Source organism: Dipodomys spectabilis, unplaced genomic scaffold, assembly GCF_019054845.1.
Source record: "Dipodomys spectabilis isolate Male_0828 unplaced genomic scaffold, ASM1905484v1 ptg000333l, whole genome shotgun sequence".
NCBI lineage: Eukaryota > Metazoa > Chordata > Mammalia > Rodentia > Heteromyidae > Dipodomys > Dipodomys spectabilis.
The window spans coordinates 2366386-2438474 of NW_024871010.1; the positions used below are offsets into that span (position 1 = coordinate 2366386).

General features: G+C 40.1%; 1 pseudogene; it reads left to right on the plus strand.

Moving 5' to 3' along the window:
- Window positions 1–7831: 7831 nt before the first annotated feature.
- On the plus strand, window positions 7832–57595 carry LOC122095054 (annotated as a pseudogene).
- The last annotated feature ends 14494 nt before the right edge of the window (window positions 57596–72089 follow it).

The following is a 72089-nucleotide window of genomic DNA, read 5'->3' on the forward strand; positions in this document are numbered from 1 at the left end:
TCATTAGATTCGTACAAACCTATCTCTGCAGATTTAAGTCACTTGACCCTCAAAATTATCTCTTAGCTTAGTGTTTTCAGAAGCCTGGGCAGCTCTGGAAAAATGTTTAGTGAGTTAATGAAAGTGGTCAAATTTTAATCAATACAATGAGCGGGAAGTCCATCAGAGGTGTGGTAAAAACAATGTACAGAAGGGGATTTTTAATACACTAAATCAAACAGTATTATAGTGTAAATGGTGTGTTAAGTCCTGTGGGTTCTAAAACAGAATTCCTGGCTTCCTCTTCTAAAATATCATCTGACCTTTCCCATGACTCAGTTTCCTCATCTGGAAAATAAAATAGTATATATAATTCTAGTGACTTTTCGTGTGCTACTATAGGTATTAGTTAACACAATCATTTTTGTGAGAAGTAAAATTATTAATACCTGTAAAGCTTAAAATTTCATGCCAAGTGTTTTATTGTGTGTGTGTGTGTGTGTGTGTGTGCGGTAAAATGGGGCTTGTTCACATGCTTGCTTGGTTTTTACTCAAGGATGGTGCTCTGCCACTTGAGCCATATCTTGGCTTCCAAGAGCTTCAATATAGAGTAAATATTTTAAAGGGTAACTATCTTTATTTTTCAAACAGAACATTCCTTCCTTGTCACAAATGTTTTAAGGAAAACAAAAGTAAACTATAATTCTTAAAATTAAAATGAAATTGATACTTGGAGTGAATTAAGTGATTCATAAACTAAAGATAAAAAACTTGATAAGAGCTGGTGTATGGATGAAGTGGTAGAATGCCACCCTGAGTTCAAACCTCAGTCAAACAAAAAAATGAGTTAATTTTACATTGAACACGGTGGCATATTTATAATCCTAGCTATTCTGGAGGTGGAGATAGGGAAGATTGCATTTTTTAATTGTGAAAGTACCATATAGAGAGGTTACAATTACATGAGCAAGGTAATGAGTACATTTCTTATCAAGCATTGTTGCCTCCTTCTTTGTTCCCATCCCTTCCCCCACATGCGCCCTCCGTCCCACACTAAAGTTGTAAAGTTCGTTTTTCGACATAACGTCTTGTACATCTCATTGTTGTAATGGATCCACATGTATACCTATTTAAACAATTTGTTTATTCCCTTCCCCTCCACAAATTATACCAACATCAAATACAGTGAAAACAGTGGTTATACTGTGGGGGAGGGACATACAAAGCAAGAAAGAAATCATCTTATAAATATGTTAGAAAAAATCACAAGAAAGGGGCTGGGAAAGTGGCTCAGTGGTAGATCACTTGCTTGCATGCATGAGGCCCTGGGTTCTATTCCCCAGCACCACATAAGCGAAAAGAAAAAAGCCAGAAACGGTGCTGTGGCTCAAGTGATAGAGCACTAACCCTGAGCTGAAGAGCTGAGGGACAGTGCCCAGGCCCAGAATTCAGGCCCCACAACCGGACCCCCCCCCCAAAAAAAAGAAAGAATCACAAGAAAGAAAAAAAAACATTTGAGTCCTTATCTTAGGGTTCATTTTGCCTAACATCAATTTATCTGACCGTTTTTGCTTGTCTCAGACATATACTGGTTATTCCAAATAAGGGAAACCATGGGACCTATGTTTCTTTGGGTCTGACTTACTTCACTTAATATAATTTGTACCAACCTTTCCATTTCTTAACAAATGTGGCAAGGCCATTCTTTCTGATGGAAGCAGAGAATTTCATTGTGTATATATAGCACATTTTCTTGATCCATTCATCTATGAAGGGGCAGCTGAGTTGGTTCCATATCTTAGCTATGGTAAATAATGCTGCAATAAACGTAGTCGTGATGGTAGCTTTAGTGTGGCCTTCTTTGTGATCATTTGGGTAAATGCCCAAAAGTGGTATTGCTGGGTCATAGGGGAGCTCTATATGGAGTCTTCTGAGGAACCTCCATACTACTTTCCAAAGTAGCTGATATGGAATAATAAAATACCCCGAATAGCAAACACGATCCTTAACAGAAAGAATAGTGCTGGAGGAATATCAATACCAAATTTCAAACTTTACTACCAAGCCATAGTAATGATACCAGCTTGGTACTGGCACAAGAACAGACTTCAGGACTAATGGGATAGAATTGAGAACCCAGAAATGACCTATAGCCATCTAATCTTCGATAAGGGAGCTAAAAAAATAGAATAGAGGAAAGACAGCCTCTTCAGTAAATGGTGCTGGCAAAATTCGTTAATCACTTATAGAAAACTAAAGCTAGATCCTTATATATCACCCTGTACCAGAATCAACTCCAAATGGATCAAAGACCTGGGTGTCAAAGCAGACACCCTGAAAACATTACAAGATAAAAAAGGAGAAAGCCTAGTCCTCCTTGGCACAGGCAGAAATTTTTGTAAAAGAGATCCAGAAACACAACAAATCAAAGAAAGGTTGGACAAATGGGAGTGCATGAAATTGCAGAGTTTCTGCAAGACAAAGGTCATAGCTGGCAAGATCAATAGGAAGTCCACTGATTGGGAGAACATCTTCACTAGCCATACAACGGACAAGTGTCTCATATCTACAATATACCTGGAATTCAATTAAATCCCCCAACAACAAATCCTCAAAGAAACAACTGCTCAATAAATAAGTGGGCTAAAGAATTAAAGAGAAATTTCTCGGAAGAGGAAAGAAGGATGGCCAATGAAGAAATAAATGCTCAACCTCCCTAGCCATAAAAGAAATGCAAATCAAAACAACATAGAGATTCCACCTCATCCCAGTTAGATTGGCTATAATTAAGAACTCTATTAACAACAGATGCTGAATGGGATGTGGACAGAAGGGAACCTTACTGCATTGTTGGTGGAAGTATAAACTTGTTCAACCACTTTGGAAAGTAGTATAGAATATTGCATTTTGAAGCCAGCTTGGGTAAAATGTGAGTTTCCAGATCAACCAACAAGCAGGGATAATGGTACACATTATAATTTGATCTATGAAGGATGAGTATGTAGAGGATTGTGATCCGAGGCTGACCCCTGGCAACAACAGAAATGGATACCTAAACCTAACATGCTCAACGTTATCTTTTGCAAAATGTGGAAGAGAAGCCCTTTAAGGCATGTGTGTGTGTGTGGTCTATCTGAATGTCAAGGGTTGAAGTGTTGAAGTAGCATGGAAAATAAAAACATGGACCTCTTCTTGTAGAACTGAGCAGCATAACGTAACTTCTTCTATGAACTCAGGAATGCAGCTCAGCTGAATCCCAGCTTCGAGATATTGTAATAACAGACTTCATCAATTTGTCCTTGTACTGGAAAAAAGATACTAAAAGAAATATTAGTGCTTAAGCCTCAAACACCTCTCTTTCTCATCCACTTCAGACTTTACATGATGGAGAATGATCAAGTTTTCCTAGGGGGAAAATGCTCACCAATATGGGGCAGGATTTATCAGGCAAGTGCTGACTAATATCTGAGAAAGCAAGATTGGAATAAAGGGGATATTTGGGGGTTTTCTCTTGGGTGGTATTTTTTGTTTGGTTTCATTGGGTTTTTGCTAATCCTGGGGAATGAACTCAGGGCTAGGGTCCTGTACTTGAACATTTCTGCTCAAGGCTAGTACTTTACCACGTAAGCCACAGCCCTATTTCTGGCTTTCTTTGGTGGTTAATTGGAGATAAATTTCTCAGGAAGTTTTCTTCCTGGCCTTTCAACTGCAATCCTCAGATCTCATCCTCAGCTAAGATAACATGTGTGAGCCACCAGCAACCAGCTGGAATACTTGGATTTTCTTGCTCTTTTTTATCCTGTGGGGCAAGCCAGACAAAATGTAACATTTTCTTTTACCAAATAAGAAAGAGAAACTTTTAAATCCAACTGTATGTGATCTGTTAGAATGAAGAGTTTTAAATTTTATAAAAACTTCATATTTTCATTGTGCTAATGCACAGAATCTTCAAAATCCAGAAAATATTGGTTCTGATTATTATTATTATTTTATGGTCTCAAAAAGAAATTGATGCATTCCTAAATGGTCATGTTATTCTTTCCCATACTCTCTTTTAAAAGGTCTTTGATGTGCCTCTAAATGTTACTGGTTTCTGCAATACAAAAGAAATTCCCTATTACCACTTGAAATGTAATGCTCTCCGTTAGAGTTTATGAGAAATTTCTAACTTCCACATAAATTATCACTTCAGTTAACTCTATTAATGTAAATTGTGTCTCTCTTAGGAGCCACAGATTTGATAAACATTAGTCAAAGAAATAATAGAAGCCATTCTTATAGGAAATGATCAGTTAAAACAATACTTTTGTTTATGAGTATGTGTGTTGTGATTTGGAGTTTTTTCATAGAAGTAGTGGGGATGGAGCACAGGATCTTGTGCACACTTCACAAGAACACTACCACTGAGCTGCATTCCTAGCCCCTCGTGTGCGGTTTTGAAATCATGATGTCACAAGCCTGTAATAGAAATCAGTATAGCAATTCTGGGATTTGCCATGCATTTATGGAAACGCTGAGGAAAGATGAATTTTTAAATGTTCCTGGATGTGGTTTTCATATCCTAACATTAGGGAAACATTGATAAAGAACAAAAAATTAGTAGGTTTCTTGAGTGCTGAGAACAACCATTATCATTTGGGGGTTTTTTTTGTTCTTTTGTGCTAGTACTGGGGCTTGAGCTCAAGTCCCTTAGCCCTTTTCACACAAGGCTGGCTCTCTACCATGTGAGTCACAGCTACAATTCTAGTTTTTTTTTTTTTTTTTTGTATATAATTGGAGATAAAAGTCCTGACTGGATTAGCTGCAAATTGTAATCCTCAGGTCACAGGTTCCTGAGTAGCAAGGATTACAAGCATGAGCCACTCATGTTGAGCTGTCATTTTGGTTTTTATCAGCCCATGAAACACATCTTTAATACTAATTTTCATGTTTTGACATTTTAAATTGTGGTGAATTATAAATAACCAAATTTCCAATATATAAGTGTTTAAGTTACATTGCTCATATTCATAGTGTTGTGCAACCATAACCAGTATTTAAATTTTTTATTGCTTCAAACAGAAACTGTAGAGCACATGGGCAGCAAAGATGGCGCTGGGAGAGAGTAGAGTGGGCAGAGTCCAATTGACCTTCCGATCAGTGCCTAACCAGTCCGTGAAGGCCGAGGTGCATGATAGGGTATGACCTTGACAGTGATTGGTTCTTCTTCCTCCCTTGCCATGCCACCCGCCCTTTTTGTCTTTAAAAAGGGCTGCTCTCTGTTAATAAATGAGTTTTCTACCTGCTGGATTTGGCTCCCCCCTGTGTCTGATTGTCTCCAGGGCTGAGGGAGGCTGGGGAACAGGTGAGCTCCGCACTTACCTTTCCTCAGACCCCGTCCGTCTTTCGTGGGACGGACGAAGACCCAACAGAAACTGTATCGTCATTAATCGATAAATTGTCACTCATCTCTTCCTCCCTCTAACTATGGACAATCTCTAATCTGCTATCAGTTTCTGTTGTATATTCTAGATATTTCTTATAAGTACAATCCTACATGAGCTATGCTTTTGTGTCTGGTTTGAAATACTTAGTTTTATAATGTTTTTCAAGGTTGGTGCAGTCCATGTTACAGCATGTACAGAGTGTCATTTATTTCTTGTGGCACATTAATTTCCACACTATGAGATGCCATATTTTGTTTATTCATTCATCTATAAATGAGCATTAGGAAGGTTTCTATCCAGTATTTATAAATAAGGCTATAATGAAAACTTGCATCCATGTAAGTTCTATTGTCCATTGTTTGTTTGTATCTTTACAAATAGAATTGTTGAGTCATATTGTAATTCTATGTTAGACTCTTTGAAGATTCACCAACCTGTTTTCTATGTGGTTGTAACATTCTACATTCTCATTAGCTTAGCTGTGCCAAAAGAGTTCAACTCCTCCTCTTTTCTCCTAGTCCTGGGGCTTGAACTCAGGGTCTGGGCACTCTTCCTGAGCTTCTTTTGCTCTACCACTTTAGCAACAGCATCAGTTCCAGCTCTTTCAGTTTATGTGGTACTGAGGAATTGAACCCAGGGCTTCATGCATGCTAGGCAAGCACTCTACAACTAAGCCACATTCCCAGCCCATTTTCTGTATTTTTTGAAAAGTCACAATCATTGTAGAAGGCATGAAGCAGTATCTTCCTGTGATTTTGATGGCATTTTCCTAGCAACATTGGGGTTGCTTAGTGGTGATTTATCTCTCTGCTTTGAAGAAATGTTTGTTCAAGTTCCACAACTATTTTAAAGTGAATTTCCTTTTGTGTTACTTGATTAAGGAGTTCTTCATATATTCTCTGAGGTTAAAATCTATAACATATAGTTATTTTCTCACATTATTTAGGTTTTCTTTTAGCTTTCTTGGTAATGAAACTTGGTCTGTTTAAGAATAGTATCTAATTTTTTTCTTTGGATAAAAAGGGATACAAAAGTTCTTAAAATAATAATAACAGCCATAATTATAAATGCCATGGTTTTTTCTCTCAGACGATCATTGTTCTTGGTGTATAATAGATTAATTAACCTCTTTTCTCGTGTGTGTAAATGAAAGCTGCTTTTAGTTAGGATCTCTAGAGTTTTTCAGAGGTTAAAAAATGATAAAATTTGAGAAAACTAAGTATTTATTTCACTTATAGAACAACTTTCTCTCCTCAACCTGAGTAATTATTTATACTATACTATTGGAGTTAGCTAATATTAATTAGAGGAAGGACTTTTGTATCAAAGGAAGGGATTGCATAAGTTGTGGGAATACAAGATGTATTGAGGAATACTTACAGGCTTCTGATATATTTTAGAAAAAAAAATAAATTTAAGAGTATCTTCATCAGGCTGGGAAGTTGGCTCAGGGGTAGAGTGCTTGCCTGGCATGCCTGAGGCCCTGTGTTCAATTCCTCAGCATCACATAAGCAAAAAGAAAAAAGCCGGAATTGGCTCTGTGGCTCAAGTGGTAGAATGCTAGCCTTGAGCTGAAGAGCTGAGGTACAGTGCCCAGGCCGAGTTCAGGCCCCACAACCAGACCCCCCCCCAAAAAAAACAAGGAGTATCTTCATCATAGGATCTACAGAAGTTAAATGAGTCGTGAACAAAATTGAAATTTGTCCAAACGCACAGAGTACAGAGATGAGACCAAAGTGGGTAGGTACTATCTGGATCTCCTCCCTGTGAAATATCCTCCACATATTAATGGGATAAATGGAACTTTTCCCAAGCACACACAATTCATACACTCAGGATAGAAGCGATTCCATTCAACTATAGGCTTTGGAGGAATTTAACATTCAAAAATAATTTCAAGAGATTCTTGATTATAGTTGACAAAAAGGATTATATTGACCTTTCAGTCGCAAAGCTTTATCCCTATTAGAAAATCTTCAAAAAATGATTTTGTGACTTTGGAGAAAATAATTAACTATAAAGCTTCATAAATTATATTAGGAAAATAAGTTCATAAAATGAAGTGTTGATGCGGAGTTATGAAAGACTTCATACTATTATTCAAAGTCTCTTGGAATCAAAATCTCTTCTCTGTAAGTTTTGAGAAAGTAGAAATGTATCTAGTATTAGAATCATGGATACCTAAAACATTGAGTCATCCCAAAATTCATTGTATCCCTGAAAAGTACATAGAGTTCTAGTATCTTAATGGCACTCTCATGTGGAACCCAACTATTTGTCTTGGCATTTAAAACTGGGCAAGTGTTTTCCAGGGAATGAACCTTTAAAATATTCTTTTCTAAATAAAACAAAGGAAAAAATCCTTCTTAAATAATTCTTTAAAAGGATTCATCAGCTGTAGAGATCTGACCTTATGGGTATCCGGGATGTGCAGGTACAGCAATGCCCTTGTGGAAGGGCTCTGGGAAAGTGGGGCCACACTGAGCTCCTGGCTAGAATATGCTGCCAACTACAGGCAGAGCCCTGTGCAGTCAGGTGACCTATTGAAGTCCTCATTTATTTATTTGTCATTGAAGGCAACTTTGAGATAGTGGTGCAGGCCCTGAAATCAGTAGGTATGGCTGCTCTGCAGATGCACTGACCCTCATTCAGGGAAGACAGCTTGAGCCCTGGGTAGCTCCTGCAAGTGTTAAGCCTAGCCAGGACAGGTTAGCTGTGCAAGCTGGAAGTGGCCCACAATGTGCGGCTACATGCTGGCATGTGCAGCAGTTGTTAGACCAGGTGGGATTCCCTCATCTGACTTCACTCATCCTCCCCATCAAGGCCTTTGACACACCCTTCACTTCTGTCCCAACTTCTAAGCATGAAGACTGCCTCCTTGGCTCCATCTCCTGAGAGCTCAGTCACATGACTTACCTGATAGAGCTGAGTGTGGCCCTCTCCATGCTGACAGGGAAGATCCAGATTCTCAGAGTCTCAGAGACTGAAAGGAAGAGGGATGGGTCAAGCACTCTGGTCCTTGGCTTCACAGGCTGTAGGGGCACTGAGTGATAGGTAGAAGAACAGCTTATTCACAAAGCCCCAAGCTCAATGCTCTCTGGAGCTGCACATAAGAGAGCACAAAAGAGAAATAAAGAAGTTAGAGGACCAGGATTGATCCAGAATAGTGAGGGACCTCAGGGGAATGCTTCTAGTTAGAAAGAGACAATGTGTAAGGTAGACATCAAAACCAGGCTTGCAATCCCAACACTCAGAAGCCTGAGGAAGAAGGAAAGTGAGTTCAAGTCCAGCCTGGATAACATAGGGAGACTGCCTCAAAAAACAAGGTCTGGGTGTTGAAGGTGTAGCTCAAATATTAGAGTACCAGCCAGTGAGCAAAAGCATCAGATACTGAGTTTGAATGGTGTCTTTGTCTTCAAAATAAGTAAAGAAAGAGAGAAAGAGACAGACAAAGAGAGAGAGAGAGACAGAGAGACAGAGGAAGAAAGAAAGAAAGAAAGAAAGAAAGAAAGAAAGAAAGAAGAGAAAGAAAGAAAGAAAGAAAGAAAGAAAGAAAGAAAGAAAGGAAGGAAGGAAGAAAGAAAGAAAGAAAGAAAGAAAGAAAGAAAGAAAGAAAGAAAGAAAGAAAGAAAGAAAGAAAGAAAGAAAGAAAGAAAGAAAGAAAGAAAGAAAGAAAGAAAGAAAGAAAGAAAGAAAGAAAGAAAGAATAAAGAAAGAAAGATAAGGGCTAAAATGTGCCTTGATGCTACATGTTTGACTAGCACATGAAAAACCCTGGCTGTAATTCCTAGCATAGATAGGAGGAAGAGTGGGGGAAAGCAAGAAGAGCAGGACAGAGAGGGAAAGCGGGAGGGGGAAGGGAGAGGGAGAGGTCTCTGTGAAAAGAACATGCTAACTAATGGGTCTAGAATGTGTTGCTTTATAAGGCATAGCTAACTATAGTGACTCCTGTAGTTGTCTATTGTGGTGCAAAAAAAGTTCCCAACACTGTGTGACTGGCATTATCTCAGGTCAGGTATAGAAATCTGGCTCAGCTGGGTGACATGAGGTTGTTGTCAGCTGATGGTGGGACTGCAGTATCACCCTGGCCTTCCTGAGCAGATATTAACCCAAGATCATTCATGGGAATTGGGGGAATGCCTGGCCTCCTCCACAAGCAGGATTCTCATAAGGCCTTAGCTAATAGTTTCACCCATTTGCAGCTATGATATCAAGAGGGGCATGCACAAACAGACAGTGAGGGACTCAGTCAGAGACAGGGTCCAGCTGCCCCTTTGCTGATGCTTGCTGCCAACACTATCTAAATCAGAATTATTGGATTGTGGATATGGTGCCTCAGTTGGTGATGTCTGGCTTTCCCTTCCTGGCTCTACAGTAATGGATTCTTCTATTGTTAGAATAATGGCTCTTTTTTCTTACTAATGCCTCATTTCCCCTGTAGCAAGCTCTCAGAGTGGATGTTTTCTCCAAGATCATGTACATAACTCCTTTCATATGAAAATGGTTGTTGATAAAATCTGCCATTTAGGTGAGATGAAGACAAAGGTTTCATTGGTTCAGGTTAATTCTGAACCACACAGCAAGCCCAGCAGCTGTAGACTGTGTGAAAGCAAGGAAGCCAGGCTGCATCCCAGTGAACCATATTTATGGACACAGACATTTGCATTTCATGTAGCACCATGTGTCAAAACTATTTTCACAGACCCCATGCAGTCAGGTAAGAACAAGACTTGCCCTGCAAGTCTTTGTTCTCTGTGACAGACAAGCAGATGGATTGCTCACATCCATTGTTGCTCACATGGAACTCCTCTGATTTGTGCTGATTACTCCATGTTCTACAGCCCCTTCAGGACATGATTGAGAATGCTGGACCTGGCCAATTGTGCTCTGAACCATGTGGACATGAACTTCTTGGCAGACTGTATCCATGCTGCCCAGCTGGATGTGTTGCACCTCAGTAGACACAATCTGCTTCATTTATATCCCTCTACTTTCCTCAAGCTGCGGCAACAGGTTTTCCAGATAGTGCGGGTGTGGATCCCAGTGGAGTGTGCTATTACCCATAGCTATGTGGTCATGATGATCCTGGGCCTGTGTTCCTGCCACTATCTCTAGGAGCTCAAGTTCCTTGCTAATCTGCTGTCAGCCTGCACCCTCAACTGCCTCTTCTCTGCACTGTGTAAACTCCCTGAACTTCATTACATGGAGTTCCTGGTGCCTAAGGAATGTTACCTGGAGAGTACCAGGATGGCTGGCATGTCCACATAAGATCAGTAGAAATATGCTTGATTGCAGAAGAGCTGCATGCCGTGCTACTATGGGCCAAGCAGGAAGACATCCCCACCTCCCACCACTCTTCAGGAGTTTTCACCCAATAGTTAATGAGACCAGCAATGAGCTTTGTGCTTTCTTTCTTCAAGCTTTCAAAACTGCTTTAGAAAACTTTCCCAGAACACTAAAACAAGTAGAGTAGGCCCTTGAATTGTGCTAAGGAAATGTCTTGCATTTCAACCAGCCCTGTTGCCCAGAGATCAATCCCTATATCAGATCCTAAGCCTGAGATGTAAGCAACTGTAGTTTCAATGAAAAACCTTTGTTAGAGAAAGCTGTAGATAAACATGACAGACAATGTAGGAAGAAAACATGCCTTCTAAATGTGACATCGGAGGCCCTGGGGTTCAAGTCTTTTTCCTTTTTTGTGCCAGTCCTGGGGCTTGAACTCAGGGCCTTTGCACTGCCCCTGAACTTATTTTACTCAAGGCTAGCACTGTACCACTTGAGCCACAGCACCACTTCTGGTGTTTTCTGCTTATGTGTTGCTGAGGAATCGAACCCATGAATTCATGCATGCTAGGGAAGCATCTATCACTGAGACATATTCCCAGCCTCCTGGGATTCAATTATAGGACTAGGTGAAGCTGTTTCAGCAGAGGTCCAGGCATTGTGGTAGAGTGTTCAATTGGACCTAGGGCAGCATGTATTGGAAGCAGTAACAGGGAAAAATCAGATCACTTGTCACAGAATACAAATAAAAGGTAATGGGTACATTTCTTATCAAGCATTGTTGCCTCCCACTTTGTTTCCTCTTACCATCCTCCCACTTTGTTTCCTCTTACCATCCCTAATAAGAAATGTACTCATTACCTTGCTCATGTACTCATGTAATTGTAACTTCTCTGTAAGGTATTTTCACAAATGTGTGTATGTGTGTGTGTGTGTGTGTGTGTGTGTGTGTGTGTGTGTGTGTGTGTGTGTGTATGAATACAAATAAAAGAGATCTCATAGAAAAACAAACAAGAGAAAAAGACTGAAAATGAAAAGTAAAATGGAAAGGGAACCCGACTTTTGGGCCTAGCAGAAACTCAGCAGATCTGGTAGGAATTGTTCTGCATGGTGTGGCAATATTTCCTGGAGAATGTTTGCAGGGAATAGAAGCAGGGCTGGTTTTTGGTTGTTACCAGTGGCTTTGTGCTTGTTTTGCTCTGCATCCAGCTCAGTGAAAGCCTGAATTGAGGGTGAGTGAAAGATTCACTCCTGCCTAATTCCTCCAGCTCAAGTAAGACACCAGGTATAAGAAAACAGGAGTGGCCACATGCCTGTCAGCAGGCAGGTTCCAATCAGTGCCTGGCCAAGGATATAACACTTGGTCCCCAGGGGACAATAGCCCTTCATCCAGAGTAGAACATTCAACTTGTGGGCCTGGTCAAGGACGTCTCCTTGTGGCCTAAGAGAGCATAAGCCACTTTTCATTTTCTGCTTCCTTGTGAAAACAAGCCCTATATAAGTCCAGCCAAAATATAGTCCCTCGAACAACCTCCAAACCTGAAAGGTCTGTGCACCTTGCTGGCAATAAACAGTCCTCACCTGTTGATCATCGAGTCTGGCCTATTTCTTTTCTGTTTTCCTCCATTTTCCGAACAGTGAGAATGCTGAAATAGGTATGTGGGTTCAGGAGACAATCATTCCCAGGTTGCCAATGGATGTTCATGGCTACTTCTAGATTTTAGGTCTGCTCCTACTCTATTCTTACTTTGAGGTTACCTGAGATATCCTTAAAACAAATTCCCCTCATTAGTGTCTAAGACAACTTAATCACTGTTATTTCAATTCTTACAGGGTCTGAGAATGAGTCCATCAAAGCGGGCTTAGAGATTAAAGAAGTTTGTTAGGTGCTACAGAAGTTGTCCTGCCAGGGACACATTGTAGACTTGGGAGCTAACACTATGACCCTAAACATGGACACAGCCTACGCTAATGAAGGCAAAAAACACAAGCTGGTACAAGCTGCAAAGTTCTATTAATATGATAACATCAACTTTTTTTTTTCAAACAAGGGACTTTTACAATAGCAGTTTCCTGTTATTTCATTCCTCAGTTTCAAGCAAGAGATTATTGCATTCCTCAGTTCCCCATAAGAGGCTAATATCCTGACTCAGTGTCCTTGCTTGGTCTTGGGGTCTTTTATCCTAAGGGATCCTTACATTCCCCCTTCGTTTTGTAACTGAGTCAAATTCTTGACTCTTCTTCCTGACTCAGGAGGCTGTACTGGGCCTGAAGGGCCATCAGCTTGACAGTCCCAATTATTTTTTCTATAAGTGATATCAAAGAGTTAACCACACAGGAACCAGTAATAACAAGTAGAAGAAATAGTATAATTGCTGGTGGCTAGGGATACTAGCCACCAGGACAAAAGGCTTTGAGCCCATACTAGATGTAGTTTAGCGGATGGGTGCTGGTGGAGTCCTTCACACAGTTTATCTAGAACCTTTATGTTTTCTTCTCCAGCCGTGATTCATTTACACAGTATCAGCACTCTTCCCTTAGAAAAACATAGGTTGCCTCTTTGGAAGCTGTGAGAAGGTCTAGTGCCCTATAATTCTGCAAGGCCACCCCCGCTAGAGAGTTCAGTTGTCTTTGTATGCATGCCAGAGACACTGAAGAGGCATGAGTATCCTCATCGACCCTCTCCTCAAATTCCTGAGCTAGTTTTAAACTATGTCTTACAGCACCTCCAGAAAAAGCTGCTCCTCCAACAGAGGTAACCAGACTCACCCCTAACAGTATAGGAATAAAATCTGTCCTGTTGGTTAAGAGGTGGGATAACAATCTCTGAAAATTTTCACTTTTGGTATAAAGATTTAATTGGGGAACTGCTGTTATCAAAATCCAAGAGTCCAAGGTTGGATTAATGTATGACCATAGGCTTCCATTACACCAGAACATAGTAGGAGAAGGGGTGTGACATCAAGATGCCTGAAGCATTTTGTCATATTCCACAAGTTGAGTTGGTTGGTAAAATTAAATTGCTACAATCAGGGACATTACAATAGCAGAAGTAAGAAAACTGTCCCCTTGTCTCTTTGATTCTAAACTGCCAGTGGTAGTTAACAGCATTTAGAGCACAGAAGCATAAATCAAAAATTATGATGAGATAAGTCTTAGCTTGAGAGGCTTTTCAGTGTCCTTATACACCATCGATTTGTCTCTTCTGGTAGCCGGGCCACCTTAAGTGGTGAAGCGTGGATCCAGGACCAGATCCCATTCACCTTGACAGTGGTTGGAGCTGTTAGGATAGCAGTATAAGGTCCTTTCCACTGAGGAGAGATAGTTTGTTTTTGATGTCATATGACCCACACAGTGTCTCATGGTCAGTAATTATGGCCAACTACAGGGGCTGCCTGCAGGAGTGCCTGAAATTGGGAATGGAGTTCCTGTTGAACAGTCTGCAGTGCCTGTAAAGACTGGAGCAGTCATCTATGTCAACATTGCAGTTTTTAAGCGAGGACACAAGAAGGATGGTCTGCCAAACATCATTTCACAGGGCATAAACCCTTTGGAATAGAGAATGCAATGTGAGCGCAAAAGGGCAAAGGGAAGGAGTCATTCAGTCCTGGTAAATTTAAGAGAATCCCCTCTCACAATGAGTCTACCTGGCTGCTCTAATTAGCTAAACCAGCATCTAGATTGAAGTGAGCATATCCTTCCTTCCTACCATACAGATAAACATAAAAAATAGTTCCACATCAGTTCACCCATCCTGACTCTATGTATATGAAAGCTAGCTTAATTTCATACCAACTTACTCATAAGCTTCATTTTTAAGACATACTCCTACCATTTATTACATACTTAAACTTTCTGGGGTTTGTCTTCTTCCCCTTTTCACTGTGACAAACATTTTAAGACAATCCTTATTTTTATATCCTTTTTTTTTTTAATCCAGAGGAGATTTTTTTTTTTCAATTCCTTTCTAAGGCTTTCTTTACTACACTCTTTCTTTCCCTGAGTTTCTTTGTGGCTTTTGGGCCCATTTTGTTTCTTTGACTTGAGGAACCAGATTACCAGAACTGCCTCAAGGCATCCCTTGGGTGGAGAATTTTGTTAGATTTTTATTTCCAATAGCTGGGGTGAGTTTCATTCCTCTTACTACCTCCATTGATAAAGATCTCTCCTTTATAGCCATTGTTGGAAGCGGCCTTTTACCACACCCGAACCAAGCAAGGCTTTGATTGTAGAGTGGATTTCTAGTTTCCTAATCCTTGAAGTGCCTGAGGCAAGCCAGTGATATCATCCTTGCCCTCAATATCTACTGTGGGAATAGAGAAGAGTTACTGGATATCACTGAAATAATATGCCACAGACTCAGTTTCAGCAGATCCAAAGCAGCTTTCCACTGGGAAGCAGTCAGAGGTGATGGAGTCAGGCAGGAGTCCAGTCCACTGTCACTATGGTCAACATGGTCAGGATGACAACATAGATTTCCATCCATATGACTATCAGGCCGTCCTTGAACTTTATCCAGAAGGGTGGGTAGAAGCAGCAGCAGGGTCCCTCACCGGCTCAAAAGGATTATCACACATTTTTCTGGGCTGCAAATTTCTACTAAGACTGGTTAAAGATATGTGGCATAGGTTGATAGGTGTGTGTCCAGCTGGTTTTTAAGGCAACATTTGAGGCAGTGGCCCAGGACAATTGACCAGGGTGACAACTTTTATTAATTAGATAGTTCTTTTAATAAGGCTTGTAACCATTTCCAAAATGTGCAGTCTCCACGCTTATACAATGTTAGCACTATGTCCCATGCCTCTTCCTTTTCAGGTAAGGAAAAAATTATTTCCAACCCCTTTTTGTGGCTATCAGTACTTTAATACAAGAACACATACACAAAGACATTAGAGAGGGATATGATACAATTCAAATAACATCTGGAGCTTGATAATATTGTGCAAATGTGAATGTCTTAGAATCAGTAAATGAGAGTGGTTATATAAGATGTTAATAGTATGTTCATAGTAAAAAAGCAGTGAAGAAGTATGTGGGAACTCTCACTACTCTTTGCAACTCTTCTTTGAGTTTAAAATAATTTCAAAACAAGAAGGCTTTCAAGACAAGATATGGCTTAAGTATATCCATCCCATTTTTTTGGTTTTGTTTTTGAGAAAAGTGTTAAATCTTTGAAGAAGAAGCATTCACCCAAAGGGAGACAAAACATTCAAATCCAACTATGACTCCCTAACCTGTGGCATATATCTCTGAATTTTTTATTTCCCTATAACTTCTCAAAGTTCAAGATAGTTCTCAATTTGACACTTTGAGATTTGACTCATGGAGGTAGTTGGCACCAAAGGTGAGCATGTAAGAAGCAACATTAGCCAGGCACCAGTGGTTCACACCTGTAAACCTAGCTACTGAGGAGGCTGATCTGAGGATCACAATTCAAAACCAGCATGGGCAGGAAACTCCCTGCGATTCTTTTTTATTTTGGGGTGGGGGTCGTGTCGTGGGGCCTGAATTCTGGGCCTGGGTGCTGTCCCTCAGCTCTTCAGCTCAAGGCTAGCACTCTACCACTTGAGCCACAGAACCACTTCTGGATTTTTTTCTGCTTATGTGGTGCTGAAGAATCAAACCCAGGGCCTCAAGCATGCAAGGACAGCTCTCTACCACTGAGCCACCTTCCCAGCCCTCCCTTCGATTCTTATCTCCAAATAATCACCAGAAAACCAAATAGAGTTCTCGCCCTCAGCTGAAGAGCACAGGGACAGCGCCAATCCCAAAGTTCAAGCCTTACTACCACCAAAAAAAGAGAGAAACAACATTAAAGCTGTTTGTTTTTTGGACTTTGTGTATAAGCTACACATTCCTCAATTGTGAAATCAAACAGTTTGGCATAATCTCCACTTATTTATGATGCATTTGGCTTTGCAGCAATAAATAAGCCCCATGATGAAAGTACCTCATTCTGTTCACAGCTTTGTACCCAGTATTCAGGACAACACTTGATATTCACTGAAAAGAAAAGAGGCCATTATAATAAGAGATAATGCCTCGATAAAAGACATAAGGTCTGGGGATATCAACTTTCCACCACCCCCCTACCTCAAGAGCCCTCAAACAAGCCCAGATGAGCTGGTTTCTAAGATGATGTCCAGGTCCAATAGGCACTTTGGGCAGGTGACCTCTCTCCTGGGGACAAAGCAGCCAAAGTTTTGCGAAACTATTGCTGGAAACTTATTTTGGAACTCTTGGGGCAAAAGAACACTGAGAATTGCTTTGATGTGCTGATGTTTTCATCATTTTCTTGGTACTTCAAAGACATAATAGTCGAGAAGCCAGCAGCAACAGCTAGCTCTGCTCAAAGCTTCAGGGTAATCTGTTTGTATGACACTTCTAGCTCCACTAGGATTAAGGTGCACTCCCATCCATAGATGGTGAATTTGCCAACACAATGCTACAAATGACCAGACTTCGTTTCTTTAGACAGCCTAAGAAGTTTGTGTGTAAGTAATAGGTAGCTACCTCTTACTTTCCCCTCCAATGTCCCTGGAAACATCAGCTTTTGATGTCACATTGGCAATATAGGAATTGTCTACATGACCAAGGGTGGAGCCACAAAGAGGGCACTCCAGCCCAGGAATGCTAGCTAGTGAATTGAGAGGCCTCATGAAGGGAAGACCATATTCAAGCAATTTCCAATCTATGACTCTTTCTCTAAGCTCTTTAGGGAGGTCTTCCATTTCACTGTTGTCTTTTTCATTCATTCCATATTAGCTGCAGCTCTGAGTGCCCAGTCAAAATCCTGGCAGATGGGATTGGGCAGAAACCTGAGTTACTGCCCAAAGAGGTATTATGTCTCATTCTCCCTGGAGACAGAATGCATCTTCCAAGAAAGCTTGCTCAGCCTCTTGGAGAGGAGCACACATGAGCTGAATCCAGACAACAGGAGGAAGAAAACTTCAGAGGAGGTTTCAGGAGCCAGGGGGCAGAAAAGTCTTTTTTGTTTGTTTGTTTTATTATTAATAAGTTTTATTGTTAAAATATTGTACAGAGGGGTTACAATTACATGAGCAAGGTAATGAGTACATTTCTTATTAAGCATTGTTGCCTCCTTTTTTTCCCCTTACCATCCCTACCAGCCCAACCCCTCCCCCCCCCCCCGCTGAAAAGTCTTTACGTTACAAGGGACAGTCACTTCCATAGGAAGTGTCTAATGACTAGAAGTACCCGTGGACAGTGTCAGCTGGCAAAGGCAGACTCAACCATCAGTTGATTTCATTCAGGCATAACATCCCAGTAATTGTAATATTCAGTTGTTGAAACTCAGGGGTTTGAGGACAACACAGGACTTACATCCAAGTTCACTGTAGAAAAAGCAACTGAAATGTGCTCTTTCCTAAGGTTGTAAACAAGTAGCCTTATTCAAACACCAAACAATAAAACCAGATTACATTAAGTCAGGAAGCAGGTGCAGGTAGTTCTCTTTTTTTATTTCTTTTCTTTTAAAATTTATGTGTTGTCATGCGTATTTGTGTACATGCACAACAGACCTGGGCCTGTACATGGTCCCTGAACTTTATTACTTAATGCTAGCGTGTTCTGTCACTTGAACCACTGCTCAACTTCTAGTAGTTAATTGAAGGTAAGGTTCTCGTGGGCTTCACTCTTACTAAGCTGACTTTGACCCACAATCCTCAGATCTCAGACTCCTTAGTTGCTAGGAATACAGGCTTGAACTATTGGAATCCAGAGGTTCTTTAACTGCCAGGAATGGGATTGATAGATGACTAGTTCCAAGGTAATGATGAGATTATGCATGTCTGGGTAGAAGGTGAGAAAAGGGAGAAAGGATGCAAAAAGATTGGAGCTAGAACATGGCAAGGAGATGCCTCATGTGGTGAAGGCTTCGGTAGGGTCTAGTGGGATGAAATCACAGGCTTTGAGACTGTCAGTTTTGGCTGCATCCATCTTGAAACCATGGACAGAATGGGTAAGCTTTCTATGGCTAGAAACCCTTTGGGTGATGACACAAACCATAGGAGATGTATGAAGATAAGAAGTCACCCAGGGGTGGCTCACACTTGTAATCCTAGCTACTTGGAAGGATGAGATCTGAGGATTGTGTTTCAAAGCCAACCTGGGCAGGAAAGTTCATTGCCTCTTATATTTAATTAACCAGCAAAAAATTGGAAGCAGAAGTGTGGCTAAAATGGGAGGCTGACAACCTTGAACAAAAACAGCTAAGGAAGAGCATGAGGCTTTCAGTTCAAACTCCAGTACTGGTACACAAAATAGAGCATAGATAGACAGACAGAGAGATTAGATAGATAGATAGATAGATAGATAGATAGATAGATAGATAGATAGATAGATAGATAGATAGATAGATAGATAGATAGATAGATAGATAGATAGATAGATAGGTAGGTAGATAGGTAGATAGGTAGATAGGTAGATAGGTAGATAGGTAGGTAGGTAGGTAGGTAGGTAGGTAGGTAGATAGATAGATAGATAGATAGATAGATAGATAGATAGATAGATAGATAGATAGATAGATAGATAGATAGATAGATAGATAGATAGATAGATAGATAGATAGATAGATAGATAGATAGATAGATAGATAGATAGGTAGATAGGTAGATAGGTAGATAGATAGATAGGTAGGTAGGTAGGTAGATAGATTAGATAGATAGATAGATAGATAGATAGATAGATAGATAGATAGATAGATAGATAGATAGATAGATAGATAGATAGATAGATAGATAGATAGATAGATAGATAGATAGATAGATAGATAGATAGATAGATAGATAGATAGATAGATAGGTAGATAGGTAGGTAGGTAGGTAGATAGATAGATAGGTAGAGAGATAGATAGGTAGATAGATAGATAGATAGATAGATAGATAGATAGATAGATAGATTGATAGATAGATAGATAGATAGATAGATAGATAGATAGATAGATAGATAGATAGATAGATAGATAGATAGATAGATAGATAGATAGATAGATAGATAGATAGATAGATAGATAGATAGATCGATCGATCGATCGATCGATCGATCGATCGATAGATAGATAGATAGATAGATAGATAGATAGATAGATAGATAGATAGATAGATAGATAGATAGATAGATAGATAGATAGATAGATAATGGACTAATGGACTTCAGGTACTGTAAGGAATATCCTATCTCAAGTTGGGAGACATGGACAAGACATTGGGGTGGTTAGTCTTCAGTGTGCAACCATAAAGCTTCCCTATCTGATAGAAACCTGGTGGGAAGACAAAGCCATGCCAGTGTGTCAGGGTGATGTCAGGGCCAGCTCTAAAGCAAGAAGGCTATCAGAATCTGTGTTCTGCCTACGGAGAAGAGAACTCATTGTTCTAGAAAGTGAGGGAATTGATACCTAAATTACCCATCTTGAATAGAAATGGAAGTGGAGTTGTCTTTACGATAACTTAATATTCTGTCTAAGAGCTATTTCTGTACATACTACCTCTTAAATAAAAGCAGGTTTATTGACAAAAATACCAGTTATGTATGATTATACATTTCAATAAAACAATTGTAGTACTTAATACTTTAGGGAATATATGTTCTGAATATAATGTTCTGAAAATGTTGTTATTCCCTATTTTTACCTGATACATAGTGTACTATGTGCTACCACATGATGTTCAGATGCATGTATAACATGGCATATTTTTTAAATCAGAGTAATTCTAGTGTGAGTTAGTGCAAAGTAGTCAATCAGAACATGTAGTCTATAGAACTGGCAAATGGCATGATCAGCTGCAAAAAGTTAGCTGACATGGATATGGGGGAAGAGGGCTACAGAAGAATAAAGAGTATGCTCAAAATGTTGAGTACATAAGGATGGGGCAATAAATCATTGAAGTCATAACATTACAAGAAACAGAAAGGATAGCCACCAATCGGAAAGCCATCTTCAAGGACTACAATTCTCACTATTTAACCCAAGACCAATCTCTTTAATGAGGAAGATGGCCAAGATGGGTGACTTGGGCCGAATTGCCCTTTTCTCTGTGGTGTGTCTATAATATGTTCTCTTTGTCATTTTTCTCGTCTACTAAACCCTTCGATCATCTTTACATATGTTTTCTTCTTACCTAATTCTCCTTATGCTGGATGCAATGACCCAGGTTGGATAGCTGTCTTATAATTTGTGGTAACATGTAATGGATTCCATTAAGTATGTTTTATTCTGATTTAGGCTCAATGAATGGACACAATTCTATCTGTCTGTCTGATCTGTTCAAATACATCATTTATAGTGAACACAATAAAAATTCTGTCTTCAAGCCTTAAATATTTGTCATTACCTATCTGTCACCCTTGTATGTGAAGGTACACCTGAACCTCTTCTTCCTAAGTGTACTTTATACAAACATTTGGGACTACATAATTTCTTGAGCATGGTTCTGGTTGGATGAAGACAGCTATTTGTGTTTAGAAAGTATTTCAATATGTTGCTTAGGTGAGTCCTGAACTTGAACTCTAACTCAAGCTCACTTGAACTTCTGGCTTTAGGTTCCAGAATAGCTAGAACTATAGACATATGAGACAAGCAGAAATGGTCAAATAAGTTGATGCTAGGTGAAATGAACCCCAAGATAACTCTATTATTTTTAACACTTTGTTTTTGTTTTGCTTCCTGTGTCAAGAATACCTTTTCCTTTCAATATGCATGCAGTATTTTAAGAATTGCTTTCCAGTTAGTTGAATACATTCAGTAATAATTTTATCACCTAGGTTATTTTTCCAGACCTTGCCTAGGAAGGACATATGGTGCTGAGGCATGCTTGCCCAGAATATATTCCTCTCTCTGTGACTTTCTTTGAGGAATATTCAGATGGGTCAAAGATGAGGCATATTTCATTACTTAATGTATTTTGTCAAGCTGTCCACAAAACACTTAATTAATTTGCTCTCCCAACAATAGATTCTAATTTCTTGCTTTCTCTGCAAATCTCACAGTATTAAAAAAAAAACAAAAAAGAAAAAATTTCTGCCAGGTGCTGGTGGCCCACGACTGTAATACTTGTTACTCAGGAGGCTGAAATCTGAGAATTGTGGTTCAAATCCAGCCCAGGCAGGAAAGTCTGTGAGACTCTTATCTCCAATTAACCACCAGAAAACTGGAAGTGGAAATTTGGCTCAATGTGGTAGAGCTCTAGTCTTGAGCAAAAAAGCCCAGGGACAGTGCCTAGACCCTAAGTTCAAACTCTATGATCAACAACAACAACAATTCTAATAGACACAGAGAACTTTTCTTATATTTGCTAAAAGCATATTTCTTTGTCCCCTTGCTTATATGTTCTACCTCAGAAAGTGAGACAACTGAGAATTAAGGAATTTAAAATTAAAAGAGAACTCAACCTCATAGGATTTCTATCTTGCCACATTAGCAACACTGCTCCACCAGAGCCTTGCGTTACAAGAGAGATAGTATATACAAAGAAACTTGTGTGAAATAAGGAAGGCAGAAGGAGGCTGTCCTCTGCTGCTCTACCAGCATCCCAGGACTTGACTCCTGGTAAGCAGAGACACATCAGTGTGGAATACAGATGACTTCGAGTATTTTTATTCTCTAGATAGAACTGGAGTATAGGGAAGTGGGCACTGAGCATGGAGCTAGTTAGCTGGCAGGCAGGAAAAGAGAATTTTCTTATTTCAATCAGAAAAGACAAATGAAGTGTAGGTTCACAGCTGGAGTCATAGATCCAAGTGCCAGCATTGCTGCTTACCAAGGAACTCAGGCTCATATCTCTGAGCCTCAGTTTATTTATAGAGTGTTGAGTACAGTGTACTGTATCATCCTTGGCATTTGGGTGAACTGTAAAGGGAAACATGCAGGTAGGCAGAATCCAGGAGGCACATCAACTCAGTGAATGATTTTATTTCACAAATCAAGTGAGGCTTAAATTGAGGGCTTCCACATGTGTGCACCTCCTCTTCTAAGATCCCTAACAAGGGGCTAGGACATCTCTGTGTCTCTGTCGCACTTTCGATCCCCTCTGTTTTTCCTTTCAGTGTCTTTTCCAAGACAAGCTCTAGTGCATTAAGCAGCCTTTAATGTAGGCAAAAGAAACACTGAGAAGAAGTTCTGAAATCCCACAAACCAGCTATTCCCAATGCTTAGACAAGAATCTCTCACTGGCATTACTGATGATCTTGTCTAATGTAAAATCTCACCTATCCCCTAGGGTCATTAAGGCCAGCAATGGACACAGCTAACACCATCACTTTGTTGCCTGTATTTTCCATGTCACATATTAGTGAGATACCCCTTCAATTGTTCAGCTATCTTGGGGAGGGCAGAGATACCTATGCCAGCAACAAAGAAAGGTACTTTCTGCTTTATTAAGCTGGCACAGGGAAGAGCTTCTCTGTGGAACAAGTGGCCAAGGATGCCGCTTGCTTCTAATGCAACCCAACCTGCAGCCAGCATTCAGGATTAGCTCTGTCCACCACATTTAACAGAACTGAAAAATGTGGCAGAATTTCTGTTATTTCTGAAAGACCAGGTTACGCTTTAATCACTGGTTGTAATAGCTAATCTGAGAGGGTGATCTATCCCACTGCCCAGGGGCCTTGAAAAATTAGCTCAACTTCAAGGGTTACCCACAATGATTTCCATGGTGTCAAGTGAGTACAAAATCAGCAGAGTGGGAAACAAATAAAAATAGATGCATTTGGGGCTATTCCAGTTTCCCATCCAGGAAACACGAATTCAATCAATCTTGAAAATACATTCTTAAAATATGGCTGCAGAATTTTAGCTCAAAAACATGAAGGAGAGATGGGAATTCCATTGCTTATTTGTCAAGACTTTTGCTTGGGGCTGGCAAAAGGTGAGCTGTTTTGTAAGACATTGGTTGGGGTGAAGCCCTGTCTCTGAGCAGGTTAGGAGAAGGGCTTTACCGCCCAGGATAGCAGAGATTGGCAAAAAAATTTTCAGGGGACTGTAGTAAGGGCAGGGATGGTCTACATCCCAGTTCAGCTGCAGATATGTCTGAAATCTGGCCTGCGGCTTCCATTTTTAGTGTCTCAAAGCAATACTTGACATTCTTCCTCGATAAATTGCCATTGTCTTCTGAAGCTCTCCTATTCATTCTAATTGCCTATTATTCCCACCAGAATATAAATAAGATAAATAAGCCATCTTTGCTGCTATTGCAATTTGTTGAAATTCTTATCTCCTTCTAAAAATTCCTGTATAGATTTGATGGCTAAATGGTTATCTAGAAATATCTGCCCAGTATCAACTTTGATAATTCAGGAATTTTTCTCTTCCTTTTCCCTTTTGTTTCCCCTGAAGATTGAACCAAAGTCTGTGTATGCTACGGTAGGTGCTATAGTATTTGAGTTATGTCCACAACCCCTTTTGTTTATATTTGGGGGTTATATAGTTTTGCTAATCTACTAGGGCTGTACTTGAACAAGAAATCTTCCTACTTTGCCCTCCAAAGAAGACAGTATTATAGGTATATACCAGAACACATAGCAATTTTTTATTATTGTTTTTTATTGTGAAAATACCACACAGAGAGGTTACAATTACATGGGCAAGGAAATGAGTACATTTCTTATCAAGCATTGTTGCTCCTCCTTTGTTTCCCCTTCCCATACCTTCCCATTTCCTCCTCCCTTTCCCCCTCCCCACTAAAGAGGCAAAGTTTTTTTTTTTGCCCCATGACCGACAAAAATAAATAATAATGAAACACATAGAAAATTTGTCTAGCTAAAATCTCCACAGGATCTATTTGTATGTGAAAGAATTTTCCACAATTATTTGAAACTCATTAAAAAAAAGAGAATGTACCAAAAAAACGAAAAAATCACATAGTACATTAAAACTGCAACAACAGGATGGGAAGGTGGCTCAGTAGTAGAGTACTTGCCTCTATTTATTGCAACCATGAGGCCCTGGGTTCAATTCTTCAGCAACATCTAAACAGAAAAAGCCAGATGTGATGTTATGATTCAAGAAGAAGAACATTAGCCTTGAGCTGAAGAGCTGAGGGACAGGCCCCAGCCCAGAGTTCAGGCCTCATGACCACCCACCCCCTGCCAAAAAAAAAATAAAAACAAGTAAATTTTTTGTATTTTCTTCCCACTATGATATATCCCCTGTTGTCACTGTATTTGATTTTGGTACTCTGGTATTTTATATACATTTATCTGTATAAGGAAAAGGAAGGGGAACAACAGAAAGGTGAGAAAATATGACAGAACAGCAATATACACAGAATAATATGTCGGAAATGATTGTACAACTTGGGGGGAAGGTGTAAGTGGGGAGGGAAAGTATGAGAAAAATGAGGGAAGTGGTAACATGTTTGACAAGAAATGCACATTCTACCTTACTTAAGTAAATGTAACACCTCTGTACATCACCTTGAAAATAAAGAAAAAATGAGTAAACATATGAATGATTAAGTGTTTGCAGCTGCACTAGTTCAAAAGACAGTTACCTTGATGGAATGCCGTATGCATTAAATAATTGATGGTGATGTAATTAGCAAAGCAGATCGGTAGAAGGTGCATTTCTCCAATGTTTCAATTAGAGAAGATGGAAAAGGTTTCAAAGTAGATCACAGGACAACATCATTACTGTACTAAATTGCATGGAAATGCACATTTTAAAATATCTAAGTTGTTAATAGTAGATCTACTATGTGATCTTGTCCATATTTATTGCAATCATTAAGAAAGCTGTAGGTCCACCAATGATGAATGGGTAAAAGAATAACACAATCCCTATATATGTGTGTGTGTGTGTTTGTGTACACATTTTTGGTTATGGGGCTTGAACACTGGGCCTAGGCGCTGTCCCTTAGCTCTTCAGCTCAAGGCTAGCACTGTACTTGAATCACAGTGCCAGTTCTGGTTTATCTTGTGGTTTATTGGAGATAAGAGTCTCATGGACATGGAGTTCCGGGAAGATGGCAGAGGAGAAGCTGGAGTCTAAACAATCTCTCGCATAGAAAGCAGTTTTAGAGTTCCAGTGAACAGTCCTAAGCCAGAGAATCACACCAAGTGTGCCATCACAGAAAAGAGAGTCAGGTCAGAGAGAGAAAATCCAGGCTAGGAGACAGATCTGAGCTCTTACTAGCAGCTGCAGCGGCATTGGCAGCGGTGGCGGCGACGACTGCAGTGGCCATACCTGAACCACAGAGAGTCTGGGATGAAGGAGCCAGATGAAGCGGGCAAATGGATGCTACTCAACACCAGCAAGAACCGACAAGGAGCGGACATCTTCATCCTGCAGTTCGGAGAACCAGAGACGACCCAGGAACCAAGACTCGGCGGGAGTAGAAGCCTGACATCCTCACTCCTTCCCAGGGAGCAGAGGAGGGAAGGTCACCCCTCCCACCCCTCCAGCACTGGAGATCTCCATCTTGGATACCAACAAAGCTTGGCGGAGCTGCTAGCTCCAACTCAAGCCTTGGAATAAAACGAGTCATTTAGCAGGTCAAAAGAACTTAACAGCAGCGTCACCTGCCAGACTCAGCTCCACCCAGGGAAAAGTCACGCAGCTCAGGTGCCAGCCCTAGGAGTGGCTTTCTTCACTGAGTAATCAGAGCCAGAGGCTGCCCCTCCCTTTAGCAGTCTCGACATCAGTAAACAGAAACTCTGAGAGTGGCTCCAGGCTGGGCTCTGAGTTCCTCACAAAGTAGCCCACGGAAAAGCTACTGTTTGTTGAAAGGCCTCAACTCTACCCAGAAACTAGCCTCATTACTGGAACTCCCTCTTTTGTGATACTCAAAGCAGATCTGCCTCCCATTGAACTAGCCTGGGAGGAGGATCGCCAAATCCTGGGTAAAGCATAGCATGTTTCTGCCTGTTGGAACAAACTGACTTAAGAAACCATCCAAGCCACAGGATCACAAGCAGACCAGAGACTCCAACAAGAGGCTGGTTACAGACACAAGGGAGATACAGGATTTTTCCCACCCCTCCCAAAAAAATCAAAGAACTTTTTGTTTTTTCTTCTTCTTCACCTTCTTCTTATTTTTTTTTTTTTGTTACCTTATGAAAAAAAATTTTCTTTTCTAAAACTTTTTTTAATCTTTAATTGTTGCCTTTTTTGAAAAAAAAATTGTTTTCCACTAACTTTTTTTTCCTCTTATAATTTTTATTTTAGGGATACGTGAATGTGTGTTTTTCTGTCTTTTTTGGTTTTCTTTCTCTTTTTTTCTTTTTTGATTACATTTTTGTTTTTTGTTTAGCTCTACTGGACTTCTGATCTTTTTTTCTTCCTTTCTTATCCTTTTCACCTTTTCCTCTCTTTCGTTCTTCTTTATGTGACTTAATTGTTGTCCTGCACATCCTCAGATAAACCCATAGTTGACTATTAGACCCTATCCCCCTTTGTGTACACACTTAATCCACAAATTTATTACTCAATTCAAAACCTCTGAGACTAAAATTCCTTAATAGCAGTACTACCTCTTTATACCTATATAATATTTTAAGCATTTTTATTTTTAAGTTTTTCACATCTCCTTTACATCCCTCCCCTTCTCTCAATATATTCACGTTCTTCTCTAAATAGATTGTCTTCGTTCTGCATAATATTACTAATTTTTGCTTATATATTTTTTCTGGTCTCTTTTCTTTTCCCTTTCCATTTCTCTCTCTCTACTTTCATCCTACACAACCTATTTCCTGCTTTGAGATTAGGACTTAGTTAACTCTCCCTGTGCCTTCCACATCAATCTATTACTTTTTTTAATCACATCTCTGCCTAACCCTAATCATTTCTGGTTGTCCAAATTTTTCTTTACGGTTCGTAGCCCATTAACATATAGTTGTTTGATGTTGAATAGATGTATCTGTTGAACTAGATTGTATCTGTAGACTATTGTCTGTGCAAATTCAGACTTTGGTTGATGCTTGCCGTAAGATAGTGTACTAGCACAACACTGGTGTACTTTTCATCTCAAATGGGCAGAATAAGCCGGAAAAACACAAGAAAAATGGCAAGTCTGGGTATCTCAATTCCCACTCTTGATAATCAGGGGAAAGAACAGATAATGAATAATCCAGAGGAGAGTGCCCAAATAGCTCTATAAACACTGCTGGCAAACATGATAAACGAAAAGATTGAAAACTTAAAAGGAATCAGTATGAGCATGATAGGGAGAGAGAGGAGGCAATCCAAAAGTTTAAACAGGAATATCATAAGCATGAGGAAGCTACTCAAAAATTGATACAGGATTTGTGTGAGCAGCTTGAGAATACTCCAAGAGAAAGGCAGGAATGGCATGAGCAGGCTCAGACTACTCAAAGAGAACTGCAGGAATCCCACGAAAGGGAGGAAGCTAACAAAGAGTAATACAGGAAATGAGAGAGCAGGATGAGAATACACAAAGATCACTAAAGGAATTCATGGAATCCATTAACAAAGAGCTGAAGGAAGTCAGGGAGACCGCAAAGGCAATGCTGAATGGAACCCAACAGAAGGAATGGGAGTCCAAGGAAAACATAACAAATCAACTAAGTGATTTGAGAATAAACACTGAACACCAAATTAAGGAAGTAAAGAAGTTCATACAAGATCTAAAAGAAAGCTTCAACAAAGAATTTGAAGCCATCAAAGCTGACCAATTAGAAGGAAAAGAGATAAAAAACAAAGCAGAAAGTCTTGACAGCAGGTTAGACCATCTCAGGGATTGAAGACAGCCTAGATTTACAGAGAAAGAACATACAACCATTCAAGACAAGTCCAAGAAATATGATAGATCTATCCAACACTTGGAAGACACCATCAGAAGACCTAATCTAAGGATAATGTGTGTAGAGGAGCACCTAGAAACAGAAGTTAATGGTCTAGGAAATTTGTTTAACAGGATCCTAACAGACAACTTCCCAAACATGCAAAAAGATAGGCCTATTCAGATACAAGAAGCCTTTAGAACCCCATATAGACCAGACCAGAATAGGACATCCCACCGCCACATTATAATCCACACAGGATGAACTCAGATCAAGGAAAAGATCCTTAAAGCTGTCAAGGAGAAAAGATTAATCACTTATAAAGGGAAACCAATTTGAATAACCTCAGATTTCTCAGCAGAGACAATCAAAGCAAGAAGATCCTGGAATGATGTATGCCATGCCCTAAAAACAAACAACTATCAACCAAGAATACTGTACCCAGCTAAACTCTCCTTCATAACTGAAGGCCAAATAAAAAACTGCCATCACAAAGAAAAATTGAAACAATATATCTCCACCAAACCAGCCCTACAAAAGATTCTTAAAGATGTCCTACACATAGAAAACCAACAAGACCACCATAAAGGCCAAGAAACTGCACCCAAACTGAGAATCCAAGAACCATAGGAAGAACCCAGTTTTCGCAGCCCCCAAGAAGGTGGATAACATGGCAGGAACTCCCAAATACCTCTCAGTCCTATCTCTTAACATTAACGGACTTAACTCTCCAATTAAGCGACATAGACTGTCTAGTTGGATTAAAAAACAAGATCCTTCGATCTGCTGCCTTCAGGAGTCACATCTTGCCCATAAAAACGAACACATTTTCAATGTTAAAGGCTGGTACAAAATCTACCAAGAAAATAGACCCCATAAACAGGCGGGAGTTGCACTCCTAATATGAGATAAAATAGACTTCAAATTAAAATTCATAAGAAAAGTTAAAGAAGGTCGCTACATACTAATTAAGGGATCTCTCCTTCAGGAGGATATTACAATTCTAAATATCTATTCACCAAACAATTGAGCACCCAAATGTATCTAAGAAACACTATTCTCCCTCAAAACCCACATATATCCAAAGACATTAATTGTTGGGGATTTTAACACGCCACTCTCCCCACGAGATAGACCAACTCGGCAAAAACTCAACCGATAAACCGCCTATCTAAACAGCTGCATAGAACAACTAGATTTAACAAACATCTACCTAACATTTCACCCAGGAGAATCAGAATACACGTTTTTCTCAGCAGCCCATGGAACATTTTCTAAAATAGACCACATTTTAGGCCACAGACAAACTCAGAAACATTGAAGTTATACCATGCATTGTCTCTGACCACAAGGGAATAAAATTAAAACTCAACACCAAAAGCCACCAAAGAAAGTCTGGTAACACATGAGGCTGAACAACACACTGAAGAATCACGAGTGGGTCATGGAAGACATTACAAAGGAAATTCAAATGTTCATGCTATTCAACAAAAATGAACACAAAAATTAACAGCTCCTCTGGGATACAGCAAAGGCAGTACTCAGAGACAAGTTTATAGCTCTGAGCTCCTACATCAACAAATTGGAGAGATCTGAAACCAACAATTTAATGACACATCTAAATCTCCTTGAAAAAGTGCAGCAAGATAAACCGCAATCCAGTAGAGGGAAAGAAATAATTAAAATTAAATCAGAATTAAATGAATTAGAGTCAAAAAGAACTATAGAAAGAATCAACAAAACAAAGAGTTGGTTCTTCAAAAAAATTAACAAAATTGACAGACCCTTAGCAAATCTTATCAGAAAAAGAAGAGAACACACCCAAATTAATAAACTCAGAGATGAGAATGGAAGCATCACCACGGAAACAACCAAGATATAGAACATTATAAGGGAAGACTTCTCAAAACTTTATGCTAATAAGTTTGAGAACTTGACAGAAATGGACCTTTTCCTAGCAAATATTGACATGCCAAAACTAAACCAAGATGAGTTAAACTATCTTAACAGTCTCATATAAAGCATTGAAATAGAAACAGCAATAAGAGACTTCCTGCTAAGAAAAGTCCAGGACCAGATGGTTTTACAGCGGAATTTTACAAGGCCTTCAAAACACACCTCACACCAATACTCCTCCAACTCTTCAATGAATTTGAAAGGGAAAGTTCACTACCGAACACATTCTATGAAGCCATCATAACCCTCATCCCAAAACCAGGCAGGTCTCATCAAAGAAAGAGAACTATAAACCTATTACTTTGATGAACATTGATGCAAAACTGTTCAACAGCCGGGAGCTGGTGGCTAACGCCGGTAATCCTAGCTATTCAGGAGGCTGAGATCTGAGGATCACAGTTCAAAGCCAGCCCGGGCAAGAGAGATTGTGAGAATCCTATCTCCAATAAACCACCAGAAAACCGGCAGTGGCGCTGTAGCTCAAGTGGTAGAGCGCTCGGCTTGAGCTGAAGAGTTGAGGAAAAGCACCCAGGCCCAGATTTCAAGCCCCACAACCGACAAAAAAAAAAAACAACAACTATTCAACAAAATTTTGGACAATCGACCTCAACAATTCATCCAAAAATCATACACCACGATCAAACAGGATTCATTTCAGGGATGCAAAGCTGGTTCAATATATGCAAATCAATTAATATTATTCATCTCATCAACAGGAGCAAGAATAAGAACCACATGGTTATCTCAATAGATGTAGAGAAAGCATTCGAGAAGATCCATCACCCCCATATGATGAAGATTTTGGAAAAATTAGGAATCCATGGAACATTCCTCAATACAATAAAGGCTGAATATGACAAACTTACAGCCAGCATTATATTTAATGGTGAAAAACTAAAGTCATTTCCTCTTAACTCAGGAACAAGACAAGGACGTCCACTCTCTCCACTTCTCTTGAATCCAGTATTAGAATGCCTAGCTACAGCAATAAGACAAGAAGAAGACATAAAGGGGATCTAAATAGGGAAATGAGAAATAAAATTCTCCCTCTTTGCAGATGACATGATCTTGTATTTAAAGATCCCATAGACTCCACTCCCAATTACTCAAACTGATTCAAAACTTTGGCAAGGTAGCAGGGTATAAAATTAACCCCCCAAAATAAATGCCAACAATGAGAAAAGTGTGGCTGAAATTAGGAAAGGAACTCTATTTGTAATAGCTCTACAAAAAACAAAATTCCTAGGAATTAACTTAACCAAAGAAGTGAAGGACCTCTATGATGAAAACTTTAAAATCTTGAAAAAGGAAATCAAAACAGAACTTCGAAAATGGCAAAACCTCCCATGCTCCTGGATTGGAAAGATTAACATCGTGAAAATGGCAATACTTCCCAAGGCTATCTACAAATTCAAAGCGATACCTATCAAAATTTCAACCTCATTCTTCAAGGAAATAAAAGACGCAATCTAAAAATTCACATGGAACAATAAAAGACCCCAAATAGCAAAAACGCTCCTCAACGGAAAGAACACTGCTGGAGGAATATCAATACCAAGTTTCAAACTCTACTATAAAGCCATAGTAATCAAAACAGGTTGGTATTGGCATATGAACAGACCTCAGGACCAATGGAATAGAATTGAAAACCCAGAAATGAACCTACAGACCTATAGCCATCTAATCTTCGATAAGGGAGCTAAAACAATAGAATGGAACAAAGACAGCCTCTTCAGTAAATGGTGCTGGAAAAATTGTTTAACTACATGTAGAAAAAAAGCTAGATCGTTATCTATCACCCTGCACCGGAATCCACTCCAAATTGATGAAAGACCTCGAAGTCAAAGTAGACACTCTGAAAACATTACAGGATCGAATAGGAGAAACCCTAGGTCTTCTTGGCTCAGGCTGAGATTCTCTTAATAGAGACCCGGAAACATAACAAATCAAAGAAATGTTGGACAAATGGGAATGCATGAAGTTGCAGAGCTTCCGCATGGAAAAGGACATAGCTAGCAAGATCAATAGAAAGCCCACGGGTTGGGTGAAGATCTTCACTAGCCATACAACAGACAAGGGACTCATATCTAAAATAAACTTGGAACTCAAAAAATTAAATCCCCCAACAACAAATCCTCAAAGAAACAATTGCCCAATAAATAACTGGGCTAAAGACTTGAAGAGAAACTTCTCTGAAGAAGAAAGAAGGATGGCCAATAGACAAATGAGGAAATGCTCAACATCCCTAGCCATAAAAGAAATGCAAATCAATACAACATTGTGATACCACCTCACTCCAGTTAGAATGGTAAAAATCAAGAACTCTAACAACAACAGATGCTGGAGGGGCTGTGGACAGAAGGGAACCTTACTTCATTGTTGGTGGGAATGTAAACTTGTTCAACCACTTTGGAAAGTAGTATGGAGGTTCCTCAAAAGACTTCACATTGAGCTCCCTGATGACCTAGCAATCCCACTTTTGAGTATTTACCCAAATGTTTACAAACAAGACCATACTAAAGCTACCAGCACAACTATGTTTATTGCAGCATTATTTACCATAGCTAAGATATGGCACCCACCCAGATGCCCCTCAGTAGATGAATGGATCAAGAAAATATGGTATATGTACACAATGGAATTCTATGCCTCCATCAGAGAGAATGACATTGCCCCTTTAGTTATGAAATGGAAAGACTTGGAAAAAATTTTATTAAGTGAAGTAAGCCAGGCCCAAAGAAACATAGGTCCCATGGTTTCCCTTATTTACAATATCTAGTATATGTATGAGTCAACCGGAAAAGTCCAGATAATGTGATGTTAGGAAAATGAACCCTTAGATATATATTTTAATGATTTTTTCTTTCATGTATTTGTTTCTAATGCATTTATAAGATTATTTGTTTGTTGCTTTGTATGTCCTTCCCCCACAGTATAACCCCTGCTTCCACTATATTTGATGTCGGTATAACTTGTGGAGGAGATGGGGAAAAACAAGTCGTTTAAGCAAACAGGTGGACCTGTTGCAACCATGAAAAGTACAAGTTGTCATGTAGAAAACGAGCTTTACATCGTTGGTGCAGAGGGGGGGAGAGGGGGAGGATTGGGTAGGGAGGTGGGGGGAGGGCTGGGAAGAGATGTGAAGGATAATCAAAGGAGGAGGCTGCAATGCTTGATAAGAAATGTAGGCATTATCCTGCAATGTAATTGTTACCCCTCTGTACAGTATGTTCACCAAAAAAATGAAAAAAAATAAAATGAAAAAAAAAAGATTAAAAAAAAAAGAGTCTCATGGTCTTTCCTGCCTGGCCTGGCTTTGATCCTCAGATATCAGCCTCCTTAGTAGCTAGAATTACAGGCATGAGCCACCAATGCCTAGCATACAAAAATATGTTTGTTAATATCTAAAAATTATAGTTCAAATATTTTATCATAAGTATGAACTTAATCATGGTTATTTTTTGATAATGAGGTTCCATTTAGTATTGTCACTACATGTGCAACATGGACTGATCAGGCAGAGGAGTCTGTGATATTCTTATGTCCAATTAAGCACAGACAAGTTGAAGTGGAACAGTGGTTCAAGGAGCAGAGTACTAGCCTTGTGCAATAAAAAGCTCAGGGACAGCACCCAGGCCCTGTCTAAGCCACAGAATTGGCACACACAGCAAACTCTCTCCCAATTTTTGTTTCAGCTGAGTTGAATAATTCGTGTTGTAATAGCCAGAATTCATCTTTGCCGTTTACATTTTGTCAGATGAACTTTTCTATTGACACTCTAATAAACTGAGTCATCTAAGGAGACCCACAAACACTCACTTGTTGCCTGCTAATTCATTTAAGTACCACTATTGTGAGTAATCAAATCTCTACGACTTTATACAACTTTGTATTAAAACTTAAAAACACAAACCTTCAGTGTTTCTCAGGCCTTTTGCCTCTGTGCATCTCCATTGTCTCCTTTTATGTCTGCTAATCCTGAGGCTTGAATTCTGAGTCCCTAAACTGCTTTGATAAAAGCCTAATGCCCTATAATTTGAGCCACAGCCCCACTTCTGCCATTTTTGGGCTGTTAATTGCAGATAAAAGTCTCATAGACTGTCCTGATAGGGCTGGTTTTATCTATGATCCTCAGATTTCACTTTTCTGAGTATCAAGGATTACAGGTGCGAACCACCAGTACCAAGCTTATATGTCACTTTGATATACAAAATTTAATTAATTAAATCCCCGAAGTTTTAGGGGTTTTTAATGACAGCAACAAAATTAATGCACATACTATAATTAGAATATGCAACCAAAACTTTTAAGGAGAATAATGATTTGTTCTATTTCTGCATATAAATGAACGTGTTAAGATCTCTATAATAAAAGCTTTCAGGATACTGATGATATATTCATAAATCCCAGCTACTCAGGAGACTAAGATCTGAGGATCATATGTTTAGCCAGTCTGGGTAGGAAATTCTGTAATACTCTTAACTCAAATGAACCATCAACAAACCAGAGGTGGTGCCATATCTGAAGCAGTAGGGCACAAATCTTGAGCAAAAATGTATGAGGACATTGTCTAGGCCCTGAATTCAAGCCCAGGAAAGGCACAAAATTTAAAGTTAATTAATTAAAACTTGAACCCAGATATTTTGTAGACTTTTTTATTGTGAAAATACTATACAGAGGGGTTACAATTAGATGGGCAAGATAATGAGTACATTTCTTATCAAGCATTGTAGCCTCCCCCTTTGTTTCCCCTTCCCATCCTCTCCACACCCCGCCACCTAATCCTCCTCCCCCATCACAGTTGTAAAGTTCGTTTTCGACATAACGACTTGTACATCTCATTGTTGCAATGAGTCCAATTGTATCCTTATTTAAATGATTTAAGACACAAAAATGCTTGAAATATATGGGCCTACATTGCTGACTGTCTTTCTAATAAAGACTGAAATAATAGTTTAATATTCTACTATTATTCAATTATGCATGTTAACTTAATAATGGATATCTGCTGCCTGCTGGCTGTGTGTGGACAGGATGTTAGCTATGTTTGGCAATATGGACATAGTTTTGCCAGCTTTGGATGTCACATGTTTGTGAAGGGACAGATAACAAATTAAAGTGTGATAAACATGTTTTTCCATCACTCATATCTCTTCAAAAATCAGCCTTTATCCTCCTTAGAATATTTTCTTTAAATTTCTACTAAAGCATTCCTCTACACAGTTCCTGCAAATCCAATCTACATTTAATCTACGTTTCCCCAAAATCACTTGAAGAGGCTCACCCTTACCCTTCTTCTCTAATTAGCTTATCTGGGGCAATGGAAAAGGACAGCCAACAATTTGGGTTTGCATTAGCCAATAATCTCAGCTACTTAGGAAGCAAGGCAAACTCAGAAAAAATATTATCAAGATCCTATCTCAGGATCAAACCCACCTGTAAATCCAACAACTCAGAAAGATAGATAATACGATAATGGTTTGAGGCTTGCCTTGGGGTTGTAAACATGGAACCTTATAGGAAAAATAACTAAAGTTTAAAAGGCATGGCTCAAATTGCTAGAGTGACTAACTACAAGGTGTAAAACCCTTCATTCAAACCTCAGAACTACCAAAAAACAATAAAAGACAAAAAACCGGACAGTTCTGACAATTCTTCAGTGCTGATGATGTAGGTTTGAGCCATACTCTGAGAATCACTGTTCTAATTAAAAGCAATTAACTTCCAAAAATGACAGATTTACCTATTTTTATCGTTGTGGTAAACACAGTCAAGGGCAGCTTTGTCCTTTGATGAATCTGGGAAGATTCCAGAGAGTCTGCCACATTGTGGTGGAAGCATGTGTTAAGAAAAAACTACTCAGCTCATGGACCAAATAAGAAGCAAACAGAGCACGAAGATAAATGAGAGGAACAGGCCAGGAAAGGGTATCACTTTTAAAACCCCAGGTCTTTCAACTAGGTCTTTTAACCTTCAAAGATTCCATCGCTTTAAAAGTCTACCAAATTAGGAACTTAACAATGGGTTGACTTACTGATGAGGACAGAGCACTCAAATGCAATTACTTCACTGAAGCTGCATCTCTGAACATTAATCGCTACAATGGATGACTATCCTTTTTGGAGACATTCCAGGTCCGAACCATAATGAATATGATTTTAATGAGTAGCATTAAAAATTGGAAAAATTATGTAAGTATATCCTAATTTCTATTTAAACAATATAAACTAATACACCTTAGAATCCTGACGACCGCCTCTCTACTCCTATCCTCACCAAGTTTTTAATCTCCTGTTACCTGGGGAAAAAATTTCAAGCCCCAACCTTTTCCATGTATGTCTATCAAACGATGAGATTTGTCCCACCATCAGAGATCTGGTTACTGATATCACTGAATGCCAAAGGAAATCAGTCAGAAGACCACAGAGACTGCCATTGAAAAGAAGAGGGGGGACCATGAATGCACAAAAAATAGAAATTTAAGGCTTAAAAATAGTTTAGAGGTCATGCACTCATTCTCACACCTGTAACCCTAGGTACTAAGTCTGAGATCTAAAGATAAGAGATTGAAAGCCAGTCTTAGGAAGAAAGTTTATGAGACTCTTATTTCCAAGTAAGCACTGAAAAGGTGAATAAGCTACATCACAGTAAAAGGTCCTGAGTTCAAGACCACATAACAGCAAACACAAAATTAAGTGATTTAATTGGAGGACAGAGGGCTGTGCATATGTGGGACTTGCCAGGGGAAGAGAGGATCTTCTCAGTGAGCCTGTCCTTTGCTCAGGGTTGGGAGAGATCTCCCGGGAAGTAGTTCCTAGCATACCTACAAGTTAGTCTCTGGCTTACCTGTGTGTGTGTGTGTGTGTGTGTGTGTGTGTGTGTGTGTGTCCCACTATTAGGTCTTGAAAAATGGATCTCTCATTCTTACTGGGGTTCTTTGTTTTATTTTGTTTTGGCCTGTGGCTGGTGCTATGCCATATAGTTATGCCTCTAGTATCATTATTTTTGCTAGTTAATTGGAGATAACAATCTTGAAAACTTGTCAGCCTAGGCTGACTTTGAATGTTGGTCCTCAGATGTCAGCTTCCTGAGTAGCTAGAATTGTATCCATGAGACAATAGTGCCTCGCATAAAATGTATGTTTAATTATGTGCTCATTGTCTTCTGAGGCTGAGTAATATAAAAATGAATATGGCATCATCTTTTCCTTCACTAACCTAAGAAACTATTCTTGTTTGACAGTGCTTTCGTAAACGTAACTTTTCACTCCCAGTCTGCTATGCAGAAATTTTCCTTTTATTTATACATTTTTATTTATTTATTTTTATTGTCAAGATGATGTACAGACAGTTTAATGTTACATAAGATAATAAGTACATTTCTTGACAAATTGTTACCCCATCCCTCAATTTTCTCCTGCTTTCTCTACCCCCATCACCCAGCCCCAAGTTGTACAGATCATTTCCAACATATTGTTTTGTTTATATTGTTGTTGTATTGGTTCCCCCCTTGACCTTTGTCTCTTCATTGTGTTACCAAACGTTTCTTTTAAAAATGCTATTTAGAGAAAAAGGTCACTAAGCATGGAATTTTCATGTGATTGTTCATTACTCATTCTTGTTGGCAGCGAGGGCTGGTGGTGAGGGTGCCTGGGTACACAGGGTCAGAGAAGCTTCAGAAATTCCTGCCTGGATTTGACCAGAGCTAGCACCACCGGTAGCCACTGTCAAAAGGCAGAAGCCACATTCTCAAGCAGAACTCATGAGGGAAGGAGATCATTAAAAACATTGGCATAGCTGGGTGCCAGTGGCTCATGGCTGCAATCTTAGCTACTCAAGAGGCTGAATCTGAGGATCACGGTTCAAAACCAGCCTAGGCAGAAAAGTCCATGAGACTCTTTTTTGTTGTTGTTGTTCCGTCGTGGGGCTTGAACTCTGGGCCTGGGCGCTATCCCTCAGCTCTTCAGCTCAAGGTGAGCACTCTACCGCTTAAGCCACAGCACCACTTCTGGTTTTCTAGTGGTTTATTGGAGATAAGAGTCTCACGGACTTTCCTGCCTGGGCTGGCTTTGAACCACGTTCCACAGATCTCAGCATCCTGAGTAGCTAGGATTACAGGCATGAGCCACCGGTGCCCGGTCCGTGAGACTCTTTTTTTTTTTTTAATTTTTTTTATTTTATTTTATTTGTAAACATACTATACAGAGGGGTTACAATTACATGGGCAGGATAATGCATACATTTCTTACCAAGCATTGCAGCCTCATCCTTTGTTTACCCTTCACATCCCTTCCCAGCCTCCCCCCCCACACTCAATCCTTCCCCCCCACCGACGTTGTAAAGCTCGTTTTTGACATGACAACTTGTATTTCTCATTGTTGCAACAGGTCCACCTGAATCCTTAAATGACTTGTTTTTCCCAATCTCCTCCACAAGATATACTGACATCAAATATAGTGAAATCGGGGTTATACTGTGGGGGAGGGACATACAAAGCAACAAAAAATAATCTTATAAATGCGTTAGAAAAACATGCATGAAAGAAAAAAAAACATTAAAATACATATCTAAGGGTTCATTTTCCTAACATCACATTATCTGACCTTTTCCGCTTGACTCATACATATACTAAATATTGCAAATAAGGGAAACCATGGGATTACAGGCATGAGCAACCGGTGCCCGATCCGTGAGACTCTTATCTCCAATAAACCACCAGAAAACCAAAAGTGGCGCTATGACTCAAGTGGTAGAGCATTTGCCTTGAGCTGAAGACCTGAGGGACAGTGCCTAGGGTCAGACTTCAAGCCCCATGACCAACAAAAGGGTTTTTGTTAGTTAACTGGAGACAAAAGTGTCAAAGAGTTTTTGGCTATGGCTGGCTTCAAACCACAAACCTCAGATCTTGTCCTCCTGAGTAGCTCAGATTTCAGAAGAGCCACCCTTGCCAATATCTTTTTATTTTATTTTATTTTATTTTTTTACTTTTTTTTTATTATGAGAATTCCATACAGAGCAGTTACAATTACATGGGCAAGATAACGAGTACATTTCTTATCAAGCATTGTTGACTCCTCGTTGTTTCCCCTTCCCATCCCTTCCCATACTACTCCCCTCCCCCCAAACGATCCTCCCCCAAGTTGTTAAGTTCGTTTTTTGACATAACAACTTGTACATCTTATTGGTGCAATGGGTCCACCTGTATCCCTAGTTAAACGATTTGTTTTTTCCCTTCTCCTCCACAAATTATCCCAACATCAAAAACAGTGAAAGTATGGGTTATACTGTGGGGGAGGGACATACAAAGCAACATAGAAATAATCTTATAAATATGATAGAAACAATTGCATGAAAGGAAAAAAAAAAAAACAAAAACAAAACCTCTGAATACGTACCTTTGGGTTCATTCCCCTAACATCAACTTATCTCACCTTTTCTGGTTGACTCAGACATATACTAGTTATTGCAAATAAGGGAAACCATGGGACCTATGATTCTTTGGGCCTGGCTTACTTCACTTAATATAATTTTTTCCAAGTCTTTCCAATTCCTAACAAATGGGGCAATGCCATTCGTTCTGATGGAGACATAGTATTCTATTGCGTATATATACCACATTTTCTTGAACCATTCATCTACCAAGGGGCATCTGGGTTGGTTCTATATCTTAACAATGGTAAATAATGCTGCAGTAAACATAGTTGTGCTGGGAGCTTTAGTGTGTTGTTGATTGTGAACATTTGGGTAAATGCCCAAAAGTGGGATTGCCGGGTCATAGGGGAGCTCTATGTGGAGTATTTTGAGCAACCTCCATACTGCTTTCCAAAGTGGTTGAACAAGTTTACACTCCCACCAACAATGCAGTAAGGTTCCCTTCTGTCCACATCCCCTCCAGCATCTGTTGTAATTGGACTTCTTGATTATAGACATTCTAACTGGTGTGAGTTGGTATATCAATATTGTTTTGATTTGCATTACTTTTATGGCTAGAGAGGTCGAGCATGTGTCTATTGGCCATTCTTCTTTCTTATTCAGAGAAGTTTCTCTTTACTTCTTTAGCCCACTTATTTATTGGGCAGTTGTTTCTTTGAAGATTTGTTGTTGGGAGATTTAATTTTTTGAGTTCCAGGTATATTTTAGATATAAGACCCTTGTCTGTTTTAAGGATAGTGAACATTTTCTCCCAATCCGTGGGCTTTCTATTAATCTTGTGAGTTATGTCCTTTGCCATACAGAAGCTATGCACTTTCATGCAATCCCATTTGTCCAACTTTTCTTTGATTTCTTGTGTTTCTGGGTCTCTATTAAGAAAATTTTGGCCTGTGCCAAGGAGACCTAGGGTTTCTCCTACTCCATCCTGTAAAGTTTTCACAGTGTCTGCTTTGACTCTGAGATCTTTGATCCATTTGGAGTTGATTCTGGTGCAAGGTGATATATAAGGATCTAGCTTTAGTTTCCTACAGGTAATTAATCAATTTTGCCAACACCATTTACTGAAGAGGCTGTCTTTCTTCCATTCTATTTTTTTAGCTCCTTTATCAAAGATTAAATGGCTATAGGTCTGTAGGTTCATTTCTGGGTTTTCAATTCTATTCTATTGGTCCTGAGGTCTGTTCTTGTGCCAATACCAAGCTGTTTTGATTACTGTGGCTTTATAGTAGAGTTTGAAAATTGGTATTGCTATTCCTCCAGCAGTGTTCTTCCTGTTAAGGATCATTTTTGCTATTTGGGGTCTTTTATTGTTCCATATGAATTTTTAGATTGCCTCTTCTATTTCCTTGAAGAATGAGGGTGGAATTTTGATAGGTATTGCGTTGAATTTGTAGATAGCCTTGGGAAGTATTGCCATTTTCACGATGTTGATCTTTCCAATCCAGGAGTTATTTGTCACTTTCTAAGTTCTGTTTTGATTTCCATTTTCAGGTTTTTAAAGTTTTCATCATAGAGGTCCTTCACTTCTTTGGTTAAGTTAATCCCTAGGTATTTTTTTTTTGTGGGGCTATTCTGAATGGAGTTTTTTTTCTTGATTTTAGCCACACTTTTCTCATTGTTGGCATATAGAAAAGCAATTGATTTTGGGGGGTTAATTTTATACCCTGCTACTTTGCCAAAGTTTTGAATCACAATGAGTAATTTGGGAGTGGAGTCCATGGGATTCTTAAAATACAAGATCACCTCATCTGCAAAGAGGCAGAGTTTTACTTCATTTTTCCCTATTTGGATCCACTTTATGTTTGCGTCTTGTCTTATTGCTGTAACTAAGCATTCTAATACTAGATTGAAGAGTAGAGGAGAGAGTGAGTATCCTTGTCTCTTTCCTGAGTTTAGAGTAAATGGCTTCAGTTTTTCACAATTGAGTATAATACTGGCTGTAGGTTTGTCTTATACAGCCTTTATTGTATTGAGGAATGTTCCATGGATTCCTAATTTTTCCAGAACCTTCATCATAAAGGGATGGTGGATCTTGTCAAATGTTTTTTCTGCATCTATTGAGATAAACATGTGGTTCTTATCCTTACCTTTGTTGATGTGATGAATTATGTTTATTGATTTGTGTATATTGAACCAGCACTGCATCCCTGAAATGAATCCTGTTTGATTGTGCTGTATGATGTTTTTGGATGAATTGTTGAAGCTGATTTGCCAAAATTTTGTTGAGAAGTTTGGCATCAATGTTCATCAAAGATATGGGTCTATAGTTCTTTGTTTGATTAGTTCATGCCGGGATTTGGAATGAGGGTTATTTATCTTCATAGAATGAATTCGGTAGTGAACCTTCTCTTTAATTTCATTGAAGTGTTGAATGAGTATTCGTGTGAGTTCTGCTTTGAAGGCCTTGTAGAATTCCACTGTAAAACAGCAGAAGGGAGTTCTCTGATTGCTGTTACTATTTCAATTCTTGATATGGGCCTGTTAAGATGGTTTAACTCATCTTGGTTTAGTCTCTGCATGTCGATATATGCTAGGAAAAGGTCCATTTTTGGCAAGTTCTCAAACTTATAAGCATAAAGTTTTGAGAAATATTCCCTTACAATATTCTGAATCTTGGTTGTTTCGGTGGTGATGTTACCATTCTCATCTCTGAGATTATTTATTTAGGTGTGTTCTCTTCTTTTTCTGATAAGATTTGCTAAGGGTCTGTCAATTTTGTTAATGTTTTTGAAGAACCAACTCTTTCTTTTGTTGATTCTTTCTATGATTTTTTTGGATTCTAATTCATTTATTTCTGATTTAACTTTCTTTATTTCTTTCCGTCTACTGGATTGGGTTTATCTTGCTGCTCTTTTTCAAGGAGGCTCAGCTGTCTCATTAAATTGTTGGTTTCAGCTCTCTCCAATTTGTTGATGTAGGAACTCAGAGCTATAAACTTGCCTCTGAGTACTGTCTTTGCTGTGTCCCATAGGTGCTGTTAATTTTTGTGTTCATTTTTGTTGAATATCATGAACAATTGAATTTTGTTTCTAATCCCTTCCATGACCCACTGGTGGTTCAACAGTGTGTTGTTCAGCCTCCATATGTTACAGGACTTTCTTTGGTGGATTTTGGTGTTGAGTTCTAATTTTATTCCCTTGTGGTCTCAGAGAATGCAAGGTATAATTTCAATGTTTCTGAATTTGGACAAATTTGCTTTGTGATCTAAAATGTTGTCTATTTTGGAAAATGTTCCATGTGCTGCTGAGAAAAACGTGTATTCTGATGCTGCTAGGTGAAATATTCGGTAGATGTCTGTTAAATCTAGTTGATCTATGCAGTTGTTTCGGTCTGCGGTTTCTATGTTGAGTTTTTGCTGAGTTGATCTATCTAGTGGCGATAGTGGAGTGTTACAGTCCCCAACAATTAATGTCTTTAGATCTATATGAGATTTGAGAGAAAGGAGTGTTTCTCTGATAAATTTGGGTGTTCCTTTGTTTGGCGAATAACTATTTACAATTGTACTATCCTCCTGAAGGAGAGATCCCTTCATTAGTGTGTAGCGACCTTCTTTATCTCTTCTAACTAATTTTAATTTGCAGTCTATTTTATCTGATATTAGTATCGCAACTCCTGCCTGTTTATGGGGATCGTTTGCTTTGTAGATTTTGTTCCAGCCTTTCAAAGTCAAAATGTGTTTGTTTTTATGGTCCTTGCCCAGTTTCTATACAAGACTGCCCAACACCTTGCTACCTTGTTATCATCTCCACTGGGTGAGAAGCACATGTGAAGGCTACTCTGATCTAATTCACTTAGTAAAGAAAGGCATATGCAACGTGAGTAATTTTCTACATTCTGGAGTTGGCAAGTTAAGGTATAAATGATTCTTGATTTCTAGATCCGTTGCTGTTGGTGAGAAGACAAACATACTCATGAAATATTTTTATTTATTATTAGTATGAACAATGAATTAATTCAGATCAGGCATGAAGAAGCACCAAGCTCTTCTCCATGAGTGGTACAGGGCTGACGATGGATGTGATGGAAAAAGATGGGGTCAGCTGAAACAAAGAGGCTACCCCTCTTGATCTTTGCACTGTTTAGCCAGTATGTCTGAAAGAAGACCCCTGTCTCTGCCAGGTGCTTGTGGCTCATGCTTATAATCCACGTTATTCATGAAGCAAACATCTGAGGAATGAGGTTCAAAGCCAGCCTGTGTAGGGAAGTTCATGAGACTCATCACTAATTAGGAGCCCAAATATCTGGAAGTGAAACTGTGGCCTAAGTTCTGCTCTTGACTAAAAATCAAACAAACAAGAAAAAATAAACAAACAGAAAAACTGACTGAGCCAGTCCCTGAGATCAAGCCCAAGACCAGCACAAAAGATGGAGGAGGAAGAGAAGCCCTCTTCCATACTAGAATCCGCACTCCGCACCCCCATAGAGAGTTCTCAGAGGGCTGGAGCTGACTCCTCTATGTAAGTGTCAAAGAGCAGAAATGGAGAAAATGAGCATTTCTGGTGAAAGGAGCACTGGTGCAACAGCAAGCTGGGGCAAAAGGGAAAGGCTCCAGCTTGGCATTGCCAATTGCACAGCAGTTATCCCAGGCGTTTTTATGGCTGAGGCCTCTGGACATCTCCAAGGCAGAATATCTCTATTTTAGATTATAAAAAATACTGTGATACTTCATGAGCTGAAACCTTTAAAATGGAGATATTTGATAACTATTTTCCTATACACAAAGATGATATCTACTGCTCATTTAAAAACAAATCCAAGGAAAGAAATATAATTGTAATGGGAGAGTGCTTACCTTACATGCATGATGTCCTGGGTTCCATCTAAAGCACTGGAGAAAAAAATGAGAAAACATGGAAAAACCGCCCAGAGTTATCAGAGCATAAAAAGAGCATGTCTGTGCAATGGAGGCAAAGTCTCTCTCCCAGAGAAGTTGTCTTTTACTTTGGCCTTGAGCCGTCCTGTGTGCAGGCTCCTTGACATCATATCATGGCCCATCGCCCCTGGAACAATAAACACTGTGATGAGGTGACTATACCCCAGAGGTAGGTACCAAAATTATAACCTACTCAGAAGGACTAAAGAATGCATAAAGATCTTGGGTTGGCTTTTTGGAGCCTCGGACTAGGCCTGGGGAGTGATATGACCTGCAGACTGTCCAATGGTCTTGAGAGACATATAGCTCATTCCTAAAGACACCTCATTAATACTTACATAACCCACATCAACTAGTGCCTTCCCTCCCATGGGCCTGTCCTGTCTAGCAAGGGTTCTGATGGTCTTTTCCTTCAATAAAGTTATGCTGTCTTACCTCTTCCTTTTTGTCTGTAGACTCTTTCCTCAAACAAAGGAGACAAAGGACCTGATCCAGGTGTTACATTTTATTTTTCTTGTCAGTCGAAAGGCTTGAACTCAGGACCTAGACACTGTCCCTCGTGGCTAGTGCTTTTCCACTTTGAGCCACAGGACCACTTCTGGTTTTCTGGTGGTTAATTGGAGATAAGTCTCAAACTTTTCTACCTGGGCTGGATTGAAACTCTGAAGTTCAGACCTCAGCGTCCTAAATAGCTAGGATTACAGGTGTGTGAGCCACCAGTGCTGGACAAATGGTTGTGTGTGTGTGTGTGTGTGTGTGTGTATGTGTGTGTGTGTTGGTCCTAAGGCTTAAATTAATGCCTAAACGTTGACTTGGATTTTTTTTTTTTCTGAAGATTAGTGCTCTACCACTTCAGTCATAGCTCTACTTCGGGATTTTTGGTGGTTAATTAGGGATAAGAATCTCACTGAATTTTCTTGCCTGGACTGGCCTTGAACTTAGATCCTCAGATCTTAGTCTGCTGAGTATCAAGAAATACCAGCTAGAGCCACCACCACCACAGCTGAGTATTGTATTTTCTTCCATTCTCTGCTAACTCATGATAAAGAGGCTCTTTCCTAAATTCCCATAGATTTTAGAGTGCTGTGTGGAACACCAGCTATGCACAAGTAATGAAAGCTGAAAATCTCAATGGGAAAATGGTGCCCTTCTATGGATATTCTGCATCATTCACTATAGTACTGAGCAGTCCCATATGCAGACACTATACATCCCATCACCATGGCACTGAGCAGTCTTGTGAACAGAGCCATAGACATTGGATCAATATGGCCCTGAGCAGTCCTGTGTGTAGACCCAAAAGATATCAAATAACCATGACCTTGATAGTTAAGCATGTGACCCCTACATTAGGATAAAAACCCAACAGTGAAGACTTTCATAGGGGAGGCTGGACGTGAGGGATGTGTTTATTAGAGGAAAGTGGCTGCTAACAGATCTGAAGTGGGTGGGTGACATGGTGGAGTAGGGTCTTGGAAAGCTTCTACTGGGAGGTATGTGTCCATGGTGTCTTCAAGGAGCAGATGTGTCTGTGTTAGGGAAGAAATGACTAAAAGAAGGATTCAGCTTGTTTCCCCTGTGGTCTATGGAATTCATTTACTAGGAACAATCAGGATATAATCTGTGTATGAGAAACAAAGGTTTCACCTATCATCTACTCAATGCATGGGGATGAGACTCTGGTCCAGGGAAACCTTGTGCTGAGTGGCTGACATCACTAAGTCACACATCTGTGAGTACCCATCATGTTTGCTGACTCAACACCTAGGTATACCATGTGTGATTGAAACAAACGCATTCCCGGTGTGTCCCTTGGGCACTGATGATACTCTAGCACAGGTTTGGTGGCAACACAAAAAGGGCTCAAGATAAAAGCATTCAGAATCCACCAGCTTTGGTGCCCAGGAATTATAAAAAAAGGTCTGTTTTGAAGCAGGCCATCATGTTGATACTGAAAACCTAATAACTGAATCACATATTTTGTCTCTATGATCTCAAAGAATGAGTTCATGGATACAGAGGGAAGAATAAAACAGCAATGATATATTGAAGAAGAGAATATCAAATGTCTTGCTAGACAGGAGGGGTCCTAAGGGAGGTACTTACTGGGATGCTTTGTACAGGGTTTTATTGTCTGTAGGACAGAGCTATGTGACTCTCAAGGTCATAGGTCAGTCTGTGGCCATATCCATCCCAGACCCAATCAGAGGTGTCACACAGCCTGTATGAGATATCTGCATCCTTTAGCCCTTTTAATGGATGTCTGGTCCAGCAGACACCTGTGAGGCTCAGTCAGGTCACTGTTCACATGGAAGTCTACTAGTGGTTCAATTGATAGAGCTTCTCTTTGAGCTTTGTGTTGTGTGTTGTGTGTGTGTGTGTGTGTGTGTGTGTGTGTGTGTGTGTGTGTGTGTGTGTGGTTAATTGGAAATAGGAGTTCCAAGAACTTTCCTTCCCTTCTGGGCTAACACTGAACCATGATCTGCAGATCTCAGCCTCATGATTAGCTAGGATTACAGATGTGATCCATAAACAAAGGGCTGAAAAAGTAGTCTTTTAATAAATTCATTTAAAGGAAGTATGAAAACAGCACCATTACTTAAAATTCAATCACCCCTGAGTATCCTCATGGAATGGGCTCGAGGACCCCCACCAATAACAACATCTTCACACACTCAAGTTCTTTATATAAAATAGTATTTGTATAGAACCTACAAATAATCTGCCACACACATTCAAGTGTCTCTACATGACATCATACTTATTAACAGGTACATGCTATGTAGCCAGTGGTTTTACTATAGAGTACAGTACAAGTATATGAGAAGAAAATAGTGTATAATTATTTCCCTTGACAAGCCACATTTGGCGGAATGTACAGTGTTGGCATGTGCAGAGACAATAGCAGGTGAATTAAAGGTGAACCTGAAGATGAAAACTGGCAGGAATGGAGACGAGAAACATGCGAGGAGGTGGAGAAGGAATGGGTTAAGGCCTGAGGCATTTGGAACTTGCGGACTGGAGAAGAGGAGCCAGTGGCCCAATAAACAGTACTGGGGAAGGAAAAGGGATGAAGAGGAAGGATTAATTCACATATATTTGTTCTTATCCTGTCAAGATTTATTTAGCTTCCTTCAGAATTGAAGTTCTAAGAGAATTATCAGAATTCTCAAGTCCATTCCTTACTAAGTCAGAAATGGATTTCATCTCACAACAAGATGGTAATCACAAAAATATTCAACAGCTCCATGGAAGTTTTAAAGGGTAATATCAATCAATGACTTGAATTACCTTGACAAGGAAGACACCTGTAAGGGTTTATGGGTGAGTAACTTCAAAAACTCCAACAATGACAACTGGCTCTTAACAGCCCAACACTCATCATGAAGCAAGGAGCTCTTCCTTCAATGTTGTCTTTTCCATTTTTTGTGAAGCAAGATTACCATATTGTTCTCTGTAATTTAAGAGACAGTGTCGAGAAAGAGAATGGATAAGTTTGAATCACCTCTTGATGACAAGAAAGCTGAAGCAATTTGATTGTCTCATGACTGTCTCATTGACCAAGGGGCAAAAAGGGTAGTCACAGTTGAGTGGCATTTTCCATCCACACTCCAAATGCATTTCTACTTTCTTCTGCCTGTTCTGAATCCACATAAGCTAGCTTATATTGACAGCATCAGTAAAGACTGACTAGCCCCGGAGGATTGGCAGGGATGGGATGGTGTGCAAAAGGCGGAAGTGACCAGGAGGCCTGAAAAGAAGGGAGGGCTGAAGTGAGAGAACCACTGCTAATCCCTCTTCAAAAAATCCCTCAATGGCTGAACCAATCTTTTCTGTTTCTATGTCTCAAATGCTGTAATTTCTGTAATGAATGCTGAGAGTCACTTAAAATCATAAGCTCTGCCCCTAAGTTTCTTGTCAATTATAGGCCTACGTCAACTCTTGTCCCCACAGGCAAAAAAATATGTTCCTCCGGTGGACCTAGAGCCTGGAACCTTAGACTCAGTGAGATCAGGACCATTTGGCCAGAGCTTCAGGCCAGACAACTTCATATTTGGTATGTCATCATGGTCTATGGGTCCTAACATCCAGGCACTCCAGTGCTGGGCTGAGCCTTCATACACCTAGATATTGTCCTCAGCTAACCCACCTATTCCAGTCCACTGGAGTCATGCCCCTGGCCACTCAGACAGCTCAGATAAGTGCCACTCTTCAAGCACTCTATGACAAAGTAGCCTCTAAAGGGAAAGATCAGCAATCAGGGAAAGCCTCCAACAAGGTTTCAGCGCTGCTGGTCATTTCAAAGGCCCGGCAATAACAGAGAACTACTTCAGGACACCAGAAAGCAAAGCACAGCTATGTGTGAGCAAGGTGCAGACAAGTGCTTGCAGCTTAGCTTTCCTATGATCACACTGTGCTCCTGTCCCTCCTGTGAAAATAACTACATTTCCAGTATTGAGGCAGGCTCTGTTCTTCATTTCTACAAGTAGTTGATTTGGGTTAAAATGTATCTTCCTCCATATTGTCTTTATTTCTTTAGAACCTGGGTGATTTGTAGGGTCCCAGATACATTGAAAACATTTCCTTTATTTCACCAAAGTTATCTAAAGTAAAAGCAAAGGTTGGCTCAGAAGAGTCCTATTGTCTTCATAATACAAATGTCACAGTAAATATTCTTGGAGTGTGTGTCTCATCATGTCTGATAGGCCAGAGCGGGTCAGCCAATAACTGGGCCAAGGGCTACTACACAGAGGAAGCCGAGCTGGTGGAGCCGGTACTGGATGTGGTGAGGCGGAAGTCAGAAAGGTGTGACTGTCTACAGGGTTTCTAGCTGGCCCACTCCTTGGGAGGTGGCACCAGGTCAAGTATGGGCACCCTGATTCTCAACAATATTCAAGAAGGGTACCCAAACCGCATCATGAACACCTTCAGTGTCATGCCCTCCCTGAAGGTGTCAAACACAGTGCTGGAGCCCTACAACACGATCTTCTCTGTCCACCAGCTGGTGGAAAATGCAGATGAAACTTTCTGCATCGACAACGAGGTCCTGTACAACATCTGCTTCTGTAACTTGAAGCTGCCCATGCCCAACTATGGTGACCTGAACCACCTGGTGTCAGCCACCAACAGCGGGGTTACCACCTGCCTGTGCTTCCCTGGCCAGCTGAATGCAGACCTGCACAAGCTGGCCTTGAATCTGATGCTCTTTCCCGCCTGCACTTCTTCATGCCTGGCTTTGTGCCCCTGACCAGCCATGCCAGCCAGCAGTACCATGCTCTCTCAGTGCCCGAGTTTCACCCAGCAGATATTTGACGCTAAGAACTTGATGGTCAACTGTGATCTCCGCCATGGCTGCTACCTGACAGCGGCTGCCATCTTCCGAGGCTGCATGTCCATGAAGAGGTGGATGAGCAGATGCTCAACGTGCAGAACAAGAACAGCAGCTACGTTGGAGACTGGATCCCCAACAATGTGAAGACGGCTGTGTATGACATCGCCCCTTCCCTCCCCGCCCCCCACATGGACTCACGATGTTGGCCACCTTCATCGGCAACAACATGGCCATCTAGGATCCCTTCAAGTGCATCTCAGAGCAGTTCAGTGCCATGTTCCAGTGCAATGCATTCTTGCACTGGTACATAGGTAAGGGCATAGATGAAATGGAGTTCACTGAAGCTGAGAGCAATATCAATGACCTGGTGTCCGAGTACCAGCAGTGCCAAGATGCTACTGCTGATGAACAGGGGAAATTTGAAGAAGACTTGGTGGAGGAACTAGTTTAAGACTTCCCATTGCTAGCAGTGCAACAGGAGTGTCAGAGCCTGCCTACTTCTCAAATTAATGGTGCTTTCCTGAGCTCCTGTTGTCCTGCAGTGGGATTCTTGCTGTGTATCATTATGCACAGCCTTTCCTGTCAGGAACTCACGGGTGGTGAATGTAAAAATACAGATTACTTTTAAATATGATTGTATGAAAGCCTTATTTATATAAATAAAGAAGTATACATTTTATACTCTTAGTCCTTATTCTTCTTAAGAATCCCTTTTATTCTTTCAATGTATTTGAAATATAAAGTTGGCCAGCAGGATTTAATCTTAGCAATATAGGACTGGTGCTCAAGAGGAGTTTCAAATTCATGGTGTTCCTGCTATTTTGAAGAGGAGGATGACAAACGCCAATATTTTTTATTTTCCCTGGCCCAGTTTTAAAGTTAGCAATCTCTCAATAGCATGCCAGTAGCAAAAAAGCAGGTTGAAGAGAAAGAAAACCAAATCTAGATGTTACAATTTTCCTAGTACCAATTTGATGTTTGTAGTACTGAAATGATTGACGTTCAAGGCTTGTCTGGGCACTGAGGTAGCAGGGCCTCTTCCTCCTTTATTCTGACACAGGACTGGCTATACCTGCCACCCATTACACATTCCTCTTTGGGAATGGAACCACAAAAGGCAGTTATGAATACTGGCCATTACAGATCTAATTCTCCTTCACACAATGGTAGGTTCTTGTCTCATGCCCCATCAGAGGGATTGCAGTCACATTCCCCAGAAACAGTAGCAGGAACCCCGATCCCTGTGCTTACAGTTCAGTTTACAGTGAAGCAGAACTCACAGGATGAGTGCAAGATCTTGGTTGCCAGGGTAGTTTCTCAAGGCATCTGGCAACATTAAGAACAGAAGTGAGTCTAGCTGTTTGAGGGAGTGAAAAGCTGACCAGCCCCATAGTGTATCAAGAACTGCTTGATTCTCTCCTTCCAAGTGAAGGAGAGAAGGGGAGACATGGCCCAATGACCCATTCTCATACTCACTTTTCCAGCATTCAAAGCTATCTGAGGCCCACGGGGAGTTGTAAGGACAAAAGGGATGCATGGAGCTAGCCAGTTGGGTATGGTTACTTTACATGAGTAAGATAGAAATCTCAATTGCTTAGAACCTACAATGGCCAGGAAGAGGTCAAACATTTCTGTTTTCACTGGAGGCCAAATCAGTCAAGGGTTCTTTTTGCAAGAATCTTTCACTCCTCTTGCAGTGAGGCTTCAGGTAGGTTGTCTGTGCCAGGCATTCCTCCATGGCCACCAATAACCTGTAATCCACTTTTTATTCAGAAAGAGGACCTATGGGAATCCAGCAACTTTTAGAAAGCTCTAAGAAAAAGATACCACTGGGTGAGGTCCAAGTTCGTGCTGCTAGTAAAGTTGGGAAATAGTAAGTTCCCTAAGCTTTCCTCTACCAGGCCTGAGGTTGGAGTAGGGTGGAGATGAGTGGGGTATAGATCTTTAAGCCAAGCTGATCTCACTCATTAGAAAGTAAACTTCCCCAGGGGGTGATCTGTGACTAGAAGCTGGATGTTTTCTGTCCTTGCCCCAAGGCATATCAAAGTGCAAATAGCTTCCAATGTGGGAGTCCTAGGGAGTAGGTGTTGGCCAGCAAATTGATATTCCTGGATCTCTAGTCCTGGAACTGATCAGGTTGGATGATCTCCAAATCCAATAAGGCTGCTGGGTCAGAACTGAAGGAAGGGGTTCCGGGAAGATGGCGGAGGAGAAGCTGGAATCTGAACAAGCTCTTGCATAGAAAACAGTTTCAGAGTTCCAGTGAACAGTCCCGCAGCCGCGGCCATACCTGAGCGCTCACGCAGAGAGTCCGGGACGAAGGAGCCAGACGCAGCGGGCGAGCGGATTCTACTCAACACCAGCAAGAACCGACAAGGAGCGGACAACTTCATTCTGCACTTTGCAGACCAGAGACGACCCAGGATCCAAGACTCGGCGTGAGTAGCCCCACTTCCTCACTCCTTCCCAGGGAGCAGAGGAGGGAAGGCCACCCCTCCCCCCCCAGCACCGGTGATCTCCATCTTGGATACCGACAAAGCTCAGAGGAGCGGCTAGCTCCAGCTCAGGCCTTGGAATAAAACGAGTCATTTAGCAGGTCACAAGAACTTAACGGCGAAGTGACCTCACAGACTCAGTTCCATCCAGGGAAAAGTCACCCAGCTCAGGCGCCAGCCATTGGAGTGGCACTCCTCACCGGGTAACCAGAGCCAGAGGCTGCCCCTCCCTCTAGCAGCCACCACAATCAATTGAAAAACAGAAACCCTGAGAATGGCTCCAGGCTGGGTGCTGTGAGTTTCTTTCACAAAATAGCCTCAGGGAAAAGCTACTGTTTGTTGAAAGGCCTCAACTCTACCCAGAACCTAGCCTCATCACTGCATCCCCCTCTTTTGTGATTCTCAAAGCAGATCACTCTCCCAGTAAACTAACCTGGGAGGGGGAATCTCAAAATCTTGGGTAAAGCAGAGCATTTTTCTGCCTGTTCCAACAAACTGACTTAAGAAACCAATCAAGCCACAGGACCTCAAGCTGACCAGAGACTCCAACCACACTCTGGTTACAGACAAAAGGGAGATACAGGACTCTTCCCACCCCTCCCCCCCCCAAAAAAAATCAAAGACCTTTTTTTTTTCTTCTTCTTCTTCTTCTTCTTTTCTTTTTTTCGTTTTGTTTTTTTTTTCTTCGTTTTTTGTTACCTTATATATATAAAAACAATTTTTTTGCTTTTCTAAAACTTTTATTAATCTTTAATTTTTGCCTCTTCTGAAAAAATAATTGTTTTCCATTAACTTTTTTTTTTTTTTTCTTTTCTCCTCTTATAATTTTTATTTTAGGAATACGTGAATGTGTGTTTTCCTTTCTTTTCTTGTCTTCTTTCTCTTTTTCTTTCATTCTTAATTATCTTTTTGTTTTTTGTCTAGCTCTACTGAACTTCTGATCTTTTCTTCTCACTTCCCTATCCTTTCCATCTTTTCCTCTTTGTTCTTCTTTATGTGACTTAACTCTTGTCCTGCACATCCTCAGATAAACCCATAGTTAACCAGTAGACCCTACCCCCCATTGTGTACACACTTAACCCACAAACTTATTACTCAATTCAAAACCTCTGAGAGTTAAATTAATTAATAGCAGTACTACCTCTTTATACCTATATAATATTTTAAGCATTTTTTTAAAGTTTTCCACATCTCCTCTATGTCCCTCCCTTTCTCTCAACATATTCATATTCCTCTATAAATAGATGGTCTTGTAATCTCTAAAATAACATTAACTTTTACGTTTCTATTTTTTTTCTGGTCTCTTTTCATTCCCCTTTCCCTTTCTCCTTTTTCTCTCTCTCTCTACTTGCATCCTACCCAACCTATTTCCTGCACTGTGATTAGGACATAGTTAACTCTCCCTGTGCCTCCCCACACCAATCTATTCCTATTTTTTACCCACATCTCTCCCTAACCCAAATTCTTCTCTGCGGTTCGAAGCCCTTTAACATATAGTTGTTTGATGTCGAATAGATGTATCTGTTGAACTAGATTGTATCTGTAGACTATTGACTGTACAAATGCAAACTTTGGTTGATGGTTGCCTTAAGATAGTGTTCTAGCACAAAACTGGTGCTATCTTCATCTCAAATGGGCAGAGTAAGCCAGGAAAACACAAGAAAAATGGCAAATTCGGGTATCTCAATTCCCAATCCTGATAATCAGGGGTTAGAACAGATAATGAATAATCCAGAGGAGAGTTCCCAAACAGCTCTACAAACACTGCTGGCAAACATGATAAATGAAAAGTTTGACAATGTACAAAGGACTCTGTATGAGCGTGACAGGGAGAGAGAGGAGGCATCCCAGAAGTTTATACAGGAATATCATAAGCGTGAGGAAGCTACTCAAAAACTGATACAGGATTTGTGTGAACAACTTGAGAATACTCAAAGAGAAAGGGAGGAATGGCGTGAGCAGGCTGAGAACACTCAAAGAGATCTGCAGGAATCCCACGAACGGGAGGAAGTTAATCAAAGAGTAATACAGGAATTGAGAGACCAGGTAGAGAACACACAAAGATCACTAAAGGCATTCATGGAATCCATTAACAAAGAGCTGAAGGAAGTCAGGGAGACCACAAAGGGAATGCTGAATGGAACCCAACAGAAGGAATGGGAGCCCAAAGAAACCATAACCAATCAACTAAGTGATTTGAGGACAAACACTGAACACCAAATTAAGGAAGTAAACAAATTCATACAAGACCTAAAACAGAGCTTCAACAAAGAACTTGAAGCCATCAAAGCTGACCAACTAGAAGGAAAAGAGATAAAAAACAAAGTAGAGAGTCTTGACAGCAGGTTAGACCATGCAGAAGATCGAATCTCAGGGATTGAAGACAGCCTAGATATTACAGAGAAAGAACATACAACCATCCAAGACAAGTCCAAGAAATATGATAGATCTATCCAACACCTGGAAGACACCATCAGAAGGCCTAATCTAAGGATAATGGGTGTAGTGGAGCACCTAGAAGCAGAAGTTAATGGTCTAGGAAATTTGTTTAACAGGATCCTAGCAGAGAACTTCCCAAACATGCAAAAAGATAGGCCTGTCCAGATACAAGAAGCCTTTAGAACCCCAAATAGACCAGACCACAATAGGACATCCCACCGCCACATTATAATCCACACAGGATCAACTCAGAACAAGGAAAAGATCCTTAAAGCTGTCAGAGAGAAAAGGGTAATCACTTATAAAGGGAAACCAATTAGAATCACCTCAGATTTCTCAGCAGAGACAATCAAAGCAAGAAGAGCCTGGAACGATGTATGCCATGCCCTAAAAACAAACAACTATCAACCAAGAATACTGTACCCAGCTAAACTCTCCTTCATAACCGAAGGCCAAATAAAAACCTTCCATAGCAAAGAAAAATTGAAACAATACATCTCCACCAAACCAGCCCTACAAAAGATTCTTAAAGATGTCCTACACATAGAAAACCAACAAGACCGCAATAAAGGCCAAGAAACTGCACCCAAACTGAGAATCCAAGAACCATAGGAAGAACCCAGTTTTCGCAGCCCCCAAAAAGGTAGATAACATGGCAGGAACTCCCAAATACCTCTCAGTCCTATCTCTTAATGTTAACGGACTGAACTCTCCAATTAAGCGACATAGACTGTCTAGTTGGATTAAAAAACAAAACCCTTCTATCTGCTGCCTGCAGGAGTCACATCTTGCCCATAAAAACAAACACATTTTCAATGTGAAAGGCTGGAACAAAATCTACCAAGCAAACGGACCGCATAAACAGGCGGGAGTTGCAATCCTAATATCAGATAAAATAGACTTCAAATTAAAATTCGTGAAAAGAGATAAAGAAGGTCACTACATACTAATTAAAGGATCTCTCCTTCAGGAGGATATTACAATTCTAAATATCTATTCACCAAACAATGGAGCACCCAAATTTATCAAAGAAACACTACTTTCCCTCAAATCCCATATAGATCCAAAGACATTAATAGTTGGGGATTTTAACACACCACTCTCCCCACTAGATAGATCAACTCGGCAAAAACTCAACAGAGAAACCACAGATCTAAACAGCTGCATAGATCAACTAGACTTAACAGACATTAACCGAACATTTCACCCAGAAGCATCAGAATACAAGTTTTTCTCAGCAGCACATGGAACGTTTTCTAAAATAGACCACATTTTAGGCCACAAAGCAAACTTGTCTAAATTCAGAAACATTGAAGTTATACCTTGCATTCTCTCTGACCACAAGGGAATAAAATTAGAACTCAACACCAAAAGCCACCAAAGAATGTCCGGTATCACATGGAGGCTGAACAACACACTGCTTAATCATGAGTGGGTCATGGAAGAGATTAGAAAGGAAATTCAAATGTTCATGCTATTCAACAAAAATGAACACAAAAATTACCAGCTCCTCTGGGACACAGCAAAGGCAGTACTCAGAGGCAAGTTTATAGCTCTGAGCTCCTACATCAACAAATTGGAGAGATCTGAAACTAGCAATTTAATGACGCATCTAAACCTCCTTGAAAAAGAGCAGCAAGATAAACCCCAATCCAGTAGACGGAAAGAAATAATCAAAATTAAATCAGAATTAAATGAATTAGAATCCAAAAAAACTATAGAAAGAATCAACAAAACAAAGAGTTGGTTCTTTGAAAAACTTAACAAAATTGACAGACCCTTAGCAAATCTTATCAGAAAAAGAAAAGAACACACCCAAATTAATAAACTCAGAGATGAGAATGGAAACATCACCACGGAAACAACCAAGATTCAGAACATTATAAGGGAATACTTCTCAAAACTGTATGCTAATAAGTTTGAGAACTTGACAGAAATGGACCTCTTCCTAGCAAATATTGACATGCCAAAACTAAACCAAGATGAGTTAAACTATCTTAACAGGCCCATATCAAGCATTGAAATAGAAACAGCAATAAGAGACCTCCCAGCTAAGAAAAGTCCAGGACCAGATGGTTTTACAGCGGAATTTTACAAGGCCTTCAAAGCAGAGCTCACACCAATTCTCCTCCAACTCTTCAATGAAATTGAAAGAGAAAGCTCACTACCGAACACATTCTATGAAGCCATCATAACCCTCATCCCAAAACCAGGCAGGGACTCATCAAAGAAAGAGAACTATAGACCCATTTCTTTGATGAACATTGATGTAAAACTTCTCAACAAAATTTTGGCCAAACGACTTCAACAATTCATCCAAAAAATCATACACCACGATCAAACAGGATTCATTTCAGGGATGCAAAGCTGGTTCAATATACGCAAATCAATTAATATTATTCATCACATCAACAGGAGCAAGAATAAGAACCACATGGTTATCTCAATAGACGCAGAAAAAGCATTCGACAAGATCCAACACCCCTTTATGATGAAGGTTTTGGAAAAATTAGGAATCCATGGAACATTCCTCAGTACAATAAAGGCTGTATATGACAAACCTACAGCCAGCATTATACTCAATGGTGAAAAACTAAAGCCATTTCCTCTTAACTCAGGAACAAGACAAGGATGCCCACTCTCTCCACTTCTCTTCAATCTAGTGTTAGAATGCCTAGCTACAGCAATAAGACAAGATGCAGACATAAAGGGGATCCAAATAGGGAAAGAAGAAATAAAACTCTCCCTCTTTGCAGATGACATGATCTTGTATTTAAAGAATCCCATAGACTCCACTCCCAAATTACTTAAGCTGATTCAAAACTTTGGCAAAGTAGCAGGTTATAAAATTAACCCCCCAAAATCCATGGCTTTTTCTGTATGCCAACAATGAGAAAAGTGTGGCTGAAATTAGGAAAGCAACTCCATTTGTAATAGCCCCACAAAAAATAAAATACCTAGGAATTAACTTAACTAAAGAAGTGAAGGACCTCTATGATGAAAACTTTAAAATCTTGAAAAAGGAAATCAACTCAGAACTTAAAAAATGGCAAAACCTCCCATGCTCCTGGATTGGAAAGATTAACATTGTGAAAATGGCAATACTTCCCAAGGCTATCTACAAATTCAACGCAATACCTATCAAAATTCCACCCTCATTCTTCAAGGAAATAGAAGAGGCAATCCAAAAATTCATATGGAACAATAAAAGACCCCGAATAGCAAAAACGCTCCTCAACGGAAAGAACACTGCTGGAGGAATATCAATACCAAATTTCAAACTCTAATATAAAGCCATAGTAATCAAAACAGCTTGGTATTGGCATAAGAACAGACCTCAGGACCAATGGAATAGAATTGAAAACCCAGAAATGAACCTACAGACCTATAGCCATCTAATCTTCGATAAGGGAGCTAAAACAATAGAATGGAAGACAGACAGCCTCTTCAGTAAATGGTGCTGGCAAAACTGGTTAACTACATGTAGAAAACTAAAGCTAGATCCTTATATATCACCCTGCACCAGAATCAACTCCAAATGGATCAAAGACCTTGAACTCAAAGCAGACACTCTGAAAACATTACAGGATGGAATAGGAGAAACCCTGGGTCTCCTCGGCTCAGGCCGAAATTTTCTGAATAGAGACCCGGAAACACAACAAATCAAAGAAAGGTTGGACAAATGGGATTGTATAAGGTTGCAGAGCTTCTGCAGGGCAAATGACATAGCTAGCAAGATCAATAGAAAGCCCACGGATTGGGAGAAGATCTTTACTAGCCATACAACGGACAAGGGTCTCATACCTAAAATATACTTGGAACTCAAAAAATTAAACCACCCAACAACAAATCCTCAAAGAAACAACTGCCCAATAAGTAAGTGGGCGAAAGACCTAAAGAGAAGCTTCTCTGAAGAAGAAAGAAGGATGGCCAATAGACACATGAAGAAATGTTCAACATCCCTAGCCATAAAAGAAATGCAAATCAAAACAACATTGAGATATCACCTCACTCCAGTTAGAACAGCAAAAATCAAGAACTCTAACAACAACAGATGCTGGAGGGGATGTGGACAGAAAGGAACCTTACTTCATTGTTGGTGGGAATGTAAACTTGTTCAACCACTTTGGAAAGCAGTATGGAGGTTCCTCAAAAGACTCCATATAGAGCTCCCCAATGACCCAGCAATCCCACTTTGGGCATTTACCCAAATGACCACAAACAAGGCCACACTAAAGCTACCAGCACAACTATGTTTATTGCAGCATTATTTACCATAGCTAAGATATGGAACCAACCCAGATGCCCCTCAGTAGATGAATGGATCAAGAAGATGTGGTATATATACACAATGGAATTCTATGCCTCCATCAGAAAGAATGACATTGCCCCATTTGTTAGGAAATGGAAAGGCTTGGAAAAAATTATATTAAGTGAAGTAAGCCAGGCCCAAAGAAACATAGGTCCCATGGTTTCCCTTATTTGCAATATCTAGTATAGGTATGAGTCAAGCGGAAAAAGTCAGAGAATGTGATGTTAGGAAAACGAACCCTCAAATATGTATTTTAATGTTTTTGTTTCATTCATGCATGTGTTTCTAACGCATTTATAATATTATTTCTTTGTTGCTTTGTATGTCCCTCCCCCACAGTGTAACCCCCGCTTTCACTATATTTGATGTCAGTATAACATGTGGAGGAGACGGGGACAAACAAGTCGTTTAAGGATTCAGGTGGACCTGTTGCAACAATGAGAAGTACAAAATGTCATGTCAAAACCAGCTTTACAATGTCGGTGGGGGGGAGGGAGGGGGGGTATGATTGGGTGGGGGGGAAGGGGGAGGCTGGGAAGGGAGGTGAAGGGTAAACAAAGGAGGAGGCTGCAATGCTTGGTAAGAAATGTATGCATTTTCCTGCCCATGTAATTGTAACCCCTCTGTACAGTATGTTTTCAAATAAAAAAAAAAAAAAAAAAGAACTGAAGGAAGGTCTGGCCAAGGCACTCTCACTCCTCAGTGGGTTAAGGACTGAGGCCAAGCTGTGATGGAGGCCCCACCTAGCATATCTACCAGTATTTGACTAAGAATATTTTTGTTTTCTCTTAAGTACTTATTTATGAGCCTTTTCTGGTGGCTTTGGATTATTACTTTACACTCTTGACGAAGTAGTTCTTGTTTCACAATTAATGACTCTTGCCTCACCCCTCAGAAAACTCTTGTTGATAATTTTATGAGTAGATCACCATATATTTCTTAGGCATGGCTTTTGTTTCCTCCTAGCCAGAGCTCTGCACTAATTGCAACACAAGCCAACATTGAGGTGACTCCTATAGACAGGGTGATTATTTTGTCCAAATGCTAAGTGCAGCATCTCACTTATTCTCATGTACCTTGGTAACTATATCAAATACTTAATAGAGTCCTTGACTAGTATGATAACCAAAGCTCTGGGTGAAGATGAAACTCAATGGTAGAGTACATCCCTGGCATGCACAAGACTCTCTGTTCAGTCCCCAGCACCAAAAGGAGGAAAGGTAACAAATGTTAAAAAAGTGGTGTTGAAATTAGGAAAGCAACTCCATTTGTAATAGCCCCACAAAAAAATAAAATACCTAGGAATTAACTTAACCAAAGAAGTGAAGGACCTCTATGACGAAAACTTTAAAAACGAAAAATGAAATGAAAACAGAACTTAGAAAATGGGAAAAACTCCCATGCTCCTGGATTGGAAAGATTAACATCGTGAAAAGGGCAATACTTCCCAAGGCTATCTACAAATTCAATGTGATACTTATCAACATTCCAACCTCATTCTTCAAGGAAATAGAAGAGGCAATCCAAAAATTCATATGAAACAATAAAAGACCCCGAATAGCAAAAACGCTCCTCAACGGAAAGAACACTGCTGGAGGAATATCAATACCAAATTTCAAACTCTACTATAAAGCCATAGTAATCAAAACAGCTTGGTATTGGCACAAGAACAGACCTCAGGACCAATGGAATTGAATTGAAAACCCAGAAATGAACCTACAGACCTATAGCCATCTAATCTTTGATAAGGGATCTAAAAAAATAGAAGAGAGAGAAGACAGCCTCTTCAGTATATGGTGCTGGCAAAACTGGTTAACTACTTGTAGAAAACTAAAGCTAGAACGTTATCTATCACCCTGCACCAGAATCCACTCCAAATTGATCAAAGACCTCGGAGTCAAACCAGACACTCTGAAAACATTACAGGATGGAATAGGAGAAACCCTAGGTCTCCTTGGTGCTGCCCGAAATTTTCTTAATAGAGACCCAGAAACACAAGAAATCAAAGAAATGTTGGACAAATGGGATTGCATGAAGTTGCAGAGCTTCTGCATGGCAAAGGACATAGCTAGCAAGATCACTAGAAAGCCCACGGATTGGGAGAAGATCTTCAGTAGTCATACAACGGACAAGGGTCTCATATCTAAAATATACTTGGAACTCAAACAATTAAACCACCCAACAACAAATCCTCAAAGAAACACTGCCCATTAAATAAGTGGACTAAAGACTTAAAGCCAAACTTCTTTGAAGAAGAAAGAAGGATGGCCAATAGACACATGAAGAAATGCTCAACCTCCCTAGCCATAAAAGAAATGCAAATAAAAACAACATTGAGATACCACCTCACACCAGTTAGAATGGCAAAAATCAAGAACTCTAATAACAACAGTTGCTGGAGGGGATGTGGACAGAAGGGAACCTTACTTCATTGTTGGTGGGAGTGTAAACTTGTTCAAACACTTTGGAAAGTAGTATGGAGGTTCCTCAAAAGACTCCATATAGAGCTCCCCTATGACCCAGCAATCCCACTTTTGGGCATTTACCCAAATGTTTACAAACAAGACCACACTAATGCTACCAGCACAACTATGTTTATTGCAGCATTATTTACCATAGCTAAGATCTTTAACCAACCCAAATGCCCCTCAGTAGATGAATGGATCAAGAAAATGTGGTATATACACAATGGAATTCTATGACTCCATCAGAAAGAATGACATTGCCCCATCTGTTAGGAAATGGAAAGACTCAGAAAAATTATATTAAGTGAAGTAAGCCAAGCCCAAAGAAACATAGGTCCCATGATTTCCCTTATTTGCAATATCTAGTATATGTATGAGTCAAGCAGAAAAGGTCAGATAAGGTGATGTTAGGAAAATGAACCCTAAGATATGTATTTTATATGTTTTTTTTCTTTCATGCATTTGTTTCTAACGCAATTATAAGATTATTTCTTTGTTGCTTTGTATGTCCCTCCCCCACAGTATAACCCCTGCTTTCACTATATTTGATGTCGGTATAATTTGTGGAGGGGAAGGGGATAAACAAGTAGTTCAATAAGGATACAGGTGGACCTGTTGTAACAATGGGAAGTACAAGTTGTCATGTCGAAAACGAACTTTACAACTTGCGGGGGGCGGGGAGGATTGGGTGGGGAGGCAGGGAGGATGGGAAAGGATGAGAAGGGTAAACAAAGGAGGAGGCTACAATTCTTGATAAGAAATGTACTCACTGTCTTGCCCATGTAATTGTAACCACTCTGTATAGTATTTTCCCATTAAATAAAATTAATTTTTGCAGCAAGAAAAAACATAAAATAAAAATAAATTGTAAAAAAATAAAAAATCAACAACAACAACAAAAAAACAAATGTTAGGCTCAGAAGACAAAATATTAGGACTCATGGAAAAACACACAGATTGGCACTGAAGAGTTGTGTCATGAGGGAATACTGGTAGAATGTTAGTAGGGAGAAAGAAGAGAGCCCCTTGATGAATGTACCCTTTTAGAAAGCAGAGGTAGGAACAGGGAATGAACCTCTCGTAGTCATCCTAGGCCATGGAAGGAAGAAGCCCTGACATGTATGTTGCTCTAATGGGACCAGAGTCTAAAGTGGCACCACCATACCAGGCCACGGCCCAACAAGAACAGGTTTGTCAGAAGAACCTTCTTGCACTGAAGAGATTTCTTTTGACCACTTTGGCCTTGTTAATCATATTTCCTTACGCTGTTTCCTTTTTCCTTCCACCTTGTCATACCTATAGCAGATCCTGTCCAGGAGACCCATTCTCTCTAATCTCATTCTCAAAAAGTCTCCCAGTTTAGAGCTGTACATATCCTAGACCAAAAATTAGGGGGTGGTTATTCTGTCAGACATAGAATGAAACTAAAAGGTATCTTTGAAGTAGACTTTGACAAGGTTCTCATATGGACAGTGTTTTGTTGATAAGTCCTGGAATTGCGACCTGCTTTAGATCTAATTCTGAGATGATAGTGGAAGACAACTGGTGATAGGACTTCATGGACCGCTGTGATTTCAAAACCTCGGCAGGTACATCCCCATTCATGGATGTGCTCTCAGCCAACATACATATGTCTGTTACAGGAGTGATGACTGTGAAAAGGAATTTATTGGCGACAGAGGAGACCAGCCTTTAGACAAGTTGTTGCCTTTCAGTGTGAGGCAGACAAAGAGTGCCTATAGATTCAGAGTAATTTCAGGAAGCTTCCTCCAAGTCTTGTTATCACAAAATCATCTGAGAATAACTTTAAACCCAGAGGTGAGAGACATGTGCTTTGTGCTTTTGCACCACTGCTTTGCTGCGTGGCTCTTTATGCTCTTCTGAAACCTCCTTCTGAGCTGATCCACAATGTTCCCAGGAGGTGGGAAGCAGAGGGGACTTGGCAGCTAGGCTGCTAATCACTCTGGCCACACTGACTTGGGCTGGGCATGTGCTGGGCATCTGCTGCATTCTAGTGGTATGTGCCCAGTGGGAAATTTTGCTCTTTCTAAGAGCAATTCCTCTGTCCTTGGGCCATCTCCCAGGTCAGGATGTCTTTATCTGCAGAGGCTGAAGCTTTGCCATAGCTCTCATCTTGACAGGTGTCTTTCTGTTTTTCAATTTTCTCTTCCTTCCTTCCTTGCTTCCTTGCTTCCTTGCTTCCTTGCTTGTTTCCTTTCTTCCTTCCTTCCTTCTTTCCTTCCTTCCTTCCTTCCTTCCTTCCTTCCTTCCTTTCTTTCTTTCTTTCTTTCTTTCTTTCTTTCTTTCTTTCTTTCTTTCTTTCTTTCTTTCTTTCTTTCTTTCTTTCTTTCTTTCTTTCTTTCTCTCTCTTTTTCTTTCTTTCCTCTCTCTTTCTCTTTCTTTCTTTATTCTTTGTTTGTTTGTTTCTTTTTTATTTGTTTTGTTGGTCATTGGTCTTGAACTCTAGGCCTAGAAACTGTCTCTTAGCTCTTCGGCTCAAGGCTAGCTCTCTATCACTTGAGCCATAGTGCCACTGCTAGTTTTCTGGTGGTTTATTGGAGATAAGTATCTTAAGGGCTTTCCTGTACAGGCTGGATTTTAACTGTCATACTTAGATCTCTGCCTCCTGAGTAGCTAGGTTCACAGTCATGGGCCACTGGTGCCCAGCTTGACAGCTTTCTTATTTGTGCAAGATAACAATGGCTATGTTGTGTTCTGTGAGGAGTTTCCCTATCATCCTACAACACTGATGGTCTTAGTGATGTGGCAGAGCACACAGCAATGGAGCTTTCTATGCATGCACATTGACTAGTATCTGAAAAGCCAGCTTGCAAAGGCCAGGAAAGCTCTACAATTGCATACATCTCAATTTGCACTGGGCATAACCAAATATTAAGTTCTAGTGTTGGTGGTTTTCCTTTGTATACAGTTTAAGCAGGTTGTTTCCAGATGTCTATCATTTAACTCAATTGACTCAATTAACTTATCTGCTCTTTCTATGGGTCTGACATAAATGTCTGCCAATAACTGATTTTAAGTCTAAGTGAAATCCAGCAAGTGCTCAGGCATGGTGACTAAGAGTGCTATATAGATAATGTACAGCTGCATAGTACTTGTGCTGCACACTTCTCATAACTTCACCAAATTCTAAATATTTCTTTTTTTTTTCTTTTTTTTTTTGTCGGTCGTGGGGCTTGAACTCTGGGCTTGGGCGCTGTCCCTCAGCTCTTCAGCTCAAGGCGAGCGCTCTACCACTTGAGCTACAGCGCCACTTCCTCTAAATATTTCTTATAGAGAGGAAAGAAGCCATACTTTTATGGCTTCTTTGCATAGGTATTTGAATCCATCTAATGAGCACATCTTATATTTGTTCGCTTTTTTTTTATAGTATTGTTGTTTGATTGGACTCAAAGACTTATACATGCTAGGCATGCACTCTACCACACCTCCAGCCCCCTTCTTGCTTTCAGTATTTAAAGTAATTTTTGGGCATTGAGCCCATACACTTCCCTCAGAGCTGGGATTGCAGGCATGAACCACCTAGACAGAAGTATTTCTTGAGATAAGGTCTTCTTGTTAACACTTTGCCTAGACTAGCCTGGGACCTCAGTCTTGCTCATCTCTATTATTCCCCAGAATAACATGCCTATGGTTTGGAATGCTATAATCCCATTATTATTCTGGGTTCTCTAATTGGAGTTTTGTGATGTAGTACTAGAAGGCACTGCCTTATTACTTGACTTGAAATTATAAACCTTAATCAGTGGATATAATTCTGCTCTAGACTTTCAAAACCTCATATCAATGTGTGGACACTGCTTATTGTTAAACCATAGTTCAGGATATGTTGCATGACTTTAAGCCTCACTTTTTACACACACATGCACACACACACACACACACACACACACACACACACAAAGACACACACACCATTGTCTTCTGTGATGACTTTGTACATCTTATGTGAGACCACCTCTCCTGTGCAGCTTGGAGTTTCTCTCACTAATCTTGCTGCTCTCCATCCTATTCCCTCCTCCACTGTCAAGTCTCTGACCTTGACAGTGGCTGAGGCTTGTAGAACTGGGGTTAGAAAAAGAAAAATGATAGATACAGATAGTTAAACAGAAACCGCATCTCTTGCACTTTTAGGTGATTTTCGATGCATGTTTTCATCAGATCCTCACTTCTACTTTTTCTACCAGCGTCCCACTGCCATGTTCTTCTCCTGGCTCCCACAGAAGGTTCAGCTGATATTATAGGAAACAGAAACATTGTGCTTCTGCAAAACCTGCATTATTGCTGCTTTGAGTGAATCTATTTTTGTCACGAGAATTTTTCTTAATGGAATATGGGAGAATCAGAAAAAATAATTATTTAAACAATTTCACTTAAACTTTTTCTTTCTTACTCAGTTTATTTAAATAAACTTTATTTGTCTAAATGGGACATTACACAAAACAATCTTTCTGTATATTTTTTTTGCTTATTTCTCTGGGGTCATGTCTCAATTTCTTAAACTTTTTGATGCTAAGATCCACATTGTGGCAAATATCCAAAATCGAAAGGAAGGGAAGTGAGAATGCAGATCAAATAACATCTTACATCATCCACTGTCTAGGGCTGCTATTTCAACTATTGGATTGATGATGGTCAGTTTGCAGATTAATTGTCATGAAATGGCCCTTACATCATTTATAAAACTGAGTAGCTTGGGTTCCATTTGTAGCATTGGTCTTTTGATGTCTGCAGACTATGTGTCTGAAGGATGCAAAAGCAAGCTCCTCTCCACAGAAGTGAGATCTCCTCTCATGATAGAGTGAGATAACGTGGGGAGTTTTCAAAGGAAGAGGCTATTACTCAGCAGTCCGATACTAGAGGATTTAGAGAGAGAGAGCAAAATAAACCCCAAAACTGCCCCTAGAACTTGACCTCTTCCCACTCAATCCTTCCTTCTTCAGATAATAAAGCTGAGTAAGCTGAGGAAGGCAGCACACTACTTCCTAATTCAGATCTTGTTGCCTGGTTTTCTGAGACAATTCCTACTCCCTTCTATGAGGGTCTGACTTATTATCTGACCTTGTCAAGTGTCTTCGCAGAAGGAATTCTGTCTTCATAAACTAATTTTGTGGCAAATCTTTAACTCAGTTCACCGATGATCCAGTGTGAACAAATAAAAATTGAGTATGCTGCATTGTGCACCTTTTAATCTTTGTGGGCTTTAATTGTAAGTTTTTAAAGTTATATATAAAAACCAGGAGCCTGTTAGTTCATGCCTGTAATCCTAGCTACTCAAGGAGCTGAAATCTGATGATTGCAGTTTGAAGCTAGCCCAGAAAATAAAGTCTATAAGACTCTTATCTCCAATAAACTACTCAGAAAAAGCTGGAAGTGTTGTTGGAACTCGGTAGAAGACTAACCTTGGAATTCTATTTCTCCATCAGAAAGAATGACATTGTCCCATGTGTTAGGAAATGGAAAGACTTGGAAAAAATTATATTAAGTGAAGTAAGGCAAGCCCAAAGAAATATAGGTCCCAAAGTTTCCCTTATTTGCAATAACTAGTATATGTCTAAGACAAACAGAAACTGTCAGACAAGTTGATGTTAGTTCAAATGAACTCCAAGATAAGGATTCAAATGTCTTTTTTTTTCTTTCTTGTGATTGTTTCCAACATATTTAAAAGATGATTTCTTTGTTGCTTTTTATGTACCTCCACCATGGTATAAGTCCTGCTTTCACTGTATTTGATGTTGATATAATTTGTGGAGGGGAAAGGAAAAAACAAATCGTTTAAATTGGGTTAGAGTTGGACCCATTGTAACAATGAGATGTACAAGACGTTATGTTGAAAAACAAACTTTACAACTTTGGTCGGGTGAGGGACTGGGGTGGGTGGGGTGGTGGTGGTAGGAGGGTGTGGGGGTAGAGAGGGGAAGGGATGGTATGGGGAAACAAAGGAGGAGGCAACAATGCTTGATAAGAAATGTACTCATTATCTTGCCCATGTAATTGTAACTCCTCTGTATGGTAGTTTCACAATAAAAAAGAAGCTCAGAGACAGTGGCCAGGCCCTATGTTCAAGACCCATGGATAGCAAAGAAAACCCTATATATACTTAACAAAGTTGTACACATTTTTCTTTTTAGGTCCATCATGATCTCTTACAGCTACATATACTGCAGCTGGATTTTTGTAATTCATGAAACTACAGCTTTGTGGCCTGGGGAGGTCTCTCCTGACAAGTCATTTCTACAAAGCTTTGATGGGTCGCTGTGTTTTAACAAATTGAGTTTCTGTTCAACTCATATTTACAAATGAATTCACACATCATCATGGCACTCTTCCTCTGAGGAGGGCTGATGGTAAATTTAGCATGGATCTCTAAAACAGAGACATAACTTCATTTGACATTATTATCACACCAGGCAAAAATAGAAATTGCAGTTATAAAACAATGTATCAATCCTGTATCAATCCTGGTATTGATTTTCATCATAGACTTTGAAACCAGAATTTTTTATATATGTACAAATATATCATGGGAGAAGTATAGAATAGTGGACAGTTTTTGATTCTTATGTGTTTATGCACCACAGCTTTATCATTAAACCCCAGTGTGAACTTTTTAACAAGGCCTGTGCCATCTCATTTAGAATACTCAGATATTAGTGTAGCTTGCTCATTTAAAAGAATTAATTCTTGCAGTGTAAAAACATTACTAACCTTGGGGGCAAATGGCAAAGTTGAGATGAGGTCGGCCTCACCTAATGGACTATACCTCACACCAGTTGCTGGAATCTTCTTCTGCAAGCCCTGTACTCCTGTGTTCTTTATAAACTTCCCAACCTCCCTCCTTACAATATAATCTAGAGGGATACAGGTGGTTCACATCTGTATTCCTAGCTACTCAAATGTCTGAAATCCATCCAGACGATCTTGGCAAGCTCAATTAGAAAAGTCTGTTAAAGGCTGGGATGGTGGCTTCGTGGTAGAGCGCTTGACTTGCATGCCTGAGGCCCTCGGTTTGATTCCTTAGAACCACATAAGCAAAAAGAAAAAAAGCCAGAAATGGCGCTGTGGTCCAAGTGGTAGAACGCTAGCCTTGCGCTGAAGAGCTAGGGACAGTGCCCAGGCCCAGAGTTCAAGCCCTACGACCAGACCCTCTCCCCCAAAAAAGAAAAGTCTGTTAAAATTGAGCCTCCAAGTGCTTAGTGAAGATAGAACTGGAAGTGTGATTCAAATAGTCAAATGCCAGCCAACTAAACAGAAGATCTTGAGTTCAACCCTCAGGACTTGTGGTGGGGAGTTACATGGTGGGCAAGGGGAGATGCAGGACTATATTCCATCTTGATAGTGTTCAGAGGATGGGGAACTGGTAGGAAGTGTCTCAATGGCTGTTTTCAGTAAAGCCCTGGCTTAGAACTCTGTATATGAAAACTTGTAGTGTTCTTCAATGGTCAGACTCAAACTACATAAAAAGAATCACTTTGTATATATGTAGGTATAAGTTCATGCTTTCCTCTACTGTGTGAAATCAGAACAAGAAACCACCTCTGAAAACAGAATCAGCTGTATGGAAGGGGAGGAAGAAGCAGATTCCCTATATAGTATAGCATTAACCTCCCTGGAACTACAAAGCTTGTAAAAACAAACTCCAGCAAAGCATTGGCTGTGTTTTATGGCAATTTCTTGTCCCCTGCAAAGGCCACCTTCCCCCAAGCCTGCTTTGCTCTCCAATCTCCTGTGGCATTAGCATCCACCAACACATAATGGGATACAGGCATTGGGATGTTTGATGATGTTTCTTTCCAACCTCATGTCTTAAATTAGCCTAGCTCCATATCCCTAAGTTAATTTAGTCCAGTTTATAAGACCTTAGAAAATACCCGTTGTTTCCAGATTCAATGTGTAAAGTCTCCTAGCAGGGGCAGGTTATAACCCTTAATCAATAACAATTCAGTTACTACCAGACAATCTTGGTGCCAAGTTCACTCTGAATTTTCTCTTTCTTCAACACAAGAACGCCCTAAAGTCAGTATGATCCTTGGGTATTCAAAGAGAAAGTTGGAAATGCTACATATAATGGTCAGAGTGGCCAAGAGCCACTGTAAATACCCAAAGCACTTCTGGCTATGCCATCTACAACCGGTGGCAGCAGCCACCTCTGCGTGATATCCAGGCTGGAGGTAAGCTTTTACAACATGCAGCCAGTAGATCCACAGTCTACCTTTTCTGGGAGAAGGCTTTTTAACAAATCTTAGCTTTTATGATTTGCACGTTTTCTGTTTGGCAACTTGCAATCTAGAATAGATTTTTGTCATCTGCTCACACATGCAATGTTATTACTTGTTCCCCATTTATATTTTTTAATTTAGAAATTTAGTGAATACTTTCATTAAGAAGCCTAATATTGTAGCGGTAAAGCCCAGCCATTGGAGTAGGAGCATCCATATTGCCTCTTTGTGATGTGGTTTGGGCCAAGGAAATCGCTTGGTTCCAAACACCCTATAACCACTTCGAACAGGATCCAGATGGCTGCTCTACTGTTATGTTTCCCAAGATTATGGGAGGCGCATCTGTGAGTACCTTGGTTAAAAAATTATTTTAGACAATTTCCTTTTTTTTTTTTGGGGTCCGGTCGTGGGGCCTGAACTCTGGGCCTGGGCGCTGTCCCTCAGCTCTTCAGCTCAAGGCTAGTGCTCTACCACTTGAGCCACAGAGCCACTTCTGGCTTTTTTCTTTTTGCTTATGTGGTGCTGAGGAATCGAACCCAGGGCCTTGAGCATGCAAGGCAAGCACTCTACCACTGAGCCACCTTCCCAGCCGTATTTTAGACAATTTCTTAAGAATCTATGGTTTGGGTGTTGTTCTACACAGAGTACCCGGTGTGTTCTCTGAGGACATTTCATCAAATCTATTTGGTTCAGGTAGTGCTGTGAATCCTTCCCAGGAGGCCATTCCTCCTATGAGGAGCCTCCAGATCTGTATAAATCACACTGATACACAATTTTCTATCAAGAATTGTTCTTTATCTTCACAAGCTAAAGGCTGCCCTTTTAAAGTGGCAGTGGGAGGCGATGCACCAGTTGCTCACACACACACCTGTAATACTAGCCTTTTGGGAGGCTGATACCAGAATTTCAGTTTGAAGCCAGTGTAGGCAGAGAAACCCAAGAGATTCTTATTTCATTTAGCCTGGAAAAAGCCACAAGTGGACCAGTGGCTGGAATGGTAAGAGTGCCAGCCTTGTACAAAGGTTAAGAGCCAAAGGACCTGACTTCAAGTCCTAGTATTCACAACCCCAACCCCGCACCTGTACCCATATACTTCCCAAAACAGACACACAAAAGCAATTAGGGAGCAAACTTACATAAATAAAAGAAGTGGGGAGAGGGGTTCAGTATAAATTTGTGGGTTTTTTTCACTATTTAAGTTAGCCCATTCATGATGAGAGAGTGTGTTTGCTTTTTCTCAATTACATATACCTGTTCCTTACTTCTAGAGAGAGACTGAGTTTGTAGAGAGGAGCATCCACAGAGATTGAACCCTGTTGAAGGGAGCGACTGGATGTCAGGTTGGATAGGGGGACAAGTGCAACTCCTCCAGCTCCATCACTGGGTGCCCAGAGTTTGACCTGGCCAATTGGCATGATGCTGTCTTCATACCCATCAGTGTGGTGAGTGCATGGAGGATGACTGTAGCTGAGAGAGTTGCAGAAGGAACTGACAGCCCACAGCTGGAGTAGCAGGACTTCCCTTTGGGGTTCATAACTAAGTTTACCTCTGTGTCACTGGGACCTACATCCTCATGCATAAACATCCAGGATCTGGGGGTATCATTTCCTTATGGAACCTACAATGAAGGGAGATAGACAGTACAATTTCAGGCAATCTTGGGAGCAATTAGAGTACAATGAAGAAGAAAATGTGTGTCTCCTCTCTGAAATTCCAGAGGGTAAGAGTAACTGAGGAGAGAAAACTGTCAGTCACTGCTGAGTGGGTAGTGTTGAGAAGGAAGGCACATTGGAGCTGGGAGTCGCCTGTGTAATCCTAACTATTTAGGATGCTGAGATGTGGATGATCATTATTCAGGGCCAACCCAGGCCAAAAAGTGGGTGACATCTCCTCTTAAGCTAGGGATGCATATCAGCTTCATTAAAATAGGAAGCCTAAAATAGGTGAGTCCAGGCCCTGGCATCTACCTGGATAGGAAGCAAGATCACAACTTAAAAATGACCAGCACAAAATTGGAGTATAGGTCACCTACCTACTAAGTACAAGACTCTGACTTCTAACACGAGTACCATGAACAAGTGTAAGCTTGGTGACCTCGTGTCCCAGT